The following is a 72,089-nucleotide window of genomic DNA, read 5'->3' as shown; positions in this document are numbered from 1 at the left end:
TACTTGCTTTTATGCTTAAAGTTACTTTTTTTAGGGAAAATTTAAAATTTTATATTTTAAAAAAATTAAAAAAAAAATAGGTGCATATATATGAAATAAAATCTGTTTTTAGAGTTAATTAAACACCGTTTTAAATGAACTTTTACAAAAAACCAAGTGTATGCCAATTTATTTCTTGTATAAAAAGGAATTTTTAGAAATTTTTTTTCGAAAATCGTTTTTTAAAAAAATAATTTTTATAGATATACAATTTTCTAAGATTAAAAAAAAAAAATTGGAATTATGAAATTTCAAAATTTTTTCACAAACTCGTTTTCAAAAAATTAATTTTTCACAAACTCGTTTTCAAAAAATTGATTTTTCAAAAAAAAAAAATTTTTAATATTTTTTAAATTCCAAAAAATGTGTTTTAATACAGTAACAGTAGTCCCTCGATAATGTGAATTACCGATAATGCGAATTTCTCTAAAATGTGAATACCCAAAAATTTTCATTGTCATCTCTGTAATGTGAACTTCGAAAATTTTTAGACTCTATAATGTGAATTTCCTTTGCAAAAGCTTGCATGTTTTTCGTGCACGCAATCCTTGTATAGGTCTGAAAAGTGGATAACTGTTATTTGTCTAGACATTTCTTAAGATATTGAATGCAGCTGCAGGCTGGAGATTTTTGTGCTAACATTTTTTATCTTTTTATATGAAGTCTTTTTTTACGTTTTTTTTATGAAGAATTTGTTTTAAAGATTCTTATGATTTTTTTCAGTTTTTGAAATGGAGTGTACTCGTTATTACTCGTTTTTTATTGATTTTTTTCTAAATTCAATAAATGCTTAAACTGAGCTAAAAATAACTGTGATATTCATTGGTTTTAAGAATGTTTTAATCAGTTAAATGACAATTGGAAAAAGTTCCAGTAATGTGAATCCCTCTAAAATCCGAAAACGCCTTGTTTTAATTAGTTCACATTATCGAGGGACTACTGTACTACCATTATAGACCAGGGTCGATAATTTTTAAAACCAAAAAAAATCATAGTAGAATGAAACCCATTGGAAAAGGAGGTGAATATGATGAAAATTAAAGGAAAAATCAATTACGGGCGAGCCGAGTTCGGGAAGTGGGTGGGTTGAGTTTTTAATGGTAAAAAATGGTATATCTCGATTTCCGGCAAAACTACAAATCCTATAGAAAAAAGTTGTATGGCAAAGTTGTAGGTACGAAAAAGATCTACAACTTTTGTATCAACAATTTTTTCAGATAACCTCAAAATTTATGTGAAAAATTCAAAAAACCGAGTTTTTGGTTTTTTATTTTTATATCTTTTTCAAAAACAAAAATTTTTTCATGTAACATTGATAAATCTCACGTTTTTTGAGTAATTAAAGTGTAAATTTGAATAAATAGGCCAAAATTGTAAACAATGATAAAAATTTTTTTTCGAATTCAAGCTTTTTTCATTTTTTTAATTTTACGAGAACATGTTCTATAGTATACTAATGTAAATTTTTTTTACCCCATCAGAAAATAGACATTTTAACGAACGAAATGCCCACCATTTTTTTGAAAAAAGCTGATATTTTGACACGTGAATTTTCGATTGAAAATTAGGGTGTTTTTTTGGTATTAAGTCAAAATAAGGTAAACAAATTAATATTTTAAATCCAATAAATTACAGTGTATTTGGGACATAATAAGATATGTTTTCACCAAATTTCGTAGAAAAATTTTTGTTTTTGAAAAAGATAAAAATAAAAAACCAAAAACTCGGTTTTTTGAATTTTTCACATAAATTTTGAGGTTATCTGAAAAAATTGTTGATACAAAAGTTGTAGATCTTTTTCGTACATACAACTTTGCCATACAACTTTTTTCTATAGGATTTGTAGTTTTGCCGGAAATCGAGATATACCATTTTTTACCATTAAAAACTCAACCCACCCACTTCCCGAACTCGGCTCGCCCGTAATTTATTTTTCCTTTAATTTTCATCATATTCACCTCCTTTTCCAATGGGTTTCATTCTACTATGATTTTTTTGTACTTTTTAATGTTTTTGAAGGCATCGGCACTGGTCTATTACTTAAACGCTTTTGTATAGTCTTGTACGAGATAATTATAAATAAAAAAAAAAACCTTCTATGACAAGTACCGGTAATAACGGTTTAAAAAAATATATTTTTTATTTCAAAAGTTGGCTTTTATGTGTGTGTAATACAACAAACAAAAATTTTAATCAAAACCGTTAGAGCCGTTTAAAAAAAAAATAACTTTTCTATTTCCGTTAGTTTTGGTCCTAAAAAAAATTTCAATTTTTCCTCTAGGGAATCACCCAAAACTGTTAATTACCAAGTTTGAACAAAATCACTAAAGTAGTTTAGGTTCTAACTCGAGTCTTCAAAATGTTAGTGTTTTTACCGACTTCCATTTTAATAATTCTTTTTGTATTGGAAAGCTGGTGGCTGCAATGTGGTCCCATTACAATTTCGTTCAGTCCAGTTTTGATCCATGGAAGTCGGTTTTGTTTTTTGATAAAAAAGATTATTTAAGGATGAAATTCAGTATTAGTACCATAAAAAAACAGTGACAAGAATGACACCTTTATAAAAATTGTTAAAAATGTTTCATTCACAATAGAAACCAATGTAATTTAAGCAGTCTATATAAATATATTGACTGCAAGTGTTTTTTTTTATATATATTTTCAAGGAAGAAGCAAGTTCTGTAATTAATCAAAAAAAAAAAACCAAGGATTTGCTTAAAATTTTCATGTATTAACGTTCTTTTTGTAGATATTGGTCACACAAAAATTAAAAGGGTGTTGTTTTTTTAGTGAAGAAAATAAAAATATCTACAAATGAAAAATTTCCGTTTAAAATCTCTATATTTCTTTTGCTCGAAAAAAAAAAAACAACATTCGCAAAAATTGAATGGAAGCCGATTTTTGGTAATAATAACTTCACCCCAAAAAAACACACTTTCAGCAAAAATTTAATTTTTTTTGGTTCCAAAGAGAAATTAAATTTTTATACTAACTTAGGCTTACTACAATCATTGGCATTTTGGGAACTATCAGAGAATTTACTTCCTCTTCGAAAAAAAAGGACATAAGCCCGAACACATTGCATTCGCAAAAATTCGATTTCATGATTATATTTGAACTACCTTTATTGACTGGGCTAGTATCAGATTTTCTTTTTTTTTTTAGTATATTTTTTTTTGTTTTTTTTTTAACATTAAATCCTGAAATTTGATTCATTATCTCGCAACACATTTAATTGAATTTTAAAAGATATCAAATAAAATCCTTTTTATATGTGTATACTACGATTTTGTATGCGTAACTATGTAATAAATTTTGCAATAAATTAATCAGAAAACTACTTTTTGTTTCCCTTTCACAATATCGAACTTTATTGTTTTGCATTGAAAATCTGCTTTCAGTTTATATTAATTTATTTTCTTTTTTTTTTTTATACCATATCATGATTAAAATAAATTTATCTCAACTTTGTGATTACAATATTGTGCTCTTCCAATGAATACAATTATATATCCACTTCCACTCCTGTTTTTTTTAATTTTTATTTTCTTTTATTATTTTTTTTTTTTTTTAATTTTATTGAACGAACTGATTTAATTGGGCTGTTTGGCTGACATGACAACTTTAATTGCATTGTTGTAAAAGTGAACTGCTTTTTGCTACATATACCTACCTATTATTTTTTTTTTTGTATATGTTTATTTTTTTTTTTTATATTAATTACCCTTTATTCGAAATAATTATCATGGTTTCCCACGCACGGTTTGCTGAGCACATTGCTCCCATTTTTTTTTTTTTTTTATTTTTTTGTTCCTATCTTTACTTTTTTTTTCTTCTTTCAATATTACGGACATGTATCATATCGCTGATAAATAATCGATAACAAAAATATGGAAATTGTAAAAAGAAGGAAAAAAAAGAAAATACATAATTATAATAATAATTATAATGAAAAAAATAAAAAAAAAAAAACTTTATTCTTCTTTACTTTGTCCACATTGGCATTGTTGTGTGGTGCAACGTCGGCCTGGGCCGCCACCACCGACTGCTGCCGCTGCTACTGATGATCTGAATTTTCTTCCTCTTGGAGTGAAAATTAATTAAATTTTATTATTATTTTTTTTTTATTATTTTTATTTTCTGTTGTTTTCTGGCCTGACTATAGTTGTGTTCTTAATTTTTTTCTTTTTTTCTTTCTTTTTTTGTCAGACGTAAGGAGAAAATTAAAAAAATATAAGCAAATAAATTGAATATTTGCCAAGCACAGAAGCGAAACACTTATCATGTACTGGGTAAAGGAAGAAGTATCGGAAACAATTTTTTTTTTTCTTTTGATGAAGAAGTAATAAGTTCCCCCAGAAGTAGAGAGTAGGATTGATGATATTTTTATCTTAAAATGCATTGTAAATTTTCGATAAATGTAATGAATGATTAATTGAGTTTTTTTTTTGTAATACAAAATTAGAGTGTATTATAAGGAACAAAATTGGAATGATTTTTTTTTTTTTTTTTAGTTTTAAATATAAGAACTAATTCAACCTTTGGAATACTTTGCAGTATTTTTAATACTTACACTGACTCTCCGAAATGTATGATTTTTTGTTTTAAAAGTGACAAGTTTAGCTTCAATAATTTTTTTTTAAGGATTTAAAATAACTTAGTTCCTACACAGAGAAAAATATGACCCGCTAAAAACTAACAGATTGCCATATTGTTTTACCGTCCATACATTTCATAAGGAAATCTTATTAAAATCAACGATTAATAAGGTTTTTTTAAGGAGATTTCTTATTATTTTTATAGAGAAAATCTTATTAAAATTTGACTGAAAAGTTGATTTTTTTTTTCAACTTAGCACTAGAACAAAAATCGCGATCAATATTTTCATGGCAGGTTGGTTCAGGTGGTAAGGTGGGCGACTAATGATTTGAAGTCTCCAGTTCGATTCCCAGCCTGGTCATCGTTTTTTTTTATTTTTTTGCAGATTTTAAAACAATAAGGAAAACCCGATTGTTTTAATAAGGTTTCCTTCTTGGATGAAAACCATAGAGAAATCTTATTGTTTTTGTTCTATTTTATGTGGTCTATTTTTCTCTGTGTAGTACACAAATCAATTTTCTGCTTTCGGAATAAGAATTAAGGATCAAAAGAGTCCATTAAAAAACATTTAAGCAAGGGCGTTTTTTTTTTCACTTAAAAGAGCAAGGTTTTGAAGCGTGAATGCCAACAAAACTGTGAACGAAATTAGTTTTTAGAATTGTTTAAAAACTTTCGTTTATTACAAAAACTAAGAAAAAGTCTATAAGAATTCTTTGAGTTAAATGGTGTTTATTTGAAGAAGAAAACATAACATTCACAATTAACACTCTAAAAACTGTGACACAATTGATACCCAAATAAAACTTGGTAAAATTTTTTCATTTACAAAAGAATCTAATAACACTGGTCTGCAAAATTTAACTTTTTTTTTTTGTCCTTCAAATAATTTTTGATATTATAAAAGATTAGACTTTCCTGAATCTAAATCTGGTTTCAGAATAATTCTATCAGGTACCATTTTTGTAAAAATGATTTTTGAAAAATGTGAGTAGTTTCTAAAAGATCACCCTTTTAGATTCTTCTGAACTTGTATAAAATTAAAACTATTTGTCGCATTGAGCTCAAATTTGGAGGACTTATTCTTCATAATATGACCTAACATTGATTGACAACAAATATGTTCTTTTACATTCATGTTTACTCATTTTTTAAAATACTGATTGACAAAAAAAGCAGACATTTAGAAATGCTTCACTTTTTAGTAAATCCTACATGAACAAAAGCACCTTAATTATGGAAAATGTAAAATATCAATGCCCATTATATTTAAAAAGTCAAATATGTAAAGAAAACCAAAATAAAATACATTAAACAAAATTTTTACGTGTTTTGCAATTTTATATACTATTTTTCTATTTAGAAATATCTTATCACAACAAAAACATTACTGTTAAAAAAAGAGCCAAGTTCTCCTATGTTGAAATTATGCTGGCACAAAAAGTACTGAGATGTAAAAGTGTACCAAGTTCTAAAGTTTGGGTTCAAATTCGTATCAATAAAATTTTGATTGTTCTCTTGACAATTTTTCTTTTAATTTCCGATTTTTAAAGTTATTTCAAAAATTGCCAAGTAAACAATCAAAATTTTATTGATACGAATTTGAACCCAAACTTTAGAACTTGGTACACTTTTACATCTCAGTACTTTTTGTGCCAGCATAATTTCAACATAGGAGAACTTGGCTCTTTTTTTAACAGTAATGTTTTTGTTGTGATTTCACTACTTTTTGCAAGGTAAGGCTGTAGAATTGAAAATCTCTATATTTGATGAAAATTCAGTGAAAATGGGCGGTTGCCACGCCCCCTTGCTGAAATTCTCAAATTTAAAATTTTTTCCTTTGTATAAACTACCAACTCTACTATTCTACCAAATTTCAAGATTCTAAGATAATCAGAAGTGCTCTATAATATTTGATGAAAATTCAGCGGAAATAGGCGGTTGCCACGCCCCCTGACTGAAATTCTCAAATTTAAAATTTTTTCCTTTGTATAAACTACCAACTCTACCATTCTACCAAATTTCAAGATTCTAGGATAATCAGAAGTGCTCTATAATATTTGATGAAAATTCAGCGGAAATGGGCGGATGCCACGCCCCCTGAATTGAAAATCTCAAATTTTCGATTTTTTCCTTTGTATACACCACAAGTCCTATCACCGTGTAAAATTTCAAGTTTCTACGATAACGGGAAGTTCTCCATAATTTTGATGATCTGTCAGTGAGTGAATCAGTCAGTCAGTCAGTCAGTCAGTCAGTCAGTCAGTTACGGTTTTTGAGATTTTCGAAGCCCTATATCTCAGAAACTACTCATCGTAGCAAGCTGAAATTTTGTGAGGAGTTTTGTTTTGACTAGCTTAACAAATGAAGCGAGTTTGAAATTTCTAGTATCTTTGGTGTGGAAGTTAGAGGGGGGTCGAAAATGGCCTGAGTTGTTTCCTGTAAATAAGGGTGTAGTGCCAAAGTTGCTAGAGAACTTGGCTGGGCACTACCGTGCCCCTTGATTTGTAATAAACCATTCGATAAACTGCCTTGTAATTGTAAAGCTTCAGATTTGTTTCTCCTAGAAACAAAAGTATACTTTTCTTATAGTTTTTGATGTCCTGAGTTAGAATCCGAAGTCAAAAAGATTCTATCATGTCAGGATTTTAAGATATTCGCATTAAAGTATCACAAAATCAAGTTTTTTCTTAGAAAATATAAAAAAAAAATACTATATATCAAAAACCAGATCTGACCAAAATTTTTTTTAGTTTGGATTCAAAATCAGCACACTAAAGTCCATTAGAAAAGTATACTTTTGTTCTAGGGAGAAAGATATATAATTTTTAGAGATCAGTTTCTTTATGGTAAGATATGCCAAACCTACTAAACTTACTTAAATTAAGATATCTCGGAGAAGAAAAGAGATATTGAGAAGATTGAAATTGAATTTGAAAGAAAAAAATAAGTTCTTTCATAAACCGTATCAATTTTTAATGAAAAAGATTACATTGTGCCAAAATATTTCTTCGAAAACAGCAAAAAAATGGGTTTTTGAGATTTTCTAACGAGAATATCTTAAAAACGTGACGTGCTGATTCAGATTCGAAATCAGCATACAAAAATCCTTTAGAAAAGTATAGTTTTATTTAAAGGAGGATTTCCTTGCAGACCAGTGTAATCTAAGCAGCCTATAAAAATACTATACTTGAAAGGGTGTTTTTTTTTCGGTAAATAAAGAAAAAAAGCGAAAAGTCCGATAAAATATATGGTATAAATGACACGCTTAAGAACGTTGTAAAAAATATTGTTTTTGTTATGGAAATTGAAAAAAAAATAAGTCTAAAATTTTTTTTCATGTGAAAGGGTGTTTTTTTTTTTAAATGTTGAAAATGAAAGTATGTATATCGCAGAAACTAAGTAATAATAATGGGACCCTATTGAAATTCAGCAATAACGAAACATTTGAAATTGGAAGTAAGAATCTTTCAAAGAGGTAGTAAATTATGCGTTAAATCCCAAAAAGCCCATTCGTTTCGGACCTAAGTGTTGAAGCGTTCTATTTGTAAAAAGAACATTACACACGGATAATAATGAACCTACCGATAAGTTTTTTCGGTGGTTTAAAAAAAAATGTGTTAAAAATAACGTAGCCTTGGTTAAAAACTACGTAGTTCTCGTTGCTAAAATTAACGTAGTCGCTTCGGTTAAGTTGAATTGTTATAAATTACCATTTTAGAAGGTTATTTTAACCGATCAACTTGTTTATATTGGTCAAGAAGTTCGGTTAAAATTTGATATTTTACTAAAATTTAACCGAGAAAGTAGATAAGATTAAAGAATTTTGAATAACCGAGTCGACTCGTGTAATTTTAATCGGGTTTAGTTTGCAGGTGCTATATTACCTAACAATCTTCTCTGTTAATTTTACACGAGTTTTACGTTGTTTTTAACCAATCATTTTTCTCCGTGTAAAAAGAGCCCTTCGGTGAAAGGGTGTATACTTTTTTTGGTTTAGGAATCAAAAATACATCCAAATTAAAATTTCCATTCAAATTCTCTACATTTCCCTCGCTCGAAAAAAACACCATTTTATCCAATATAACTTTAAAGCAATATAACGGAAAATGGCTTTATGGCCCTTTTTAAATTTGTTAGCAGGTCATATAGATTTTAGTCAAATGGCATTAAGTCCAAAAAAATATTATCTTCAACAATTTCGAAAAGTGACAAAAATGTTTAATTGGCTCTATATCATTTTGCAAAAATAGTCACAAGGCCATATTCCTAAACATGGTCCAATGGCGTCTGGTCTGTTACAAATAAATTAGTATAGGTATGTTACAAATCCCTTTGAGTTTATAAATTTTAATCGTATTTTTTTTTTTTAACCCACATTTTGGACTAGAAATTTTTACTAAATAACGATACTATTGACTTACGAGTATGTTTAAAATTTTAAATGACGTAGGCTTAAAAGTCAAATCCTAAGTTAGGCTTTCATTTTGTTTGAAAATAAATCCGTACTTTTCCGCCAGACTGTACTTTCCTAGTAATTTTGTAAAATGTATTCAAATTAATTTCTGTTAAATGTGTAAATTCCAACAACAACCCGAAAAAAAAAAGAATCTTGAAAATTATTTCCATTTGGCATTTCTCTCTAATAACTCGAGTATTTGCAAAATGTTCGAAATTAATGTAAAAACCTCCTCCAGCCTCCAGCTCCGTAACTTTCAACCCAACTTTTCTCACCTGCTGCTGTTGGCAGAACAAACATCTGTTTTTCCTATATATAGAAATGTATATTTGTATATATTTTGTATCTGAGTACTGTGTGTGTGTTTTTTTATTTTACAAATATGTAAGTGAAATGAATTTAGTTCAGAAAACACTTTGAAGTGGAATTTTGCGTGCAAATATTTAATTAATTTAAATTGACTCCTCCTGCTTTATGTGTATAGTGAATGTGTATGAGTTTAACTGCCTATACTCCTCGTAATAAAATGAGGAGATATAGGTTCGTCACACCATCACCATCAGAATCACTATACGAGTAGACACTTATACTTTACTGTCATGCTATTTCTGGAGCTTTGTATAGAAAAAAACACTTGACGGATTTTCCCTATCTGTTTAAACAAAATGATAATGCAAACTCAGAAAAAGGTTTTTTTGTTTTGAATTTTCTATATGCTTTTTTTTTTTTTTGTTTTGAGAAAATATTTCTCAGACAGACACAAATGTTTTAAATTAAATACAAAAAAGTTCATTTTTCAGTTGTTTTTTTTTTCAAAATCAACAAAAGTCAAATATGGTTTGAATTAATTTGTATGATCGATTTAGTATATGACTCACTTTTTTTTCAGGTTAAAACATCTGGTTAAGACTCAAAATCCAGGCTTTTCCAACCACCCAGTTAACTTAGACATTCATTAGGTAGGGTATTTCAATATTGGTTCAATTGGTAATAAATATGTGTTTTTTTGTTTATGTTTATTTTCAATTTCACCATAATTTTGATTTGTTTTAAAAAAAAAAAAAAACAAAAGCAAATAGGTATCACGTAGTAAAACGTGATCAAAAACACGTTTCATTTTTAAAAAAATTTGCGGTGAAAAAATTTTAAATTCAATATAAATAGTAGAGTGGCAACATTTGAGGAAATGGAACTATTTTCTCAAAGAACCCGAATGAATTTCACACGTGCTGGAAGTGAAACCTTTAAAAATCATTGTTCTTGAAAAGAAAAAAAATCGAAAAAATCTAACTTTTTTTATTCCATCACATTTAAATCAATTTTTTTATATGACAACTTATAAAAAATTTTATATCATCTGAAAGCTTATTATTTCACCTTTTATATGACGTTTCAATCATACTTCTACCATGCCTACATAAAAAGTAAGAATTTTTTAAAGCCAACCATGTCGAAATTTTAAACTAAAATTACGGTACTTCCAACGCTAGTGGCTGTTTCATCGGAAACAGATCTCCACAGGTGTTTTGAGATATTTTTCAAGTTTTTCAATTTAACATGGTGTAACTTGTAAAGCACGTACCGTTATGTGTGATTTTTTAAATGAAAGGTAATATTATCTGGATGCGTATTAAAGTTAAGGCAAATTTGTATGTGCTCTAGATAAAAAAATATAACGTGTTTAAAAAAGGACATATTTTCACTGTTATACAGTATAAATTTCATTCATCTATCTATTAAAACAAAAAAGTTATGATCAATTGATTTTTCCTGTCGCTTTTTCTTTTCATCTTGTTTCAAACTGATTACTAGAGGTTAAATGTTTTAAATTTCACCCTGACTTTTCTAGACATCACGAATAACAAATATTAAAAGGAAAATTGTAAACAAATTAAAATTAATTCTCTGACAATTGATATTAGAACAACTGATAACAAGAATAAATTAGTTATTCCTCTGTTTGAATCTATTCTGGTTTAAACTGCATTAATGCAGTAAACAATACAAAACTATCATTATTTACTTAATTTAGACAATCTTTGTCCAAACAATTTGCAGATTGGTTTATATTTACAAATATAATTTGCTTATTTTATACATACAAAATGTGTGAAGGAAAATGTACTTTGTAACGAAATTCAATTACACTACGAGGACAGAGACACCTAAGGTTTTTCTTTGCCAGAAGAAAAGGTCCTTGTTACTTTGAAATCTCAACATAAATTTGAACTGAAGTGTGAATTGATTTGTGTAAGTTTACAAAAATGCAACAGGAATACAGACGATGAACACATTCAGTGCAACGGCTTTTAAAACGATTTTAAAAGAGTCACAAAACAGCAACAAAAGTCAACAATAAATATTAAATATTTTGAATAAATAAAGTAATGAACGCATCACGAGTGTAAACTTCTTATTATGATGTCATTTTAGAATATCGAGACATCCTATACTTCAATTGGTAAGATGACTATTCAAGTTATTTGAGTGCTAATTTCTAACTGACGTCAATAAGAAAATGGATTCAAATTCTTTGTTTGCCGAATAAATCAATTATTTCATTTTGAATTTGATAGCAATTAGTAAATAAATTATTTCAGAATAAAAAAAATGTGGGTGAGAGTGGATTTCGAAAGTAAAAGAAGCAAAATTCACGACTGGGTGTTGCTCTATGTGTTCAAGTTGCTTAATTTTTTAAACCTCTTTGTATACAAAATTCGTAAATATTTATGAAAAAAGTAATACATAAAATTGCAAAAAAAAAATGATTTTCATGCATTTTTAGAAACAAAAAAAAAAAAAATCAATATATTTGAATCCTTTTTTTTAACTAATTTTTTTATAAATCATTTTTTAATAAAGTTGGTTTTTTGATTTTTCAAAAATAATTAATTTGTTTTTTTTTTGAATTATTAAAGCTTTGTAAATGTTTTATAAACAAAATAACATCTTCGTTTAAATTTAATCAGTTGTTTGGGAAAAATTCATGAATTTAAAAATTTTCTATGGCAGATTCCGTTACCGTTAGTAAGAGTTTTCGAAAAAAAAATCTTTTTCCATTTCAATTTTGTACCTAACCTACATTTAAATTTTTTAAACAAAATCGTACGAGCGGTTTTTATGGAAATATTTATTTCTTTAATTGGTATATATGGCAATATGGTACAAAAATTAAATTAAATTCGCATCTTTTGCAATTCATAACCTGTCCTATTGTGAGTTTCACGTGGAATGTTTTCCGCTCGGAATTTAAAAAAGCTATCATTAGTTTCACCCGAAGGGAATTTTCATTTTCCGCTAAACTTGTTTCTTGTTCGGCAATAAAATTTTAGTGAGACAATAGCTGTCGAGTACCTCGCAAATTACCTGAAAAAAAGTTGAAAATACAAGGCGATGTCCGAACGTGAACAACTTTTCGCCCGGAACTCACAATAGGGGAAAAGTGAAATTCAATTTTTTCCGTGTGGAATCTTGTTCACGTGAAACACACAATAGGAATGAATGATCGAAACACATGTGGTTCATACAAATAATAAATGCTTTTACTTGAAAAATTGTAAAGTAGGTATGAACATTTTTTATCCACATTTTGTTCATAAAAAACCTAGTTTATACTTATTTATTTCTAATTGCTAGTATTTACTATTTTTTAAGACTTGACAATTTCGCAAACATTTAAATCTGACAATTTATTTACATTTATAACTTTTGTAAACTTGTTTTTTTTAATTATTAATTTTTGTATTGCTTCGTACTGATATTTTAAAACAATTTATCCAATTGTTATCATAGACTTGTTTTCTAATTTTTCATAGTTATGAAAGAGAAGACAATTTTGAATTTTCTCAAATTCTTCGAATAGATCAACATTAAAATTTCGCAACGTTGTCAGTATGAACAAAATATACGTAATTAAGCATGAATTAAAATCGTTCCACACGTACCTTGAATTCTTTATTTATTACTTGACTTTTTACCAAAAGTTTTTTAATCGCTTCGCAAAAAAATATAATTTCCAGTATCTGTTTTAAAATTTTGCAACTTTTTCAAAACCTAAAAACTATTTCGCAATACAATTCTTTTTCACATACCTAAAAAAATTTCAAAAATCCTCTGGAAAAAAGTTAGGCGTCAAGTTAAAAGAAACATATCGAATCGATATTATGTAGCTTACAAAAAAAAAAAAATAAAGAGTTAAGTTGATTCAATGTTGTCACGTACGGACAAATCACTCCTCTTTTTGTTCACATCATATAAATCGCATTCATTGGATCATTTACTTTGATCTATTTACACAGCTACTTGCTTAAAAAATTTTAAACAAAATCCAAGGAACGTCACGTACAGACAGTCACCCACAAAAATTTGAGTTAGTGTTTCAGTAAAAATTAAAAAACTTGATGTTATGAACTTTTGTTAATCTAATTGCATTATTACATTTTCATGAAAATTTAAACTGCCACGTACAGACAACATTTCTGTTTTTCCGTGGAATGTTAAACTTTGACCCCCATTTTTTCGGTTCTTTTCATCGTAGGTACTCCATAATTTCGTATTTTATTATGAGCCAAGTATTTATCTTATGTGTTGAATTGCTTTAAACATGTTTACCAATCAACTTTATCTTAAGATTTCCATGATTAAAAGTTTAAAACAACAATCCAGTGAAGATTCATTCTATTTTCCTCAAAAAAAAAATGAACGTCCTTGAGAATTGTATATCGTTCATTCTTTTCAAAAGCGAACAAACTTTGATATTTTTATGATGATGCAAAATTATCTTAATCAAATACTAAAATTTTAATCAAATCAACAACAATTTTTGTTCAAAATATTTACCCCCAAGTCTGTGAAAAGAACATTAAACCTAAAACAGAAGAAATAACAAGAAAATAATAAAAACAATATTTTGGTTTTTCCCTCTTTTTCTGAAAGTTCAAATGGGTTAATGTTTTGTTATTAAAAAAAAAAAACTTGAACCACTTCAAAAAAAAATATCTTCAAAGTCAAATATTCTAAGATATTCTATTTTTTTTTCTGATTAAATAAAATTTGGATAAAACCAGTTCAAAAAAAAAAAATAGATTATTTTCTCGTGAGTGATGAAAAACTTGGCTAAAATAAAAAACAAAAGTCAGAATACTGTGAAAACAAATATTGCACAGACAACAACAACAAAAACACCTTTATAGCTGCAAAAAAGTTGGGTGAAATTGCATTAATTTAGTGACAATCGGTCAATGACTTTTTAATGCTATCTGTCGCACCTATTTTTAGACTTTCGATATATTGTGTACCTCTTACCTCTATACAACTCGTACGATATAAATTATAAATTGTGTTTTTTGTTCGTCTTCGTATCTTTAAGTTGCAATTATTATCTTTGGCTAAAAATATAGGCTTTGTGTGTTTGTTCATTAGTGTATTCATTTTATTTGTTGCTTCTTCTTGAGTAAATAAAAAAGTCGACAAAGACAATGACTCCATCCCACCAGGATATAGACAGAAATAATTATATTATATATTGGCAATGTAGGTGTGCAATTTTTCAAAAATTAATTTATTTGTTTTTTGTTATTTTTTGTATAAAGAAGAAAAATAACAACGCATGCTGTTAACAAATTCATTTGGAAAATGAGGAATTGTGTTATGAGAGAAATGAAAAATTGACTATATACACTTTGGGATGAGAAATTTAATTTTAGAGATAGAAAGAGGATGTTTATAGTTGAATTGAGAAAACAGAAAGAGGGAGTTATTTAGAAGATCGTTTGGGGGAAAATGGAGGAAACAATGTTTGGTTCGGAATTTTCTTTTGACAAACAAAAGATGCTAATTTTGACAAAAGATTTAGTTAAGAACGGAAATAAATGGAAGGAAATAATCAGTATGAAAATGTAGGTATCGAATAAAATAGAGCCTGAATACATGCCTCGAGATATGGATGAAACCAAAAACATCTTTTTTTTATGCAATTTTGCAATTTTTAATTTTTCAGTGCAAATTTGTTTTTTTTTTTTTTTATTATTTCTTAATCATAGGGTGGACAAATGAGAGTTTTGGTAAATAAAAAAGAGTTCAAAGTCTTCAAACGATTGAAATTAGTTTTGTAGGGTAAAAGCGGGTGAAATGGCGCGGCGGGAGGGATGGCGCACTTTAAATATCTTGTACATTTATTGCTCTAAAAATATATGAAAAATATTTTTTGCTTTCTTTAAATATTTTAAATCGAAGTAGCCAGTATTCGTTTCTTTGACTGTGATACAAAAAATTAAATAAATTTTCAAAGCAAATCAGTTCTATCTGCTTTTTATGTGTGTTTACGAGTAGGAATTATGCGAAAAAAGGTGAAATGGCGCAGTTTTTGCGGGTGAAATGGCGCATTCCGTGCTAAATTTTTTTTTTTGAGTATAGTGTTAGCATGTGCTATATCACCCTCAAAATATTTTTTTTAAGTAGGTACTCGTAATTCAGCCAAGTTCAAATTTTCATTATAACACACAATTTAGAATGAGGTTGTGTATGTGAACTTTTTACACGTTTGCATTGACATAATTTGTATTTATTGCTTTGTTGACATATAAAACATTCTTTGAACTTAAAAAACACGTAAAAACTAAATACCTTCAAATTTGAAGGAAAACCAACTTTTTAATCCAACATTTTTATAAAAAAGACGACTAGTTGCAATCTATTATATGGCATGCATTGGTGCTTCACTCCTGCATATCGGTTAACTATTTGTGCAATGAATGTGGCAATAGAAACCTAAAACAAACTCATGCACCATCTCACCTACCAAGGTATGCCATCTCACCCACCCTAGAGGGGGAGATGGTTTTTTTAAGCTTTTTTACTTTATTAATTTAAAAATATAAACTAAAAATATAAAATTCTGTAAAACATAATTATACCTTGGATATTGAATATAGAACATTTTTGCGTTGTTAGAAATATGAAATGTGGTTTACTTTGAAAAATATGCTAAAAACAAAAAAGGTATGCCATCTCACCCGCTTTTACCCTATGTCTATCTCTCAATTTGATAGAGGGTTTTAAATTTTTCAGAATTCCTAATATAATTTTTAAAAAAATCATGAGTGCAATTGACAAGTGGTAGAAGTGAAACCTTAAAAAATATTTTTTTTTTTGCAAAAAAAAATCAAAAAAATCTACCTTTTTTTATTCCATCACCTTTAAATTCATTTTTGTCTATGTCAACTTATAAAAAATTTTATATCCTCTGAAAGCTTATTATTTAAGCTCAAAATATTTATATCGACCATGTCTATACAACATCTACAATAAGAGCTAGAATTTTTTTAACCCAATCAGTTTTCATTAAAAAAAAGCAAAAAAAAAACATTCTTTCTCTTCTAACACCATTAAATCCATTTTTTTTTAATGACAACCTTTAATATATTTAAAATAATCTGAAAGCTTATTATTTCACCTTCTGTATGACGCTTTTATCATATTTCTACGATGCCTACAGAAGAAGTAAGAATTTTTTAAAGCCAACCATGTCGAAATTTCAAATTGAGATTACGGTACTTCCTACACTGGAAGCTGGTCATCGGCAACAGATCTCCACGTCTACAGGTGTATTGAGGTATTTTTTATATTTTTGAATTTAAGATTGTGTAATTTGAAGAGCATTATTTTAAAGTTGTTAGATTCTAGGTTTCAACATATTTTTTTTTCTAATTGGTTAAACAACAGGATCTAAAGAAAGTTCATTGATTTGAAAATCGAGTCTAAATAAATTCGTAAATCTATTAACAAGAAATAGAGATTTTCATCGATTACAAACAAAAATATTCCATAGAGATTTTTAGATTTCATTGTAGCCTTGAAGACCAAACCAAATTTTGATTGCATTTCAGCTGCGTGTTACATAGATCTAATAAAAAAAAAAAAAACATTTCAAAATTTTTTCATTGCATCAGTATATTTTTCAAACGCGTTTTTAGTCTAATCCCATACTCAAAATTGCCATAAAACACAAATCGATTTGTCAAGGTTGAACCGTTACTAAATTTTTCATAATTTTCAATTTCTATACCACTATTTCCGTGATATTAAACTTACCACAATTATTAACAGTTTCAAATATGACATTAAACAAAAAAATAAAAAAGAAAAATATAATTTTACTCAAACTCGACCATGTCTAACCCTATTAAAATTTACGATGGCAATAAAAACCAAATGAAAATGAATGTTTAACATTCCACTACTAAACAATTTTTACTGTCATAGAGAGTGTTATTTCTAAAGACGCCCCAATAATTTCCCACAGTCCACCTGACGAGACGATATACTATCCTTGGAATGGTTATAATTTCTCATGCAAACTTCAACCTTTTACACCACGTAAAAATGTTGTTTACAAATTCTCTCACCTAAGCTGTAAGTTAATTTTAAGATCACGATTCTGTTGTAAAACACATAAAATCGTTTGCTTTTTTATCACAAAAAAATAGAAAAAAAAAAAAACAACAAATGATAAAAGGCTTTTTTTTTCAAACTGTTAGTAATGTTTTTATGTCGCCGCCAGTATCGACGTTCATAACAGTTACAAGTTTTGTTGTTTTCCTTTTAAATTTCAAGGCAACGCACGACTCTAAAAATGCTTCGTTTACAGACTAAAGTGTCATAAATAAATTGCATTTTCAATAACATTGTGGCAGTTAAAATAATGCATTTTTAAAATATAATTATGAGTCGCATTTAAAATGCCACAAAAAACACTAAATAATATTTTTATTTTTTTTTTTCTCCGCCACCATCGCACTTTACGTTAAGGTAAGGCCATGGTTTTTTTTATTTTTACAACTTTTGTTTTATTGATGTTCACTTTTTGTTATTTTGTTAACTAAAAATAACGAGTTTTGTGAATTGAGACTAATAGACCATTACATTTATTTGTTCACTCATCGGTCAGAGTAATAATAGGATGTTTGTAGTCGCTTTTTAACTCAACCATAAAATAGTCATTAAATTCAACAATAATAAAAGGAAAATAACATTATTTTAAAAAATTACAAGTTTTTTTTTTTGTTTAATTTAAACTCATTTGCCTATTTGTTTTGATTTGTTTTGCAATCCATTTTTAAGTTTAATTTACCGTTACATACATTAAATTGTTATAATAACAAATTTAATAATTAAATTAATACCAAAAAGAATCACAAACCTAAGTTATAATTTTTGGCTAATTTAGACAAAAATATTTTCAAAAATTAAATTTAAGTACAGGTACCTGTTTATGTTTTTGAATTTTTACAACCAGCTGAATTTTGAGGAAAATGGTTGAAAATTTTTCAAAAGTGTTAGAATACATTCCGAGTTTTATTAAAATTTCCAAAAACTTTTACATCAACGACAAAAATAATGAAATTTGAACTTTTTCCTTTTAAATGAAGATTTCACGCTCAGAGATTTGGTTTTATTGCAAAAAAAGTAAGAAAATTGCGTGAAATTGTCATTTCGGGAACGTTTTTTTGAAAGAAAACTTATTAGTAAAAACACTTAAATAGATTCTATTACTAGGTAATTATTAAGGTACTTCTTTTAATGAAGAGGCAAATATGAAATTTATTTTCACTTTCTAAACTAACAATTAGTGATTAGTGATCGAATAAAAACTATTAAACTATCGATAGTTGTAAAATATCCCTCTGTCGGGACACGGGTGCGAATTTGGCAGGACAAAATTTAAAAAAAATTACGATTTTTCAAAAAAGTGGTCACAAAAAAGGCTCTTTATAAGGGTGAAAATATTTTTTTCGGAATTGTGAATACAATATTCGAATTCCTCGGAATATTCTACATCATTTTCATACTTGATTCTCTATAAAATATTGTGACCGAAAAAAGTTCTAGCGACATGAAAAAGTATATCGCACCCGTGTGCCTATCACGTCACAAAAAAGAGGTGTGCCTACAGAGGGATATTCATTTATTCGATAGTTTGAAATCATTCATTCATTCATTTAGTTACCTACTATTTTCATTCGAATAGTTTTTTCATTCGATAGTTTTTTATTCGATAGTTTTTTCATTCAAATAGTTTTTTTATTCGATAGTTTTATTAAACGATAGTGTTTTCATTAAAATAGTTTTTTTATTCGATATATTTTTCATTCAAATAGATTTTTTTATACGATGCGATAGTTTTCTCAGTCGAATAGTTTTTTTTTTACGATAGTTTTTTTATTAGAAATTTTTTTTTTGATTCGATGTTTATTCGATAGTTTATCCGATAGATTTGATTCGATAGTTTTATTCGATTTTTTTTATTCGAATGAATAAATGATAGTTCAAATCATTTAGTTACTAACTTTTGATAGTTCAAATTATTCGATACTTCCCATCATTACTAAAAATGGACACGTTCAGGAAATATTAGGGACTAGATATTAAGGCAATGTCATTTTCTGAACGGAAATTTGAGTAAATTGACTAAATTAGTTTGGATATCTTATATAAGTGTCAAATTTCAAAATTTAATTGAAAATTTCAAAGATCATAAAATTTCATTTTACTTTAGTAAATAAATAATATACCTAAATTATAACCGATAATTCACTTTTTACTCGTTTTTTCAAATAAAAAGATTTAAAAAACACAATCAGCTGTCATGTAGAAAGAAATAAAATGCACGACTGGGTCGCACGAACTTGCTCTTAGAGTTAAAGTTGCTTAAATTTTTAAGACTTTGTATAGAAATTTGGAAAAAAAAAATTAAATTCGTTTTAAAAAAAAATAAAATAAAATTTAAAGTTAAATTGCCCTCCAAAACAAGTATGCAGTTTTGATTGATACATTAACATGCATTTTTAGAAAAAAAATTTCAAAATCGTTAGAGCCGTTTTAAAAAAAACTAATTTTTTTTAAATAATTTTTTGGAAAAAAAGTTTTAAAATAAAATTGGTATGCCATTTTGTAGAAATCACTAATCAACATCAAAAAACAAAATTTCAAAAAAATTCAATGTCCCGTTTTCGAAAATTTGATTTTTAAAACAAAAATTTTCAAATTTTTTTTTTAAACCAAAAATTATTTTTTTGGAAATTTTATTTTTGGTTTATATTTTAGTTATATAAATGCTTTTTCACAAAAAGTTTCGTTGAAATCAAATAAGCAGTTTCGGAGATAATCGGATTTGAAAAAAACCGTTCTATGGCAGGTACCGTTAATAATGATTTTCCAAAAAAAAATTTTTCATTAAAAGATAGACCTTTGCTTAAAACTAACATTTGAATTTTTTAAACAAAATCGTTGGACCCATTTTTGAGATATTTCAATTTTACTAAAATCGGTATATGACAAGTACCGTTATTTTTGGTCCAAAAAAATTAATTCCAAAAACCCCTCTGGAGAGTCGCCAAATAACGCTACATACCAAGTTTGACATTAATCGGTCCATTCGTTTAGGCTGTAGCTCCTTATACAGACAGACAGACAGACAGACAGACTGACAGACAGACAGACAGACGGACTTCCGGGACCCACTTTTTTGGTATTGTCTACCATCGTAATGTCATGGAAAAATGTTATCTCAACTTTTTTTTTTTTTGTACGAATGCATAACTTGATATATAGTACCTATATCGCAAGTAAAAAATACTTTCCTAAATATTTAGGGAAAACTTTCTTGCCTAGTTTTTCAGTCAGCTTTCCAATAAAATTAACTAAATTGGATGAATTTTTTTTGACAGTTGACCAATCAGAGACCGAGAAACAACCTAAATATTTAGTCCCTAACTTTCTGAAAATGCCCAATATCTAGATGGCCATAATACAAAAATTGTGTTCCCGAAATGACAATTTATAGGTAAATGTACTTAATAAATATATCAAATTGAAGCTTATTCAAAACATTAAATAATTTTATTATACAACAGTAAACATGCAACTTTTGCCAAATATGGACTTTTTTAAATCTTTTTAAATCAATTACATACAATCGTTTCAAAAAATTGTGACTTAAAAGTGGCAATGTTACAATTAATAACTTGATTTTAATTTTTTTTAAATGTGAAAGCGTTCCCGGAATTACTTAATTAGGAATTACAAAAAAAAAACTTAAAACACAAAAAATAAAAATAAAAACTAAACTGACGATACAAGTGTCAAAAGTAAAAATGTAAAAAAAAAAATAAAAGAACAAAAAAATTACTCATTTATTATTTAGTGGAAAAGTACTGAGGTGAAATTTTGTTTTGCTCTGTTTTGTACTTCAATTGAAATTCTAATTAAAGAATATAAAAAAAAATAAAAGAATCTTCTCTGTGATGGAACAGAGAGATACATTTGGACGCAAAACAATAAACATATGGAGAACTACAAATGTTTTTTTTTTTTTTTTCATTTTATTTTATTTTTTTTTTTTGTCTTCTTGAATGCGGTGGTGCGGTAAAATGTTGTTTTCTTTCACTAACAATTGTGATAATTTGAAGAGAAAAACAATTCTTACCTCAAAAAACAGAATCAAAGAAAAAAAAAATGTGAAATGAATACCACAAAGTTAGCACAGGTAAAAAGAATCGAATGGGGAGAAGTTGAAAGGGGGCAAAAAAAAAGATGATATGAATCTTTCTTTTTGATGAAAAACAATTTTTGAACTATCTTGCAAGTGTGTATTTTTTGTTATTTTTGGCAAAAACAAAGATTGTTTTACAATAATTATATTGCATGACTTTTAGACATCTGATAAAATACAAAAAAAAAATAAAAGTGCTGAATCAAAATAAACAAACAACTCAATTAATTAAAAAGGTTTTCTTTTCATTTCTGCAACTTTGTTTGTTCTATTTTTTTTTCCTGATTTGATATAACATTTTTATCTAGAAGTTTAGATTTGAAAAACAAAGGTGAACCTTCAAGGAGAAATTTTAAAATTGTTATTTAAAGATACTGGGTTAAAAGTTTAAAATTGCAATCATTGAATCAGTTTTTATTATCATTGATAATAATCTTAGTTATTTTTTTTTTTTTGTATTTAGAACTTTTGTTGCATTATTACAATTCATTGACATTATTTAGAGTTTTTTGCAATTTAATATTGAGTTCGTTAATCGTTATAGCAATATCATCAGCAAAAGTTGCAACAATGGTGTTTCTGTTTGAGGTATTTCGCGTGTATGCAAAAGGTACAAAATGGGACCTAGAACACTACCTTGTGGTACAACAGCAATTATTTCCCTAAAGTCTGAATAATCATTGCTGTGTCTAGCACGGAATATTCTGTTCTTTAGATATTGCACAGACAGAATACAGTACAGAAAGCCGGTTGTCAAAGCCAAATTTCACGTTTATGATTAAGTTCTTAGTTCTTAGACGTTTTACACGAATTATTGTCTTTTCACCTAATTTTTTTTATGAAAGCTCTTTATTCTTGCTTTCTATCCTAAATTCAAGTTTTTATCAAATTTCATTATTTTAGTTTTCACTTTTAAAAAACACCCTTTTAACCATGATAGTCTTATAGACATTTTTGCTGAATTTCAATCGGGTAAAATTATTATAAATAACTTATATTTTTCAATTTACCCTCATTTTTTCTACACCTTAAAAAAACACCCTTTCACATGAAAAAAATTCGTAAACATATTTTATTCGTAATTTCCATGGGAAAGAAGACATTTTTTAATAAATCTCGTAAGGGTACCATTGATTTTATCGGACTTATTGCGGATCTCCCTTATTTCCCAAAAAAAAACACCCTTTCACCTAAAATATTTGTAAATAAAACATTTGTACCAACTTTCATTAGAGTAACTTTTTTTTCAAGTTTTTGTGGAACTAATTCCGAATTTCATCATTTCTTTAAAAAAAAAAACACCCTTTCACTCAAGATAATTTTGTAGACTCTTTAGGTTCTTAGTTCTTAGCTATAACAAACAAAACTTTTTCACCAAGTTTGAAAAATTAACAAAATTTATGTCAGCAGTTATGATACCTTTCTCACACATAATTCAACCTATCAAAAAAAACACCCTTTCACCAAAAATATTTTTAAGAACGTTATAAATAATTTATCCAAAACCTTCATCCCAAATTTCATCAGTGTATCATGTTTTTCACATGGGTTTGATTATTATTTAACTGTTCAAGTAAAAAAAATCAAGCACCCCTGTTTTTAATCGGCAATAACTTTTCTGGGAGCAATCGTATTGCCTTTATTTTTATGTCATTAGATTAAGCATCAAAAAATAATCAAAAAACAGTTTTTTTCACTATATTTTTTACCTTTACCCCCTCTTTTTAGTCCGCGAAAAAACACCCTTCCACTCAATTTTTTTATATATGTACATTTTTGATCCTTGGTTCTTTACCCCAAAGCACACACTTTTTGCCAAGTTTCATGAGTGTAACTATTTTTTTTAAATGCCTATTTTACCTGTACTTACTAAACTAAATTTTGGTTTTGATAGAAACCACAAAACCAATTCTTAAAGTAAAAATAAGATACAAAATATCCTCAACATTTTAATGATACCTATTTATAATGCTGTCATTATTTTAATTGTCATTAAAAAAAAAAAGACGAATTAAGTATTTTTCTATCCACAAATACAATTTAACTCATCAACTAATTATACTTTATTAAATTATATCTTTTTCCAAAAAAGAACAAAAAAAAAAACTGTCTTTCCAAACAAGTCACCCAATTATAATACCAAAAAACAGAAAACCCCAATTTTAAATATCAAATAAAAATGATTAATTACTTCATTAATACAAATCCACTTAGAATTCAAAATAGAAAGAATAGAACAAAAAACCAAAACCAAAATGAAATCCCCCATCGAAATCTTCATCAGATTTATACCTTTAATGTTTCTATAGGAAATTTCCTCTGTTGAATTATTAAATAGCTTCAAAACTAATCTAATAGAATCAAATCCGCTTTCTAACCAAAAAAAAAAAGACTGAATTCGCAATTTCATGGTCTCTCTTTCGAATGTGAAAATAAATCCCAACAAAAATAATACCAAAACAAAAAAAGAAGCGAATTATGCTAATTGCAATTTATCAAGAAGAAGAAGAAGATATTCTTAAATACAATTTTGGTTTTTTGATAAAATATCGAGAAATTGCGAAACCATAGATACTTTTTTGTTGCCATCATGTGGGTTGTGTGGATATCTTATAGTCCCGATCTTATAATACACATTTGCTTGTCACTTTTTTTTTTCTCAGCTCAAACAAACAAACAACATTTCCAACTTATGGATTTGCCTTAAGAATTATATGAAAAAAAAAAAAGGAGAAGCAACAAAAAAAATAAGAGCTCAGAATCAATCCATCAATCATTAGGGAGCTTTATTTTTTCTTCATTTTTTTTTCCTCCATATGGGGTTCAGTTCTTGAAATAATTTCGAGGCTTTAGCTATAGAAAGGTATATCTACAAAATAATACTCGACACCACTTACCTACAAGCAAAAAAACAACAACAACACACACATAAATAATATATTCCTTAATGTATCGCCGTATATCCCCGTCCGTCGTTTATATTTGAAAAACAAAACCCTAGCGCAAAAAGCACTAAGAATAAACAAAAAAAAAGAAAAAGAAATAAACAAAAGAAAAAACAGAAAAATATTATTTTAGATGAATTTGCGAAAAAGCATTGGGAAAATGCTATTAATTCGAGTCTGCTGTTGTTTTGTGTCACAGCCGCCACCAATCTCACCCCGCCATACCCTAACATTTAAGGTTTTCATATATTTTTTTTTTTATTTTTCTCTATGAAAATTCAACAAAATCGAACAAAAAAAAAATAAGTTTTTCTTTTATATTTTCAAAGACTTTTTATATTTTTTTTTTACCAATTTCCGGTTGGCGATATGGCATTATTGCTGAGGGTGCACACAACTCACATTGTTAAGTGATATATATTTTTATTGGTTGATTGGATATATTTCTAATATTTTTTTTTTTTTTTTCATTGTTTTATTGGTTGTTTATGGGGAAATTAAAAAAAAAAAAATAAAATAGGGTTATCAGAAATGATCGGAAGTGTTTTTTGATTGTTATTCGATTTGACAAAGTTAGAGTGGAGGGTGGTTTCATGTTCCTTTTTTTTTGGGGGGAAATTGGGTAGCTGTCGCAATTACTAACAGAAATTGTTTAATTGTCAGAAATGTGTTTGATTTTGGTTTATATAATGAATTTTAAAAATAATCAAAGATGTTTTGTGACTCAAGAAGTCCCAATGTCAATGTGGTTTTTGAAGAGAAGTCTTAGTGTAATTAAATTTGATATTCCAACGGAAGAAATTGCGTAAAATAAAGATAAGATTAAAAATGACTAATCAAGAATTTTTACAAATTTTATTTTTTTGCGTGATCAACAAAGTATATTTTTTTGCCAGGCTATTGATTTAATGGATCTTTCAAAACTCTTTTAAGCGCAAGCTAGGGACCTAAAAATTATTTGACATAGATGCTACCTCGACCTCCTAAAGGTATATTCGCTTCTTTTACATAAAATACACAAACTGATTTTGTAAAAAAGACCACTTTTCCACTTAAAAAACAATTTGACAGGACTTATAATGCTGTGAACATTTAAGAAAACAAGTCTGTAATAACTACCTATTTTAAAATTATAACAAATTGTACCTACTTTTCTCAAAAACAGCTCATTTCGATTTTTTTAAAATACGTTTAGGTAGGTACCTACTGCGGCAAGTAATTTACTTTGGAAATTAATAAAGAAAATATTTTTTGAACCGTTATTAAGGGTATTTGCCATAGAACTGAATTTTTGCGGCTAAAATAAAAGAAAGAAAATAAAATGATACGCATACGCCACAGTGACCTACTTTTATAAAATAAGATATTCACCCCTGATTTCTGATTTTCGCTAAGAATTGAATTCGTTACCGAAATTGATTATCGCACAGATTTAAAAACAGTATCTTAACCAAATCGAAATGAAAACGTTAAAGAAATAAAGTTATAACACAATGATAATTTTTTAGGACACCATCACCATGGTTTGCAAGAATTTAAAAAAAAAAAGATCTAGCTTAATTGACATATTTTCGACTGATAAACCGAATATCTGTGCAAATCAAGATCCCATACTAAATTCTCTACAAAATTCAGTTAAATTCTAAAAATAAATATGTAAAATTGAAAATTAATTTTTTTGCGAGTGAACTCTTGTTTTGATATAAAAATTACTTGCAAAAAATAAATGATGAGGAAATTAAAGATTAAATTAATAGATACGCAGAAGGAAAATTTATTAAGAGACCTACAACTTTTATTTTGATAATTTTTTGCATAATCTCAAAAATATTGAGACAAATATCTAAAATTATTTTATTTTTATTTTTTATATTTATCTTTAACAAAAATAGTTGAATTTTGATCAAATATTGTGAAAAGGTACGTTTCTAAGATTTTAGTCAGATTACATTTTGATTTAAAAGAGCAAAATTTTGATTTCTTTTAATATTCGAAAAACCAGAACAATTACTTCAAAATTCTCGTTTTTCCACACAAAATTGTTTTTTTTTTTTAATAGGTATTTTAAATAAAAGTTGCTATAAAAACTTTTATTTTTGGTATGTATGCTAAATTAGAGGTGGAACAACGGTTTATCAACTAATTTGAGCGTTAGACGGTTTTTTAGACATCCTCTAATAAAAAGTTTTTTGATTTTTTTTTTGCTTATATTTTTTTTGCCAGAAATCGTTGAAAATCTTGGTTTTTCATAACTGCTCTATTTTTTATTTTTATTCAAGAAAAAAGCACAAAAAAAAAGGATAATCATAACCACCTCCCTCTGCAGCGATACTATTTATTGTCAAAATTTGTATTTCAAATGATAGAATAACATGTTGGCTTCAATCGTTTCCAGCGGATTTTTTATTTTCAATGTTGTTTTATTCCGAAAAGCCAGCTAGTAACAGTTTTTTTAAAAATTAGTGTATAATTGCCAAATGGATGATCACTTGTAGGGTAACAGGTAATCGGCCACGGGGTGATTTTTTTAATTCATTTAGTTTTCGAAATATTTACTTTTTTTGAATTGAAATAAGTATACATACATATGTAGATTTCATTTGTGTTTTTGAATATCATTCTAGGAACCAAAAAAAGAAAAAGAACTTTTCATAATGCCGGCTTTTTACAAGTCGATTTTTGCCGGCCGGCGAAGCTTTTCGTTGTAGGTCGACTAGTGTGAACGTACCTTATCGCTAAGCCTCAGGTGACTAAAGCGAAAACCCTCATATAGAAGAACCCTAGTCGACTTTAGCCGTGCGACATACTGTGCGACTAAAATCGACTCGTGAAAAGTCGGCATAATAGGGTTTTACAATGTAGAGTCCACATACAAATGCGCATAAATCATTCAGAAAGTTCATTATTTTAAAGTTTTCGAGTCGAATTCAATACTCCTCGATTCAAGTCCTCCAAAATAATTCTGAATTAAATTAAAAAAACCTCCTATAATTTGTTATCGTAAAATTCGTTTCTTCAATTTTTTTATATTTTATATGTTACTTAAGTCTAGGTTTTTATTTTCAGGGCCAGCTAAAAGTTAAACCTAAGCTTACTTATAAAATTAACAATGCAAATAGAAGCCATATTTTCTAAGATTTTTCTTATTAAATAAAAAAATAAAATAATTTTACTGCCTTTCTATTGATTTTCAATTTAACCCACCTACAATGTTTTCGGATTAATTTTTATTTTTTTGAAATAAAAAAAAAGTTAATAAAACGGATTTGTTTCAAAAAAAAAAAAAAAAAAAAAAAACCATTATAAAAACAGGATCCATAAATCCACAATTAAATTAATTAAAAGATAACCATAACTTATACCTGCCTAATAATATTAATTTTTATGCAAATGAATTTCAATATAAAAAAAAAGGAACTAGTTTTTCGTTCAAAGTCTTTTAAGGGTACAAATATATTCCTATACCTATTAACAATATTATATTTAATTTACATTTATTTAACTTCTAAAAAACCTAATTATGAATAATAACATATTTTTATTTGATAGAAAATTAAACTTTTATAGTCGACAAGTTTACGTACATATACCTACAATAGCTCTATAACATTTTAATTATACAGTGTTGTATGTAGATATTAATATTATTATTGATACACTCTATCACCATTAAAGTGATTAACATTATTCTAATTTTTTTTTTGTGTTTGTTCCAAGTTTTTTTTTTAGCATATTTAGACAATTAAATCCAATTTTACATTCGAGTGTGAGAAAAACAAATTTGTTAGCGTTAATAACTTTGAAAGTTTAATCTTTTATTTGTTTAATTTATTTATTCTTTATTTATTTTTTCTTTTTTCTTAATTTTAATGTAGCTGTCACTTATTAAATTTATTTATTGTGATGCAAATAAGTGTGATTGTTGGAATATACAACAAGTAAAGTGCAGTAAGTTTTATCTTTAGATGTGAATAATATTTTAAATTAATAAAAAAAAAATAACACACAACTTTTATCAAAGATTGTATTTATTAATTGCTTTTTTGTGTGTGTGTTATTTTCTTTATTGTCAAGGAGCTTGTTTAATAGGTTGATTGATGCACATTGAGAATTGTTATGCAAATTACGAAATATAATTAGAAAGATGTGTAATAAAGAATACTAATTAATGTCAATTGGAATCTCTCAATTATATATAATTAATAAAAGTTGACTGATTCTAAAATGTAAGAAATTATACCTACCAAGTCAATTTTGAGAACAAAAACATAGAAAATCATGAAACTAATAGCAAACTTTAAATTTCTTTATTGACGAATATAGTAAAACCGAGACGAAATGTTTGTAGAAAAATGGTTTAGTTAAAATGTTGGTTTTTTGTTTTCGTTTTTAAACTAAGATTTTAATTTTGTTTAGATCCGTAACGATTGAGATAAATTTAAAGCCAAAATAATTCCTTGATTTTTGTATAAAATCAAAAAAGCAAACTATTTGAATCTATATTTTTTTTTCAGGTGTATTGTATACCTAATTATGTACTTGCCATATTAACTTTTAATATTCAAAAAAACTTGCAAGTTTTTTTATTGTCGGTTTTAAACTCTTTTTTTTTCAAATTTTTAACTATCTTTGAGATTTTGATATTGAACGCCGAGTTTTCCTATTGGAAAGCCCCTTTATTGTTCCATAAATCCCCAAAGTTAAAATGTAACGATTATTTCAATTCAATTCAAATAATTCCGAGAAACTTAAAATGCAGTTGATTCAAAACCTTTACAGCTGTTTTCGAGAACACATTGCAATACCTTGATAATGTTGTATCTTGTTCTAAGCGTGTTATTAAAAAAAAAAAAAGGATAAAAATTCTATATTTTTAGTCATCGAGATTCATTTATACAGCCTGTTTCGACTAGAGCCCAAATCGTGTTGATAATTATTTCATTTGACATTCGAAATAAGACAATAATTGGCGAAATTATATTTAATTTGGGCTCTAGTCGTAACACGTAGTGAAATTTGATGCAGTAAAAGATTTCTAGAATCAGGAAAAGTAAACCAAATTTATTCTATGAACAGCCCACGAAAAATATGATTTTTTAGCAACTCTGTGGAAATTCCTGAATTATTTTTTTTTAGTTTTTTGTAGGGAAGGGTAAAGGCACCAGTATCCGGACAGTGTTAGTATCCGGACACTTTGTGATATTTTTGCGGTTAATAGGTAAATCATCCTAATAAATTCAAATATAACCACAAATATACTTTCTCTGATGTATTTCATATATAAATCCAAAGTTTCAAGCAGATTACCTGAATGGTTTAAGAGATATACTTCAGTTAAGTGTCCGACATCAGGGGTGAGGTTGTGAAAATGATTTTTTGTAAGAAAAAAGTAGTGGAAGCATTTGAAAAAACTAAGACAATTCAGACCTGTTTTTTAATTTTATCATAAAAGGAAATTGTTAGTTTTGAGTAAATATGATACATTTTGATAATTTATTAATAAAATAGTCAAAAAGTTTTTTTTTAATTATATTTTTTAGTGTCCGGATACTAAAACTAAAATTTAAGACTTTTTTTAGTTCTCGGACACAGTGTCCGGATACTGAAATTATGAGGGAAAAGGAAAAATCGCTTTTTTAGGCTTTTAAATTGTAGTTTTGAACATATTTTGGGTTTTAATGCAAAAGAATTGCATTTCTCTCTCAATGTTTCAGTATTCCTAAGTTAAAATATGTGTGTCCGGATACTGAAAAACAAGATTCAGTTTCCGGACACCCTTGTTTTTAATGTAATTTGAAGTGTTTTTGTACTTTTAAACTTGCTATCTTATAAGGAATGAATTCAAAAAACATATCAAAGACCATAGAGGATACAAGGATTTATATAAATCCAATTCTAGCTTTGAGAGAAGCTGAAAACATTATCAGGCAAGGAACAGCAGTTTTTAGACAAGAGAGCATTATAAAATAGTTTGAATAGCTCTAAAATTATTTGAAAAGTATTGACCAGGAACATATTTCCATTTATGACTAGAGTATGATATTAATTGGTGATGAAACCAGTTTTTGTCTCTACCCAAAGACTAGCAAAATTATTTCACTGAGAAAACATAACGCCAGGGAAAACTTTACTTCTGGTATATAAAATCAAATTATAGTTAATTATATTAGAAATTAGTTAAATGTACCAGAAATAATGTGGCTGAGTAGTGAAACCTTTTTTGATTATGTTGCAAACTGCAGACACAAACGCTTGCTTGATGACAAAGTGGAACATCCTGTGATGAACATAAGTCACATTTAACACCAAAGTTGAGTGAATTTTGTTCCAAAAATCTAGTTTTTTTGTACGCATTGCCACCGAACACAACTCACATCATACTGTCAATGTTAGTGTCTTTAAACCCTTCTAATCTGTTTAAGAGATAACAATTCATGATTGGATTTAGTCCAAGCACCTCCAAACTGAATTTTTCACCACTTTTAAATGAAGCAATAATGAAAAATATGGATATGGTGGTAACAATGTGATATTATTGAGGAATGAGGACCCCTAAATTTTGTTGTCACCTTCAGTTCCTAATTATGAATTCTGGAAATATTCGTTCCGTGCTGCAATCTATCTCCAAGCCTACCAATTGTGACAATTCTTTCGGTTCCGAACGAAGTTTCAATTTCATCCCGAGAACCTCTTTTTAACATAAAAGTACCTAAGTCCTTATTTATAATTGTTTTAACGAAAAGTTTACTGAGAAAAGTGGATTGTTACCCTTATTATAAGAACTAATTTTCGTTTGTTTAAAAAAAGTTCTTATAGGATTTTTTTTAAAACTGAAATGTATTATTAATTCTTTTAACAAATATAAGCTGTAAGTGTGTCCTTTTTGTTGATAAGCAATCAACTTTTATTAAAAACTATTTTAACCTTTAAAAGTACCTTCCAAACAGTTATTTTTCAACAATTAATTTTTTTAATAAATTTTTTTGTATATTAAAGTTATATGTTCATATATTTTTCAAAAACAAAAGATGTTTTATTTCGTAAAAAAGAAAAAAGAACCATAAATTGATACAAAATTATCGTGTCCGGATACTGAAATAAATTTGTCCGGAAACTAAATTTTGCGTCCGGACACTAGTGCAAATCGAACTTTTTTTATTATTTTTATTTTTAAATATTTAAATGTTTTATTTAAAAAATATGTGAATGTAACATTATTACAAAAATGCCAAACTTTAAGAAAATACCAAAATATTTGCTATAGCTTGAACAGCAATAAAACTATTCGACGTCAAAGTTCAAAAGTACCTTAACTGTCCGGATACTAGTGCCCTTACCCAATTATGTATAGAAACTGAAATTAAGCTCGATCTACTTTCTAGGTTTTAACATACACAACACATATAAGGTAGATATTGTGATAAAGTGCCACCAAAGGAAGGCATACTAGGGCCAACGACTTTAAACTTCAATATTATCCGTCTCATCAAACCTCACGGATTCAATGGAGCTTTACTATTTGTTTTTAGGGTCGTCGATGTAGTAAATGTAATTGATGTAGTTGATCATAGGCTTCTGGAAGGTATAACTCAAAATATTTATCATACTTCATACCTTTTCCACTAAGCTAGAAATTTCAAACCCTATTCAAAATCACGTTTAACTAAGTACGTTACGTACCTAGACATTTTCTAATGACTAAGTACACAATTACCTAACCTAACCTACCTACCCCCATACTCATTAATATTTATTAAAGCAATTAAACGATAACAAAAACTGCTAATTTAACCCTTTAAACCTCCAATAGTCTAGGTTTTTTTCAAGTACTTTATCGTAATATTGAAATTACGACGCAGACATTTTCAATAAGTACATAGGTACATTACGTATCTGTCCCAATAGAGTTAGTTTAGTTATACACCTACTTTTAGTTGATAATAATAAAAGTTCTCCATATAGTCTGCTGCAAAATATAAAATGACCTTCCTCATTAATTAAAATGAAAACAACTTAATTATTGTGTGCAGTTTGTGTGTTATAAATATAAAATAAATGTTCAATTATTTCTTTTTTTAAGTGCTAACAAAACACTGTCTAACACAAAAATAATCTATTTTTAAATTTAAAAAAAAAAAACATTAATTCACTCTGACTCTGTGTCTCTCTTGAAAGTAAACATTTATAAATTCAAGATAAGCGATTATATGAATATAACGACTGGTATAAAGTCAAGTACCCTCTACACCAACCTACAATCCAATCCAATTGAGCTTGTCAAACAAGTCTCGTTTCAAAATATAGCAGAAGCTAAACCTGGGTATGGTTGGAGAAAAGAGCTAAAGCTAAAGCTTATCATGAAATGCCGGCATATAAATATAAAAAAAAAATAAATATAAATTTAATTCAAATTGTCGAGATAATCAATGTAAACATTTAATAGAACAGAATAATTTTTAACTTTTTTTTCCCCTGTTTTTTATAAGGTTTTAAGGTTTATCTATCTTCTCTACAAGTCTTACAGTTTTACACACTACAAAAGATATTTTTTTTTGTTTTCTCCAATAATGAAAGATTTTTTCAAAACTTACCAAAGGGCTATGGAAAGAGTTCACATGCCCCCCGTTTTCTGTTATTTTTTTTTTTTATTTTTCTTATAAAATAAAAAATTCAATCATATCAAAATCTTCTTTCCCAAGCTTCTTGTATCTCAATCTCACCCTTGAAGGTGCATCTCACACTCAACATAAAAAACCTCGTACAGAAAAAAAAAATAAAATTTCAACCTAAAAAAAAACCAAGTATGCAGGTATTCCAATATTTTCCATTTTTTTCCAAAACATTTTTTGAATTTTCAAAAAAATAAAAGAACTTTTTTTGCATTTTTTTTATATTTAAATAAAAAATTTCACTTTATTTTTCATTTTTCCTTTTGATTTTTTTGCTTAAATTTAATTCACAATTTTTGCATTATATTTTTTTTTTTAATTTTTCACATATTTTTTTATCTTAAATTTAAATTACAGATTTTTTTTTTTATTTTATTTTTGTATATTTTTCGATATCGATTTTACGGTATTTTTTATTTTTTTTTTTTACAATAATTTCGTTTTTTTTTTTTTGTTTTCTTAAAATAAATAACAGAATAATGTTGAAGGTGATTGTTGTTGTTGTTTCTTTTTTATAAAAATGTTTAATTTTTTAAGTTTTTTTTTTTTTGTAAGGATGATTGGTAAAATTATTTTTAAATTATTCTAATAACTTTTTTTTTATAACTCCTAAACTATGTTACTTTGTCAAGTTTTTTTCTTTTTCTTCTTTGTCTAAAATGGGAAAAGCGAGTTACTTAAGTTGTTTTTTTCGCTAAAAGTTAAACAAAATTTTCTAAGTTTTTAGAGTCTTAGGCCCAATTTATTCACTCTCCATTATTTTTAAAGGCTCCATTAAAAATTATAAAACTGTCAAATCGCATACAAATTTTAAAATTTCCCTGTTTTAATGGCGACTTTAAATTTAATGGAGTGTGAATAAATTGGACCTTAGAAATAGTTGATTTCCTTTTCAAAAATGTCAATCTCAAACGTTGGTTCAGAAATCCAAAAAAAAGTCTTTGACGAGATTTCTAATATTTCAACATATTTTCTCTGAAGAATGGAGAAAATTAATTGACTGAAAAATAAATAAGGAAAGACCAAGCACTAATTTTAAAGCCAACTTTAAAAACTTCAAAACCAATTGGAAGTAGATTTAACTTTGGGTGTTTGAAAAAAAACTTGGACTCTCTTCGAGAGTTCGTCGTTTTCGAATTTTCTGAGTGAATATAGATATTTTTGAATTTGAAAATTAACCAGTTTAGATTTATAAAAACTCAGAAACTTAAACAGAAGCTTGATTTGTAAACTATTTAAATTGTACGAGTTTTTCGATTCTTGAATTATTGTGAAAAAGTGAATCAAGTCTTAATTCTATCTATTTTATTCGTCTCACATTTCTGAATTACCCATTTTGAATTTGAAGTTTATTCCCTGGTTTTCTGTTTTAGGCAGTTTTCCGAAATCTCAAAACTAGGCCCAAAAAGATTAGAAGAGTGAGAGCTTTTTTCTACGAACAAGAAAAATACCTTTCCAACTCAAACATTTTGAGCTTGAAAAGATGTCTACTTCCTGGACTAGACAGGGAGTAGATAGTAGAAACTGGGTGGAAATTTTTCAGTTCAAAGCTTCAAAGATATGAAATCAAGACTTGTTTAAAAAGTCTTGCCGCTCTGTGATCTTAAAGAAATTAAACTTTGAAAATATGAACATTTGAGTCCACTTTTATTTCTTCGATAGTAAAATTTCGCTTGAAAAAAAGTTTAAATTTTTCACTTTACAGCTTCATAGCTTCACAGCTTCTGGAATCGAAGCATGTCTGAACTTGGTGAAAACTATCTGAGTAAAAACTTTACATTTCAAGTTCCATTATCACTCAAACAAAAGTACACATTTTTAACAATTATCTTGGTCATTTGAATTTTGTTTAACAAAGTTATCGTTTTAGCTTAAAACTTTTTGAACTAAAACAAGATAATTTAGTTTTCCAAAATAAAAAATTTTATAAGCTTTGGGAAGTCATGTTACGTTTTTACAAAAATTTGAAAATCAATTACTTTTTGAGTACAAAAATTTCGGTAAGAAAATTTTTCTTTAACCTCAAACATTTTTATAAATGTAGAATCTGAAGAACAAAAATCCGTTTTACTGAATTTTTAAAATTTTGATAAAAATTGAGTTGGAGAACCTCAGAAAGTCAATCTTTAAAAATAATCATAGATCAACTAAAGAGGAACTGAGTCTAAATTTTTTTCTTCACTCTTTGTCAGAAAAAGTGAAAAATTTCAGTGAGAAACTGTTTTTTTTTAGCCTTTGTGCTCTGAAACCTCGAAGCATTTATTTTGGCCAGTTTTGCTCAGTTTTGATTCTTTTAGCACCAAAAGATTCTACGATTTTATAAAATTCGAAGAAGAAGTTAGTTAGTTACACAAGTTATGGGATCCCAAAAAATCCATAAAAAATAGAATTTCTTCCTTAAAAAAAATCAAAAACTATCGAAATTTTAATTTTTTTTTTTTCAAGCACTAGAAATTAATTTCAACACTTGTTTCCCATCAAAATTTCTTTTCAAGATTTCGATCATTGTCTGAATGTAAGATTTTTAAAATTCAAAAACACAAAACGGTTTTAAAAAATTCAAAATTTCAACAAAAAAAAATTGAAATTTCGATAACTTTTTAACAACTATTAAAAAATGTCTTTGAATTTTTCCAAGTTAAAAAAAAAATTTATTTTATTTTTTTATTTTTCGACGGTTTTTGAGTTTTAGATTTTTTTTTTAAATTTTCGACGAATTTTTTTTTTTTTAATTTTCGAAGATTTCTCGATTTTTTTTTTCAATTTTTCGAAAACTATTAAAAATTTATTTAATTTTTTGTTTCAAAAGTTTTGAAAAAAAAAAAAAATTGAATTTTTTTGTCCACTCAGCAAATTTTCAAGACCTACCTAAACCAAGACAAATTTTTTTTCAACAAATAAGCAACCTCAACAAATAATAAGCCGGCTAGCAAATAGAGAAAAGTTTAAAGACTTTAGAATGAAAAGGACAAAGTAAATGAATCGCCTAGTAACTTTTATCCTAACAAAAAATCTCTAATCTTATTTCTAGAAACTTCCTGCCTATTTAAATATTTACTGTATCTACCTATACTTTTTCTAATCTAAAATTTTCTACCTTTTTGTCGACCTTCGAAGCCCTTCAAAATTCTACACAGCCACAAACTAACCGAAAAGAGACAAAAAAAAAACAATCTCAAAACGGTTTTTGAAAACTGCAGTTTTTTGCCCAAAAGAAATTTTTATAAAAAAAAAAACTATAAACTAGAATTATACAAAAAAAAAAATCAAGAACCAACAACAACTAACAACCCAAATGCACCCAGTAATAACAAGAACAACCCAGCAAACGCAACAACAACAACAACAACTTCACCACCTTCATCAGAACAAAAGCAAGAGAAATGAAGAAAAAAAAAAAAACAAGTAAAGAAGTATAAAGAACTGTGTGAGTATACTCAATGAAAAAAAATATCTAAAAATTGACACCCGAAACACCCGAATGCACGAATTAAGCGACCGGAATCGACGGGGTAAATAGAGAGACTGAACCTCTCAGAGAAAAAAATTTCGCATAAAACCCCTTGAATGGCGAGAGAGAGTATTAAATTTTGCAGCACACATGCTTGATGGCTTAAAGTATATAAGAAGAGAGTTGAATTGTGTATTGTAAAGTTAAGAGTAAATTTCATCATCTGTTTTTCACAGTTCGTTTGTGGAGGGTTTTCTGGTTTTCTTCTTCCCCTCTATGCGGGTCTATTTACTTTTTTGTTAAAGTGCATTTTCTGGTAAATTTACATAGAAATTAAGAGAGTACCAATTCTCTCTTTCTCTTTACTCTTGTACTGTCATTTATTCGTATTCCGGGCCGGTTTATAGATTTAATTTGTATTTATTTATCATTTTCTTTGACTTCTTCTTATCCATAATCTTTCATCGTCGTGTCGTGTATTACTTTTTTCCTATTTACTTTACCCGATTGCACAGGCACAGGTACCTTCTCTTTACAATGTAAAAAATGGGATATAGATGGATGATGATGATGATGTTGGTTAATTTGTTGAAAAGGGGGTCTCCTTGGGTCCTTCTTTGGATCAAGTGGGACCTGGGGGGAAGACTCGAAGATTTAAGAACCCAAAAGAGAAACCGAAAAAACGAAGTAGGTATGTACAATAATCATAAGAAACAGAAGGAAGGAAGAAAATGAAGGAAAAACGATTTATATTTATGGTTTGTGCTCTGTGCTCAGTGTGTCTTGTCTTTCTATAAATTTTATTTGCTTGATTTTCCTCTTTTTTTGTTGTTGTTGCTACATGAAGACTGTTTCTTTATTTTCTACTTGCTTGTATCTTACATATACACACATTTATCACTGCGAACTCGTTGTTGTTGTTGTATAGGTATGTGCATATAATTTTTTTTTATATATTCCTCTGTGCACTGTGCAAAATAGGATTGATAGAATTAAATAGGGAAATTCAGTTGCACTCTTTTGATAAGCATTTATTTCTTCTTTTTTTTTTTGCCTTTATTCGATATGTTTTTTTTTGTTGTTAATTGCGTGAGCAACAACACGAAAAAAAAAAAAAACAAAAAGGTGTTTGGCAAGTTTCTTCAGTTCGAGTTCAGTTACAGATTTCTCCTTCTTTTCCTCTCTGTTGCCTATACTTGATCATTTCTTTATGTTTCTTTTTCTGCTTTTAATTTGTGTTATCTTTTCGAGTGATGACTAATATAAAATAAGAAACGTGATCGATCACGATTTGTGAGAGATCTCTACAAAATGCAGATTTTTATTTCACAAAAAAATTTTTTTTTTTGTTTCGATAACCTCTTACCTATCAAAGGCAACAACATTATCAATCAGAGAGGAAAATTAAAGAAAGAGGGTGACATGTGTGAAAACAAACCTTTTGTATATCAGCGGGGTTGGTTTATTTTTATTGTTACTGTAGCAAGGCCACGTAGGTATTTTTTCAGAATAAATTGTTCGAGAATATTCGAAGGGATGATGGAAAGATCATTGAAATAGAAACGTTTGGAAAACGTATTCCAAACGTTTGTAGATTATGTAGGTATGTACATTACATTGTCACATAGGCACACTGACATTAATCAACAATATCTTCTACAGTACCAAATTGAAGGATTCTGGAATTGGTCAAATGATAAGAAATACAATAGCTATAATAATCGTTCTGTCCCTAGAGGATGGCGATGTTATCTTGAGATAGGTATATTGCGTAAGCATACCTGAACGGAACGGGATAAGAATATTTAATTCAAAAAGACTTAAAAAAGAGTTGACACTTGATAACATTATTTGGAGACAATTTTTAGTCAAACCAAGAGTAGGTAGGGTAGATGTACCCATTTCCGAACAGCTCCAGTAGCCGAACACTTTTCACTTAAATATGTAAAATAAAACTGTTTTGTCCCGTTAGAAGTAAAAACCCGGTTAAACTAGAATCTATATACTATATTCGATCACTCCTTGCGATATCTCGCTCAGAAATCTATATTTTCTTGTTCAAATAGCTTTCAGTTTGTCGGAAGGATCAGATGCGTAAAATTATCGTATTTTTTTTGTAAAAAAATTAGTTTGAGTGGTCACATGAAATAGTGTTTTTTTGAATAAAAATAAAGTTTAGGCTAAATTTTATAATTTTATGCATTAGTTTAGACAATAAGTAATTGATTTTAATATTTTTTTTTTTAATTGTATATACTTATTCTTATTTTAAACTGTTCGAACAGTACTGTTTGGAACTAGGCAACTGCTTTAAATTTTATTTATTTAATATTTTTTTAATAAATATTTATACAAATTTATAAATATTTAAACAAAATAAATAATTATTCATATTTCATAAAAAAAATGCACTTCATTTCTTCTCCGAATACAACCCACATCGTGCTACACATGTAGTCGGCAGATGTTGGAGCTCAAAAGTCACTGTCGAGCTTCAATGTGGGAATGGACCAGTTTAAAAGGCAACGAACGTTGGAAAATTCCTAGGTGGCAAAAGCAAACTTCTGCGGACTGTTGTGCACGTTTTAGAAAATAAAGACCTTTTTGGTTTTGTACAAATGCATTGCGCAGATATGGAATTAATCCCTTCGCGGTCGACCATACAAAATGCATCCATAGTAACTTTCTCTTATATGTCTACCAACCAGTTATTAGAATGCACATCTAACGCTACGTATTCATAGCCATAACTTAAAAAAAAGTTCGTTTTAAAAAACCGTTCTTAAATTTGTATCGGAAGCACCGACAAAACTGAGCCCATTGAAGAGCCAGAACCAAATGATATAGGCCCGTTTCCTATATGGTTTATAAATATATATGTATGGAACATTTTTGTTTACCTTGAAAGTTCCATATTTTTGTTATTTAAATTAATTGTAAAAGAGTTTTTATCTAAATAATAGAAGAAAATTGTTAAAATTTATGGTGTTCGGAATCAGGCACCTTGTGTTCGGCTTCTGTTGAAAACGACATGCCTTCGGTTTTTATTTTTTTATAAGAAAACTTTTGTACTCATTGACAAAATTTAATTTTTTTATAATAAAGTATTCTTACACCTTTCGTAAAAAAAATATTTTAACTTTTTTTCTTCAATAAATAATTTTTTGCAGCTTTTTTACTTTTGAATTTCCGTTAACTGTTCGGGTATTGGTACATCTACCCTAGGTAATGTACATATGTAGGTCAGTACCAAGTCGTGCTCTAAGCTGGAGCCGAATTACGGCATACGATTACGAAAGACAGCAATAGTCAAAGTGTTAACGTATAAAGTATGATCGAAGTCGTAAGTGGTACCTACTACTGATTTTTTTTCCAGAACCAGATTTAGCAAAACTGTTTTGAATATTTCTAGCTTCCAAAACTCTACTCATTACCGTGCGTTTTTAAACGTTTTAAATTTCAAACGTTTGATAAAGTTTAAACTGGATTTTACCCTTTTTCAACTGATAAATTGAGACGGAGTGAAGAATTACGTGAGCTTAACTTTAAAATAAATGTAGGTAGGTACACAATAATTGCATGAAGTTTAAGTTTTTGTCTTATTGACAAGCCAAATCTTTTATCTTTGCTGCAACAACTGAAACTGAAGTATCACTCGGCTTAAATTTAGTTCCGCTAAATTTCAGAGAGAATTTTATATAAGTTAACCCTTAAACCCTACCCTGGGGTCCAGCGACACTGCAAACATACATTTTTTTTAGAATTTTACAAAAAATAAGTAATAGACGCCCGCCGAAACTTTAAGAATTCTCTAATTAACGTAGTATAGCCCTCTAAAAATTAGTCATTTATTTCCAAGTTGTACAGCTAAAGATATCCACTGTCTGGGGTCCCGTAGACCCCAGGGTAGTTATTGTGAAAGTTTATTTTGGTTATTCGATGGATTGTTTTTGAATTCCTTTAATGGGTTATTAACCCTTTCGGACCCAGCGTTACTCTCATGTAACATTTTTTTAAAAATTCGTAAAAATTATTAAATTAAACAATTTTTTAGGTTACGATGGCTTAATTGAAAGATAATAATGCCTAGTTACTGGATTATTACAAAAAGTTAGTCAAATATCATACCTTTAATTTTTTTTATCGAGAAAGGGACTGAAATTCACATTTTTTTTTTGCAAAAACTTTTTTTTTATATATGGTCATAATTTTGAAAAAAAAGATTTAAAAAATGTTAATGCAGAAAGAGTTTTTTTTTTTTTGCTTAGAAGAAGTAGCATACATTATAGTTTCATAAAAAGTTATTTTCTCAGTTCTCCGACTTTTTTTGGTGGTCATAGGCAGTGCATGTTACTTACATATAACATAAGAAAAACACATTAGTTTTGCTATTTATTATTTTGGAAAATAACTTTTTGCTATTCATATTTCTTAGTTGTGATGTTTTTGACCCGATAATACCGAAAAAAAACATTTTTTAATATTGATTTTCATAGCTTGGGTTCGAAAGGGTTAAGGTTTTTATTACTTTTAAAGAGTTTTTTTCACTGATTCCAATATTTCTTTTATTATCACTGCTGTATTCTTTCTGTGTTCTCGTTTTGTTTTTCGATTTTAGTTCGAAAACACAAGAATTAATTGGGCAATTTTGCCAACCAATTTCCAGGTACCTACTTATTGGAGAAATTTTAAAAAGAAGCGGCCAGTAGCTCAATAAACATCTACTCTAACCACAAAAAAAAAGGATTTGTCATCTGTCCACCAGAAAAGGACCTCAAGACGAAAATAAGGTGCAGCAGTTGCAGAAATGCACTCTGTTCGGAACATAACCACTCAGTGTGTCAAATGTGCCTGAACACAAATTTTTAGAACATTTTATATACTAAGAGCCAATTTTTCAATCTTCTAATAAACAGTCAGTTAACTGTTCGACGAATAAAGTTATTAGGCTCATAAACAATCAGATAAAAACATTGAATTTTTCAATCAAGAATAATTTATTCTACAGAATAACAAAAAAAAATTGTCAAATTCAAAAATATTTAAAATTAAACGTCATTTTTATTCATGATTGTTTTTGTTTTCTTGTTTTCCACTGTATTTTTTTCAAAATTCTTTCAAAACAGCTTTGACAACTGACACAATATATTTATTGAGATTATTCCTTAGAATAATTTTATTCGTCTCTGAAAGAAGCAGATAGATTTATTCTTAGGAATAAGCTATATCTGCCTGTTGAAAAATTGATTTTTTCTCTATCCTTAGGAATAAGTACTAACTGACTGTTTAACTGACTATTGAAAAATTGGCCCTAAAACATATTAAACTATTTTATTAATAAATAAAAATTTTTGTTAAATTGATTTTTTTAATAAATTTGATCAAAAACCTTTTGGGGTCTCCTGAACCCCAGGGTTGTAGTGTCTCTCCCGGGATGGGTAGTTCAGAGTGGGTAAAATCTACAATTTGATTATCACGAATTAACTACACTTAATTAACAATCAAGGATCCGTGATAATCAAAGAGCGTTTGTTCATTTTTTCACCTCCATTTCGTTCCATTTTCCAGTCTATCAGTCAGTTTTGTTGTCAAAACTTAATCAAGAATTGAGTTTTTTTTTTATATTTTGACGTTTTTGAAATTTTGTTGGTGAATAGAAAAGAGCGTTTACAGCGATGACGGTTAATAAAATTGTTATTTAGGTACAACCATTAATAATTTTCATTTTTTATTTATGAACATTTGTAATACACATTCTGTATTTATAAACTTTTTTGTTTTCAGAAATATTTCAGAGCGGCCAAAATCCAAAAAAAAACATCGAATTTTTCCAAGGCCGAAGACAAAAAAAAAAACTATTTCGATGGTTTTGCAGAAGAAATACATTTGGAGAAAGGATGCAGATTGGGAGGCATTTTTATACCGAAGTCCTTTAATTTGAATAATAATAAAAAATCAATAAATAATAATATTGTATTATTTTGTATGGCAGCCAAAGAATTGAAGACGATAAAAATCTAGATATTCCCCACTTTTTATAACTTTTGATTGGTCAATGAATTATCTCTAAAGCCAAGGAATTGTTTTTATTTTTTTTTTTAATGGGGAACTTCGTGCTAATGTCAAATTTCATTTGTTGTTGTTTGAAAATCAAGTTGAACAAACTGAATTTCATTAAATTCTTGATTAAATGGTGCTAATTGTGAAAAATTTGGCTGATTAACGAAATCTGAAATTAACTACTCAAATCATAGATTCCTGATAATCAACTGGAATAAATCACTGATCAAAGATGAACGAGTGTCAACAAACTGGTCCTAAGACCGACTAAGCTGCGTATTAGTTCATAATTTTGTCAAGTATTATCATTAAACAAAGCTATTTTTATAGACACAGTAAATATTTCAACATCACACATAATATTCTACCATTTTGGTTTGTTACAGAATTTTGGATTTTCTAGAATTTTATGTACTATAGTGGTTTTGGTATTTTCTGAATTTTGGATTTTTTACGAGTTATGGGCTTTCCGAAGTGTAAAACCCAAAATTTATAAGAACGTTTAAATAAATTTTTGATTTTACTTTGTGAGTTGTGACCATAAAAGAGAAACGGTAGGTAGGTTTTGGGACAATGGGCGGAGTAATCAAAGAACACGAGACGTTTCTGCTGCTTATATTGTTATTTTTGAATTTCCTTATATTTTTGATAATTATTAATTTTTTTATTTCGATCTAATCGCATTCTTGAGATGAAAAACATATTCAAAACCTCTCAAAAGTTCCCAAAAACAACTTAAAAATTTTTTTTTTTTTTTTTTGTCAAGAAAGTGCCCTTACTCCTGGAAATTATTTTGAGTTTAATATGAACAAATTGTTGAATTTGCAAAAGCTGTAGGTATTTTGTAAAATATTTATTCTACCTAGGGCGACACTTCTGATTTGATATAGAAAATTTTGTTGATGAACAAATTTCAATAAAAACAATTTTTCTTGTTGATTTCTCGGTTTCAAAAATGAGCTCCAACTTCAATTATGATCCTGAACTTTGCAGACAATTTGTCTGCTGAGGTTTGGACAGTCACAAAAGTTGCAAAACTCTTCTGGTTTTAAAAAATTAAACGCCAATCGCTTCGTTAAATGAAAATCTAGGGGGGCTATTTTTTAGTTTTTTTTTTTTAATTTGTCTTAACAAAAAAGTTATGGCCAAAAAACGCAAAAAACATCAAAAAAATTATTTTTTTTAATATTATATTAAAAATCTAATCTTGACAAATATTATTGAAAAAGACTAGATAGGTAAGTGTCTAAAACTTGAAAAATTCTTGCAATTGCAAAAAAAAAAACTAGTCTAACTATAGAGACACATTTTCTTTGAAAAAATTAAGGATTCTGCAGACAGAATGGATAAAAGATTTGCTTTCTTATAGACAAAATGTAATTATTCAAATCTGTCTACGATTTACAGACTCTTACAATCCTTCATTATTTCTATCGCTAGTAAAATAAAATTTAAAAAAATAATCTTTTTATGATCGATAAAACACACATTGATAACGCATTAATAAGGTATAAAGTATAAATATCGTCTGACGCCACTATTACCATAGCTTCCACCGCTACGTAATCTACCCATACCACACCTCTCTGCCAAAAAATCATCATCTCCTGGCGCTATGGTTTTCCCTCGAAAAAAAAAAAATTCGCAGCATCCTTAATCTGATTATAATTTTGTGTTATTATTTTTCTCCTCTTCAGCAGACTCAAATAGCTACAACTAATTACATTTTAAGCGCACTAAACCGAGGTTGTTGTGTATATACGAATAGTGGCAAACATCATCCAGACCAAGTCCTGAAATACCGCAGAAATACCTACCTATTCTATTTTTCCAGGAAAAAAAAAAAAAAAAAAGAATATACAACTCGTGCGGCATATATTGTTAATGAAGTTTCAACATGTTTACTTAACGGTTGTTTATTACCTAAGCAACCTTGCTAGGCAAATATATTTCTATACTTAGATGTGTAATTATTAAAACTGCGAGAAAAACAAAATAGGTAAGAGCATTAACTCATTTAATTTAAACTATAAGCTGCTAAAATATAAATAAGACGCCTTCTACTATGTTTCTCCATCTACCTGGTATTTAGATAGCACCAAACTTACCTTATTGTTTTATGATACCCAGATTTTCACAGAATTGCTTCCGTTTTTAGGATGTGCCAGTCATAACTAAAATTTTAATTCAAAATAAAGTGGGTATTCCCCGAAAAAAAAAGAAGAAGATTCACTTAAATTATTTTGACGAAACATACATCACCCAAAACCCACCTCTTAAAAATATTCTCTAAAATAATAAAATTAAATGAAAAATAAACAGATACAACTTTGCTGATATCTTTTTCTCGGAACTAGAAAAAAATACGTGAAAATTAAAATTTTCAACTAAATTTCAATCACGTCATGTTAATCGTTTTTTTTTTTCAGGGCAAATCATCTGATGGCTTCAAAGAAAATAAAATGCACGACTGGGTCGCACGTACTTGCTCTTGTAGTTCACAGTATCTTTATCTTAAATATCTATTGGAAATTTAAGATTTTGTAGAAAAAAAATCAAAAAAAAAAAATCAAAAGTTTAAAAATTAAATTAAAAATTTTTTTTTTCAAAAATGTTTTAAAAAATATTTTTTTTTACCATTTTATAGTTAATGATCTCTGTAAATTTTAAATATGTAAAATAACTAATGCTTTGATGAAATATATGAACTTAAAAAATATGTCAATTTTTGAAAACGGCAACGCCATATTTCCGTTCTCCGCATTTTTTGAGAAAAACTAAAAACGCAGTTTTGTTAGAATCAATAAGAGTATTCCGCACACCAAATTTGATCGAAATCGTTAGAGCCGTTTTCGAGAAATTTGCAATACCTCGAAAACGTTATATGGGAGGTATGCGTTAAAATGGAGATATTAAAAAAATAAAAAAATGGGTCTAGGGAATTACGTCAAAATCATCTGTACCAAGTTTCAAGCAAATCCATCCATCCGTTTAGGCCCTAGCTCGATGTACAGATGGACGCACAGACGCACACACGCACAGACCGACGGACGGCATGACGAAAACCACTTTTTTGATCTTCTCCATCATCGTAATGTTGGTTTTGATTAAAACCTCGATTTTTTTTTCTACACGAAACCAATACTTGCCCTATAGAGCAAGTAAAAAAATTAGAAACACACAAAAAATTATTCAAAACACTTTGGTGACAAATCCAATAGCTGTTTACAAAGAAAACAGAAAGATTAAAAATAAAACCGTTGATATTTGTGGTATACCTACCTACTTTCTTTGTCTGTATCTTTAAATCGACTCATCTAAATTTTATAAAAAAAAAACAAAAAACTTGTCCAACTAAGCGAGTATGGTTATTAGTGTCTGACGTTAAAATTTATTACTCTTGAAAATTTAAACAAAAAAACAAAATCAGAAGCCAAAAACCTATTATGTTTGAAGACGAATGAGGCGCCATCACAGCACAGCTAAACCAGGTAAGCAGCTTTAGGGTCTTAAAAGTCTACCATAATAATAAGTCAGTTGCCTAATTAATTTACATATTATTTCAATGTATAAGAAGTGTGTTATCGTAAATATGTATCTTTTATAATCAACTGAAAAAAAAAAAACAAAAAAGTATCTAACCTACCTTTTGGTATAAAAAAAGATTGATTTAGATAGCTGCCAATGGGTAAAGGGTAGGCAGGGAAAGGTAGCTATCATACTCTGACCTTAAAGAGTCACAAAACAACAACAAAAGAAGAACACAAAATGATTATACGAAACCGCAAATAAAATTATCACGATCAAAGAACGATACGAACATTCATAGTTCTACGACTTGTAGGTACCTAAAGTACCTTTACAAAAAAAAAGTATCTCTAGGTACGTGGAATTTTCAAGAATTCAAAATCATTCCAAATCACATTATCTTGCTTAAAATATTGCCAAGCTTTTTTTTTTTGGAAATCCAAGTAAAAGGCTGATCTAAAATTCATCACGCATCTCAATCCCAACTATGCCTCCAAGCCCGAGCCCCCGATACGTTGTCGTCAATATAGGCAGCTACAAAAGGCAAACGAAAAAAAAAAAAACATACCCATCTCTCTAAATCGATTCCATAAAATAAAAATAAATAGACAGACAAAAAGTATCTGAAAGAGGACAACACAGAACGAAAAAAAAACCGTCAATCCCATCGACACACCTTAGAGGAGCAGAAATACAAAAACAAAAAAAAATATATATAAACAGAGGCAGGTTTGTGGCAGGTTGGCAGTTTTGTCAGTATAGTTTTTTTTTTCTGCTACAAACACACACACTATAAAGAAGCAGAGGAAACTATAAGGAGCACTTGTCACGATTTTGCAAGTGTTCTCCAGCCATCGATCTTTTATAGCAAAAAGTATCTTTGTATCTACAACTACTGGCTTTCTTAAAAATAGGACATCAAAATACACACACAGCAGCACAAAAAAAAGTGCACAGGTGACATACACTAGTCATCAAAAAAACACGTACCCCCTCTTTCATTGTAGGTAGGTACTTGTACAAACAACCTAATAGTCATAGTCACTATCATCATCATCATCATCTTCCTAAAGGAAACAAACAATATCGGATGATATTTTGCTGATAAAATATAAAAAATTGTAGATATATTGATTGTGAGTCATCAGATAGTAATATCTTTCAGCTGTGCAGCAGCAGCAGAAAACAGGCAACTAAGGGAACATTTCACAATTTTTAAAAATTTCATCATCTTTTTTTTTTTTTTGTATTTCATTATTCTCTGACTCTGGCATAGCAACAGAGAGCCTATAGATCTGCTTTTGCCTTTGACTATGAGTCAAAAAAGATACACGAAAACAACCTTATTTTGTTGTTTATTTAAACCATCGAGAAGAACATAATATTATTCAGGCCGATTGTGGCAAGCAAGATAAAGATAAGAAAAGAAAGGAAAAACCGAACCGAAATGGATTTGGATTGTGCGACACGAAATATGATCTTCCAAAAACGATCTGTATGTTTTTCACTCCCACATGGAAACATGTTTTTCTCTACGAGAGAATCTATGATGTTTCGAAAATATATCAGATCCTTTCAATTTACAATTTATAGAATATAGAAAGAAGAGATCGTTACAATTTGGGAATTTTCCTTTTCTTCTTAATTTTTTGTTTGTACCTATTTTTTGGGATAATTTTGGTAATAAAAATTATTATGTGTTTGTTATTGAAGTTTATTGTGTGACACATGGGAAGGTTCAGTCGGGGATTTTTGTTTTGTTTTGTTGCTAAATAGGAGAAGACATTTTGGTAAGAAAAAGGACGACTTGTAGTAGGAAGAACCATTTAATAAAAAACAAGTTATATTTAGAAAAAAAAAGAAGGAAACCTTAATCACATTTTAGGTAGTAGTAAAAAACAGAAAACTGTCGCCCATGTTCCACAATTCGATCGATAGTGAATTGAAAACACTTTTCAATTTCACGTGAAATGAAATTGCATGTTCTGCATTTCGAACGATTTCGAAAACTTCGAAATTGCTTCGAACTGTTAGAACTATAAAGAAGCATCCATCTTTCTTTTGTTCATAAAGTGTGTGAAGCAAATAATTGCAAGATTATTGAAAATTTTAATAAAAACAGCAAATTTAAGTGTAAAATAGTGAATGAGGTGGCGAAAACAGAGGCAGTGCACAGGACACAGTGGACCTACCCAAAAAATTGACGAATGATTATATTTTATGCCTCATGTGTTTTATGCATATTTTGTGCTATATTAAAATAAAAAAACATTACAAAAAAATAAAAATATATATATTTTGAATTGTCCAAAAATTGCAGATTCCTTGTTAAAGCATCAATTTCACGAACAGAAACAAAGTGAATTGAATTCGTTCAGAAAATGTAAATTTGTGAAATGCAGAACACCTAATTTCACTTTCGGCAATGCAGAACATATAAGTGTATTTTTGAATTTTGTTTGAAAGGGTGATTTTTGAGTGAAACATGATGATTTGAAGCTTTTATCGAAAAACAACAAAAATGCATTAAAAAAAATTAATAGAGGAAAAATGTTCGAACGTTTCGTTGCATGAACGATTAAGTTCATGTTAAATTTAGCAATTAAGAAAATGACTCAAATGACTCAAGTTGTTTATTTAATATGGCCTTGCGATTGGAACTCCAAGCAATTTCAAATAAATAGCATACAAATTGATGGAACAAATAAAACTTAATTTTGTCACTTTTTTTAGGTAATGATATACCACGTTATATTTTGTCGAAACTTCAGAAGAAAAATATCAAAAACACTGCTTTTGGGAAATCAGATGATCTTCCTCATCAGAAGGTTATTTTAAACTACGCTACATTCCAGATTAAAGGTATAACTAATTGCCACTTTTTGCAAAAAGTGGAAGATTTACAAAATTATTATTTATTTATAGCGCTATTTGTTTTTGAAAAAAAAACTACAAAAATTGTTTTTGGAACCAAAAACTGAGTTTGAAAAAAATGAATTTGAAATTTATCACTTTTCAATTTTTAGATGTACCTCAACAAAATAAAACAAAGAAATAAAAAGTGAAAGAAATATTGTAGTATGACTTCTCTTGTTGTGAACTCGATGCCAAGTAGTTTATATCCGGGCTACGTTTCGTCACTTTAAGCAAAATGCAGGCTGAACTGAAAGAAAAAGTTGGAATCATCTGACAATATACTTCTAAGCGAATCTTTAATGTTATTCATTTGGACAAATTATGACTCACAGGCGTAAGTGGGTGAAAATATTGTCAAGATCTCCAACTTTTCCAATTTCATGTTTCCATTAATTTGGAATTGTTCGTCGTATTGCCCTCCACCCTCTCTAGTCTGATTGATTCCAACTCTTTCCTCGTTTCGACTAATTTTTGAGTCGATATCGGACACATTCGTTTAGCTACATTTCAATTTCTTCAATTTCCTGCCAGAAAAATTTAGACCTGTTAAGTTTATCAAAGGATGTCGTATCAGGGTCAATAGTAGACCTAGCATTTCCGATAATTCTTTAACTTGTGAAAACCTAATTACCTACCGATAAAAAAATGTTCAGTTAATTTAACTTCGTCTGGTTTTTCATGTAAATTCAATCCGTTCTTCAGAACCTGAGTATCTTCATCTGAGAAGAAGAGATTTTTACAGTTTTACAAAATCTCAATAAAAAGTTATTGGAAAAATCGTTGAATGTCGCTCAAATAGCAATTGAATTACTTAATTAGTGGCGTGCCGGAAATATTTTATGGCACGCGTGCCATTGGTTCGCCATCCCTGTACTATTATTTCCTTCCAACTTTTTTTCGAAATGAAAGTATTAAATTTTTTAAGCAGTTTTTGGAGCTATATTCACATGAGAAGCACCGCAGTTCTAATTACCAAAAAGTTTTGATCCATGGAAGTCGGTTTCGTTTTTTTGATAAAAATGATTATTTTTGCCGAATAATTGCTGTCGTATTTTTTAGTGAACTTTTTCGACATACAATATTCTTGGAATTTCATACATTGATATATCCCCTTCTTAATAGATAACCTCCGACTCTACACCGGCACCCAAAACGCGTTTAGAAAAAACAATAAGGGTATTCACGTAACGAGATAATTTTCTACTTTGCAGAAAAATAGAAAATTCCGCAAAAGGTTTAAATGAACAACCCAGCAGAAAATAATTGCGTAAACAAGGGAAACAAACAGCTGTTTGTTAAACGTCAAATTGAACTTGTTTAATTAAAAAAAATATGTCAAGCTAATTTTGCAAATACTATGCAACAATAAAAAAAAATGTAATTTGCTCAAATAAAATGATATTCTCTTTTCAATATTAACATATTTTATCTGTGGTTATCTGAATAATAAGACATAAATCGCGTTCAAAAAGATATTCCAGATACGGGGAGCCCAGATAGCCTATTCGATAGGTGATTGAACACACCCAAAGTTTATCAGATTTTTTTTCTACCGTTTCTGCTTCAAATTTGTGAGATAAAATTCTATGATTTGCGGAATATTTTTCCCATACAAATTTTGACAGCTCATTTCTACCGATAGAAAATTCTACAGTTTCTACGGTTTCTACGGGTTTTCCGCGTTTACGTGAATACCCCTAATAACTGAATTTTTGTGGATTTTGATTTTTGAACCTGCAAGTTCTGGATATTTCCATTTCTGACGAAAAACCGAATGCCAGTAGATTTATTTTTTTTTATGAACATATCGACTTTTCAAGTTCAGTAACTTTTGTTCCATAGAAATTTATAAAATTTTAAGTTTGAGCCTAATTAAATGTTATTTAAATGGGAAATCAATCGAAAACCCATAATGAGTCACTAATATGGATATTGACCTCAATTTTTATAAAAACAAAAGCAGATAAAATTCAGTCTATTTTTTGAATAATTAACTTCAAAGGCTAAAAAACAATGTGATTTATTTTCAGCATTAACTCATCAAACAAAATAAATACATGAGGTAGGTTAGGTATCTTAAACATGTCCTATCTCTAATAATATCCGCGTTGGTGGGAAATATTATTTCTAACAAAATAACATCAGGTAGCTAAGCTAGGTACCTATTTATGACCAAGGAAAGGTGTATTTGTATCTATGGTTTATTTATTTCACCATGACTCTGTGATACACTGCATGACTAAATCATAAAGAAAATAGAAAACGGACTTCCAGTAAAATAAAAAATACTGACGACATATGGCAGCATAGTAACATAACAGAGCAGCTTACGACTTGTTAATTTTTACAAAAAAAAAAAAAACAACAACAATCATCATAGCAAAGAAAAAAAAAAACTAGATGATGCAAGAAACGTTTGATCTTGATTGCTAATGCAAAATGATGTAGATTATTATCATAAAAACACACATATGGCTTTGCCGCACGTAATCCTATGAAACTATGTATAAGAAAAACACACAGAGTTATTGAAAGATGTGTGTTTCATTAAAAAGAAAATAAGATGTTTCTAGACGAAATATAAACTCATTGGAAAACAACAAACTTTCTTCTCTTAAAAAAAAATCTTAATAAATATATTTTTTCGTTTAAATAAATAAATTTCCAAGGAAATTCTTAATTTTTTTCTTATTTTTGTGTGTTTTCAATAAGTACCTCTTTTAGCTACCAAAAGAACAGGCAAGAAAAAAAAAAACGGACGTGACGTGAGTCATTAATTTAAATTTTTTAAATTATTTTAACACAGAAAATTAATGAAAAAACAAAAAAAATAATAATAAAGACGTTGAAGATAAAAACAAAAATTCAATATAAGACACTGACAATGTACCTACTGAACTTTCGTCATTCTGATGAAAAGTTCTAGAGAAATTGCTCTAGGTAAGGTTAGTGTCTACGTGCACCCAATCCGATAAGCAATTTTTATTTATTTTTTGTGTGTAAAAAATTTCCACCAATAATTACGTCTAGTTATTAAATTTAAGTGATTTAATAATATGTACTTGTATTTATTACAAGATAATTACCGTGTCATTCGATAATACTATATTGAGTACTTTAGATATTGCAACATTGTTTAATTAAATAAAATGTTCTTTTTGGCGTACCTAGGTAGGAATCAGTCAGTATTTGTTGTGTACCTGCCTGTCACCTCCTACGTGCTACTTGTCATCGAAACGAAAATGCTTATCTGTACACAAGCTTTCTGTGCTTATAGAGACGGATTGGCGACAGTGCTGAAATTATTTACGTCACAAAAAAGTCAAAGTTAGATTTATGTACATTTCAAATGAATTGAAATTATGATTCAGATAAAAAAAGTGTGTATTTTTGTAGTATTTATCATTAATTTGACGTCAGAGGTCAATTTTACTGCATTTTAACTTTAAAGTGGGATTTTAAGGAAACGTCATAGTTTTTTAGGTATTAATCATTTCATTGGAAATAATGTTTGACGGGAAATAATATCCTATCAAAATTTTAAATTTTCAAAAACTTGTGCAACTAAACGTGACTCAGGCAAAGATTTACAAAAAGTACAGAAATTAACTTCTTTGTTTTATTATACTTGGGAACAATTGGACTGATAGTGAAATTCGTGAAGTTATAGGTAACCATATTTGGTTTTAAATGGTTCAATTTGAGGGTTTGGTTTCAAGTTTTGATGTTCTGATAGGCATTAAATAATTAATTAAATCAGCGAAAATCAAAATATTTGCATGATTCATTTCGAATTTCAGACCCAACACCCAGATTGAGTAGCAGTAAGTGTATTACGTAAGGTTCAAAAACTGGTATACTGATTTTATGGATTTGTCAACGTCAAAACCAGAGATCAGAAATAAATCTCAACCTTTTGAAAGGTTCTTTAATAACTCTTATTTGTTGCCATTTTCAATAAGGGTTATAAAATAACCTTTATTTTAAAAAATGAAAAATTTCTTATAAATATATAAATAACTATAATATTAAAAATAAATGTATAATATAAAAAAAAGATACTAGAATTAAATTTCTAATTTTTGATTTATTTTCAGCGAAAACGGTTAAAGGTTGACCTTTTCAAATCTCAAAAAGTTCTTCGCTTTCAAATTTTGACATAATATCCTATCTGCATTCCTTTAAGTTTTTTGTTAAGTTTATAGGTAAGAAAATTTTTGAGATTTGCCATGAAACGCCAAACGAACATAAGATTTTTTGCATAGAGAATATGCACCAAACATGTTGAATTCAACTTAGGATTTTTCAGAGAGAAAAAGAGATATTAAAAAGATTTAAACGGATTTTAAAAGAAGAAATTTAGTTCTTTAAGAAACCGCTACAAATGTAATTCTAAAAAATTATCACGCAAAAGGACATTACCTCAAAAACTGTTAAAAAAGGGTATTTTTGATTTTCTAACGGTAATATCTCAAAAACTTGATGTGATGATTTTGACTTCGGATTTACGAAAAACCATTAGAAAAGTATACCTTGACTTCTATAAAAAAAAACTTTTTGATTAGTGAAATCGAATAGGGCAGAAAAAATGAACGGACTTAGACTCGAATAACTGAAGATCTAAAAATGACACCAATTTGATTGAAACGCAGTTAAAAAGAGTCATATTTCTTCTAAAAATAGAGCCATTATTTGAGTTTCTACCATTATTATTAACAGAGTTATTAACAAAAACGTGAGTGAAAGTACATAAAAGTACGTTTTTTCATAACTAATTAAGCTCGCAAAAAACGAATATCTCGATAGAAGATTTTAAAAAAGCTTTTTTCTTACTATTTAGACCAAGGAACATTTCTGCATTAAAAAATTTGGAGTGCAAGACACTTCGAGTAGTGTCGCGTTCAAACGACCCGTGCTTTATTTTTGATTTTTTTTTAAATAAATCTCAAACCTTAACCGAAACGTATTTAAAGTAATATGGAATATGGTAGCTCTTAGAGAGAAACCAATTGAAAATAAAGGTTGACTGTTATTTCTTATCTCCGGTCAAAAGCGTAAGTCGTACCTATAAAGAATTAGAAAGGCTTAAATTCTTGATTATTTTCTTTTTTCTACTTTCCTATTTTTGCATCACTTTTCAAGTAATTAGTAAGCAGGGTTCGAACCTCGGTCATTAAATTTTGGAGCAAATTTGAAAAAAAGTGGAGCAAACGCAAAATTTCCGAAGTAGATTTGAAATAAAAGAAATTATTACTTCTCAGGAAATTTATTTTTAATACCTATAAAATTTAATAAAGTTTTAAATCAAAGTCAATTTTATTCATAAAAACGAATTGTTTTGAAATGAATTCACCTTGAACTAATATTTATTTTTATTTATATTGTTTAATAAATCTCATTAATGCAAGTCGTGGTTCAAATTCAAAACTCAATTTTGAACCACCACTTGCATTAATACCTATATGTATTATATTTCAATCATTCGAATCCGGTTAGTAAGGTCAGTTAAAAAAATTTTCTGTGAGGAAAAATGGAGTAAACCTCGAAAAATCGGAGCGTTGGAGTAGATTGTTTTTTGTCCTCAAAAGTGGAGTAAATTTGCTCAGATCGGAGCAAAATTTGAACAATTCTTCTTCGCTAGGTAATTTTTGTTTGGTAAAAATGGTAGTGATTCCAAAAGACGTCTTCATATTTTAACAGCGATTTAGACAGTTCAAGATCATCTTTTATTTTTCTGGAGCTATTATGAAAGGGTTCGGTTTAGGTAACTGAACAATTTTTCTATCAGTTTACAAAAGTTGTCATTCTTTTTGGACCGGCAATTTCTAGTTTATTTTGCCAAGCAGGTAGGTATCAACCATTTTAGGCATTAACAGGTTGATAGGCAATTTAATTCTATTCAAAATATTAAAATTTCACTAGGAAAATGGACCTAAGTGCCTATTCCCATTTCAGCAATAATCTCATGTGCCTATATGCCTAGGCAATAGTATCTATGTAAGGCACCTACCTATTCATAGAAGCACCTATACCTGTCTATATCTATGTATGTTTGTTAGATAGATAGATACCTACTCATGCATACAGATAGTTTTGCTTTTTTGCTTTATCCATCGAAACGAAACCTTTGAAAATTGCGTGAAAATGCAAATTTTCCAATTTTTTAGTTGTTGTATTCACTTCACCCATTTCTATCTCTCCCCAGTCCCCACACACATAGCCGTGTTAGAGAAAAACATAGAAAATTAAATTGCAGTGTGCAACAGAAATGAATATACACCAAAGAAAACAACAACAACAACGATAGGTAGGTACAAAAAAAAATTAAACAAAAATAAAATAAAACAACTAAAAAACAAAACAAAAAAAATTAAGGAAACATGAACAAGGAATAAATCAAATTCGTCCATCAGTGGGGGCGGTGTGTGGTAAAGTAAAGAGAGAGAAGTTAGAAGAAAAAAAAAAAACAAGAAACAACAAAAAAAAAACACGTATACAAAACAGGCCCCCAAAAAACCAAAAAAAAAAAGAGGCAGGAGCAGCAATTTACATTTTCCCTTCCTTCATGCAACCAAACCAGCCACCATAGATTTCTCAAACAAGAACAAACCTGTCCTCTATCAAAGAAGAATTGAGGAATATACACGATAGAAAAAAGAAAAAAAAAATCAAAGAAGAAAAAAAAAAAAACTCCAACAGTGTATATATGCATGGTGTCGGTGTATAGTAGGAGAAAAAAGAAGGAACCGAGAAAATATAAAAAAAAGGAAGAAAAACAAAAAAAAACTCATTTGACACAACATCATATGGGATATGTGAAGCAGAACCGAAGGAATTATGTAAAACAAGAAAAGAAAGAAGTAATACACAACAACGAACAAAAAACAAAAAAAAAAAACTGAACAAATAATCAGAAAAAAAAAAAAACTCCAAATGGTCAATCAGTGAGAAAAGAGACAAAGGCACACAAAACACATGACAAAAAAAAAACACACACACACACTCTGGGAGAAATGAAGAAAATGAAATCGAAAAAGGGGGGCACCGGGAACTTCTCCCCTCCAAACACCTCTCTTCAACCAACCAACCAACACTTCATCCATCCATCCTCATCCATATAGACCATACAAAGGGAAAACTGCATGTACTTCCCCCTTCACTGAACCACACTACCCCTTAAAAACAAGCCTTTTCTATATACCAGATTTGAGTCACGTACACCACATTTGCGGTCCAAATTCAAAAGAAGCCCCTGCTTGCTAGCTCTACACATAATCTACGTCACACACCGAAAAAAAAAGAGAAATCTCAACCAACCAAGTAAATAACAGTGAAAAACTGACAAAACACTGAGAGAAAAAGAAACATGTACAAAAAAACGAAGAGAAAGAGAATAAAATATCAAACACATATGTTTTTCCTACGGCCGGCAAAATTTCATCTTCTTTTCTTCTTTATATACCAAAAATCAGAGAGAGAGAGAGAGAGAGTAAAAAATCAAAAGAGAACCATCTACTAAAACATATGTTTTCCACCGTTGTTGTTCGGCTAAAATGTTGACACTGCGCGCCACCTGGTGTCTATTTAAAATACTTAATACATGTTAGTTTGTGTGTGTATGATTTTGTTCAACAAGAGAGCAAAGAAGAAGTATCACAAAATGGAGGGGTTGTAGGCTATATAAAGCCGAAGCAAACAGCCGGCCGGATAGTAGCTTTTGAACACTGCTGATATTCGTATCTCGTTTGCAAGAAACACTTGGCAAGAGACCGAGACGACCGCAGGCAGAAAATATAAACAATACAAAAAAAAAAAAATAGACTTTCATATTCAAACAACAACAAAAAAAAAAACCAACTCAATAGATACTTTTTTTCTAAATTTACACACAACCAATCATCAAATTTTTACGAGATCCCCAAAATTTACAAAACAACGTCAAAAAAACCAAAACCTCCAAGGATCTCATTTCTCTTAAAAAAAAAACAACATAAAACAGATATAAAATTCTGCAAAGCCAAAAATTCTATTTTTGAAGCGATTTTAGACACGAAACGTGAATTGTACCAAAACGGATATCAGAGAGCGGATAGAAAAGTTTAACTTTTTATTATTTTTTTTTTACACTCAAAAAAAAAAAACAAGTGTTTTCCACCAACCAAAATTTCAATTTGTGTATTTGCTCGCTTTATTTTGCAAATTTTATTGATTTATTCACTCTTTTTTTTTTTTTGCTGGTAACAAAAATTTCAAACCCAGCAAAAAAGGACACTCTAAAAACCGGCGGTTCCGCGGCAACAGGATAAATGAACAAAAAAAAAACCCCAATCACCAAATCTCAGAGATAAAAAGTTAATAAATCAAATTTAAAAATACACAAGTGATATGCAAGTGCTGTGAATTATAAAAAAGATACAAAAAAGAAATATGCAAAAAAGCTGAAGAGAAGAAAAAAAAAAAAAAGATATTCATTCGTTCAAAGAGCTGAGATATAAAAACGGACTTCAATTTTTTTCTAAAAAGAATTTGTCCGCTAAAGCTTAAAAGATATATTAAAAAAGAAAAAGAGATATATATTATATATATGTACATGTTTTTTTTTAAATTTAATTTGATTAATTTTATAATTAATTTCGTACAAGTTTAAGTAGTTGTTGATTATTTTCCAATTTCAAAAATAAACTCTTTTTTGACTATAAAAAAAAGAGAAAAAAAACTCTGTTTTAAAAAAAAAAAATATTTGTCGAGCTGAGAGAAGTAAGAAAGAAAAATTGTGCTTTTCCCCAAAAATAATATGTGTGTGTGTGATTGTTTGTGACGCTAATACCAACAACAACAACAACAACCAACCAAAAATCTCGGTAAACAACCATAATTTTGATCTCTGTCAAAATTGAGAACACAAAAAGTTCGCGCGTTGTCAATTCAATTCAAAAAAGGAAATTATCTCCTTCGACGTCATCTTTGACAGAAGGCAGAGCAGCAAGTAGCAGCAGCAATCCAACAAGAAAAAGCAAAAATAGTGATACTAGTAGTAAACTTGTCAAAATTGACGAAGTAGTTTTCGAAGAATTACTCATGAAAATGGAAGTGCTCTCTGTGCAAAATCAATTTCAAGGGCAATTCGGTGTCATAGGGTCAACTAAAGTTAAAGGTGAGTTTCTATTACATTTTTTTTTTTTTGAACAACCCTTGTTACTATCCCACTTTACCCCTTTTTTTTTTTAAACTTGGAAATCCCCTCTCAATTTGATACCAAACCGGCATGATGCAATGTAGGGTACTCTTTTTTTTTTTAATGTTTCTAAAGTACATGTGCATCTCTGAGGTGCTGCTCCATGTGCTGATGAAATATTTGGAGAGAGTTGCAATTTGATTGCTCTTTTTTTCTTAATTCTCCAAAAAAAATTAGGAAAAATTTCCATTCTATCCTTTCTGACAGCCAACTCTTTTATATTCCACCCATCGCCACCTACTTTCCCAATTGGGATTTGTCTTCTTCCTTTCTTCCTACTTTCCTGTTTTTCTCGGGAAGAAGAAAAAAAAACGGCTGATATCCCAGCTGTGTGGGCACCTAACTCAGCTGATTGCTTCCTCTTTGCCCTTTTTTTTTCTCTTTTTTTTTTCTTTTATATCTGTCAAAATTTTGTATGTACCTTCTTTTTGGAGAGTAAAAAGGAAATCAATTTTATATTTTCTTCTTTCATTTAATTTTCTTATAAGAAAATATAGGTACCTTTTTTTTTTCCTTCTGTATTATATACTTGATTAGGTAAATAAGAAAGTTTTTTTTTCACTCTCTTCAGTCATATGGTTTCACAGCTGATTTTGTGTGCTCTTAAAAATATGTGATTTCTCTCTCAATATTCATTTGAGTTGAGAGAGTTAATTTTTTGTTCCTCCTTTTTATTTGTAATTTTGCCTTTGCTGCTCGTTCATCTTTCAATTTGGTTTGGATGGATATATAAATGGTCTTTTGCAACAAAAAACAAAAAAACTACACGGCCGTATCTCATCCAAAAAGCAAAAAAAAAAAAAAAAGAAGAGCAAGAAAAACCTCTGTTGCTAGGTGAAGAAAATTATGTGTATGATGTATAGATTTAGTTAGATATGTGTATATCGAAAATTCTGGAAAGGTAGATAGATGAGTTGTGGTGTGTGCTGGTGGGTTGGATTTTCAGTTGGGGGAGGTAGAAAAATCAAGGAAAAACTCATATTTATGGCACACAGCAGAGAGAAAGGCAAAAAGTAGAGGAAAAATGTTGAAAGTAAATGAAGAAGAAGAAAATTGAAAGAAAAAAAAACAGGTACTACCGCGATTTTCGTCGTCGTCATTTTTATATCTTTTTCTGTTTCGGTGTCAGTTTTTTTTTTTTCATTTTTTTGGGATAAAAGGGCGAGAAAAGATAATTTTTTTTTTTGCAGAAAAAAAAAGAAAAATGAGGAATTGGATTGAGGGAGTGGGAGATTTTATTCTTCTATTTTTTTTTTTGTATGAAAAAAAAAGGAATAGCTTCTAAATGAATGAATTTATAAACGAAAAAATGAGTTTTCGAGATATAAAAATTGTTTGATGAGGAGATTTAAAAGAGAGAAGTCGGAAAAAGGGGGGAATGGATATTTAAAGAGGAAATAAATTTAAAGATTGATTGACATAGTTTTAATTTTTTTACTTTACTTTTTGTTGAATGAAAAATTGAAGATTTTAAAGATTAGAATGGAGTTGATAATATTTTTGGTTGTTGGGGGGCGCTGATAAGGTGTTTTTGATCAAATTAATTTTTTTCATTTTTGCAATCAGCTGATGAGGGCAGTTTTTGAGGTTGTTATCGTTTTTTTTTGTGATAAAATAAATAACAAAAAATTGCTTATTTTTGGTAACTACAAATACAAATACTTGCGACTCATTCGAAGTTGGTTCATTTAGGTTTGAAGACTCGTCAGTGTAGGACCTTTGGTAGGTGCGAATTTTTTTTTTTTTTATTTTTCTTAGATAAAATCAAATTGTAAAATGAAAAACCTGGATATTTATGAAAAGGGATAAGAATTTAGGAACAATTGGAAATTAGGATTTTATTAACTATTTTTTAATTTAATTTTAATTTTGTTTGTAATTTAAAAACATTTTTTTTTTTTAATTTTTAATTTTTTTTCTAAACCAAATTCAAAATTATTTTATTTATTACCTTCTTTGTTTTGCTTCTTTTAGTTCAGATTATTAAAAACGCATCTTTTTACTTTAGAAAATTATTATTTAATAATCTGAACTAAAAGAAGCAAAACAAAGAAGGTAATAAATAAAATAATTACATATAAAGTTCAACATAAAAAACAAATAAAATACAAATTCAAAATCATTAGCTATCTATCAGAGCCACTTTTCATTAAGTTAAAATTATTTTTTTAGCCACAATTTTCAAAAATTGAGTTCAGTTTTTGTGTTTGAAACATTTTCTTTTATAAAAAAATTAAATTTGGAAAAATGAATTCTTTTCGTTTTTATCTTTCAAGATTAAGTTTTCTAAAATTTTTGTACACTGTAACAGTTTTTAAATAAAACTTTCCAAGAATAATTTTTTTTTTCGTTTTCATTCTTCAGAATAAAATGTTTTACAAATTTCTAAATTTTTAGTTCAGTTTCCAAAATAAATTCCTCCAATTTTCTCAATTTTTCTGAAAAATTGGCTATCCCAGTTCGGAAATGTAACTTCAATTTTCCAATAATTTTTATACTGAATTGATAAAAGTTATGAACTTAGTTTTTCACAGCTTTTTTCTATATTAAACTCAAAAAGTTCTTCAATTTTTATGATTTTTGTAAAAGATTATCCCACTACTGTGATTTGTAACATCATTTTTCTAAAATTTCCTGCAAAATTATGAAGGAATTGAAGCTGATTCTCTTTTATTCTTTCTTTAATAAAAAATTATTTACATAAAAAAATTCTGTCTTTTTATCAATATTCCTGAAAAAAAAAAAGATTATCCCACTTCTTAAATGTAGCCTTTATCCAACACAAAATTTAAGCTCAGATTCTATCTATTCTTTATAATTTTTATTTAAAAAAAGAAAATGTGTCCGTTTATTCAATTTCGTTAAAGATTATCCCACTTCTGAAATATAACTTCATTTTCAAAGTCATTCAAGTGTTTGACTTAGTAAAAAAATCATTCCACTCACCAGCTTAATTTCGTAAATACAAAAATTAGCCACAAAATTAATCCAAAAAATTATTTTCAATATCGTTTCATTCCTTTCCTTTCCCGATTCCATAATAATCCTGACAATATTTTTGTATTTCCCCCTAAAATAATATAAATTTACTAATTTTAAAAAATATTTTTTCATTTATTTCTAGACTGGACCAGTCCTCTTACACCACCGCCATCTCACCACCACCACTATAGTAATAGTAATAATAAACAAAGTTCCATCGATATTGTCGACGGTCATCATCATCACCATCATCGTACAACAATGTCATCGCCACAGGCAATGCATAATTTAAATCTTAATCATCATCACCTAAATCATCATCATTTAAATCATCATCATCATCATCATTTAAATCATCACCTGCAAGCTACAACAAACAAATTATCTAGAACTAATAGGCAAACAACAAATTACAGTGATAATAATATTAATAATAGCAGTAGTAATATTACAACAAACGCTACAAATTTAAGTTCTAGCAATAATACATATAATACAATTACAAATAATAATGATAATTCAACCACCAATTCTAATAATATTACCACCAATCCCACCATCAGTGGTAGCCAAATAACAACAACAACAACAAATTCAACAACAACAACAACAAATAATCGTTACAATAGTAATTTAATATGTATGACCGATGATGATGCATCTGTTAATGCATTATCAATACGTTTGCAAAGTGAACTGCGTGCGGCTAAGAGTCGTCATTTAGCATGTACTGAAGTATCATTACCATGGGATTTAACACCTAGAATAGCAGCGGAAATTATTCGAGTATCGGAAAAGGAACCATGCGGCATTAGGGGTTGTACAATTTATATTGAATTTGAAGATGAGCCAAGTAATACAAGGTAAGTTTTTAATACAAAAAAAACTACTTATTTTATATCAAAATTATGTTCAGTTGAGAAATCTATCAAAATCTAATTGGTATAAATAATTGGTCTAAAATTATAATTGGTCTAAACAATTGGTATAATTTTTTAAATCTTCAAAATAATTTCGAAAATAAGTTTTCCCATCAAAATCTAATTGGTATAAATAATTGGTCTAAACAATTGGTATAAATTTTACAAATTTCCTTCATAACAATTTCTCTCTCTCTATTTTTGAAAAACAATTTTTTTTTCAAACTAAAAATAGCAAACTAAAAACAAACAACAACCTAAAGACAATTTATGCCAATAAGCTACAATTTATGAATCTAAATCAAATTGACCAAAAGACAGAGAAGCTGTGGGGGAATGAAGAGAACCCCTGTTAAGTGCACAAGTTAGGAGGTCAATAGACTATATAGGCAAAGATGATCAGTACATACAGACATTCAGTCAATTTAAACTTTTCTACTTTTTTTCTAAATTAACAACAACAACAAACTAAAAGCAGACTTTATCTATCTTTTCTGTGTGTCAATTGAAACAAAGCGCATAACAAATTAAATACAATTAATTTTTTTTTTCTCTACTCTTCGTCTATTTGACTTTGTGTTGTTGTATTTTGTCTTTGCTTTAGATTTCTCTACTTCAGCTTCATTGTGCTTATCAGCACAAACAAAAGGCCTCAACGGTCGTCGTCCATCGTTCCTTTTGTTTTGTTGTTCAATTAGCACTTTAAGAGTTTTTTTTTGTTTGTTTTAGAAAACTCTATGATTGCCTTTTTTTTTTGTGCGTGTGCCTATTTTTAGATAATTCAACTGAATTTTTTTTTTTCATTTTTTCTGTTTTTCTTTTCAAAAAATCTAACAATTTTTTTTATTTTATTTTTTTTCAGGCGAATTGCATCGATGAAAGTAGATCCTAATACAGTACCTACTTTTGAGCTGTATTTAACATTAAAACACGACAAAAGTGGCTGGACATCACTATTGCCGCAATTTATTAAGTAAGTATAACTTGAAAACCCATTTTTTTTAAAAGAAATCATTCCTAAACTTCTCAAAAATCCCCCCCCAAAAAAAAACACCATTTAAAACCCAAAAACTAAACAATTTTTTCTCTTTTTTTTCTTTTCTTTGCAGAAATCTTACTAAAAGCAGTACAATTTTGATAAGTCCTGACTTTTCATTAACCAAAAATAAATTGTATCACAGTTCGTCAGAGTAAGATTTTTAAAAAAATATTTTGTCACACACAACAAAAAAAACAAACACACTCATTTTTAAAAAGTATCACTACTATAATAAAAAATATAATAATATCTCCATCCTGACCCACTCTTTCTCTCTACAAAATAAAAAAAAAAAAAAAAAAACCATCAAAAAACAACAATAAGAGAAAATAATAATTTCAAATCCCTCCGAATGTTTATCTTATCTTATTACAACAAAAATAATATAAAATAATAACGCGCGCAATCAAAAAAAAACAAAACAACAACAAAGAAAATTAAAAGCTTTACTTGTTTTTTCATCATCCCCCCGATCAACGAAATAAGTAAAAAAAACATCAACAATAAACCCAGTTAAAATATATAAAATAAAATATCTTCTATATTATACAAAATACAACCCAAAAGCCATTCAGAGGCCGAATGAAAAAAACAAAAAATAAATGTGAAAGAAAGAAACAACCAACAGCAGTAACAACAGCATCAACATACAAAAAGTGGCAACACTTATTTGAAAAACAAAAAAAAACCAACAACAACAAAGTGAAAAAAAAAAAAAAAAAAATATGTTCAAGGTATTTTTTCCAATAAAAATCCTTAAATTTTCGTATTTTTAAGTATTATCATCAAAAACAAAGGTGATGTGATATTAATAATATTATTAATCTATAAAAAAAAAAACATTTTTTACATACAACATTATTGCATAAAACAAAAAAAAAAAATTATTAAATTATTAAGTTTCATTAAAAAACTTCTTCGGCTATTTAAAAAAAAAAAAATTAAATTCTAAGAAGCAATACCAACACACATTTAACAAAAAAGATATTCATTCTTTTCATCTTTTTTTCTCTTCTTCTTAGACATTTCTTATTTCGATTTTTTGATAAATTCGTTGTAATTTATTTCCTTTTTTTTAAAAAATTTTTTCTAATTTATAAAACTTTTTTTTAATTACTAAATTTCTGTTTTGTTACAGCAAAATAATACATAAATCGTATTAAATTAAAAAAAAAAAAAATATGTTGATTTATCTTTTTGTTTCGTGTGCTACTTTATCACCCAAGTAGTGGATCTTCTTAATTCTTCTTCAAAGAAAAAAACAAACAAAAAATCTATTTTTAAGAAAATTTTTTTTAAAAAACTAAAAATTTAATCGAAAAATAAAAAACCACTTACGGCATAAAGAAAACAAAAAAACAAAAAGAAAATGAAAACATAAATATGAAAAAAGTCATCTGTGTTATATTTTATAGTAATTATCATAAAAAATAATAAATATTAATTTTTTTTTAAATTGCTAGGTATTTAACAAAAAAAAAAAATTAAGAAAAAAATTGAAAAATTTAAAAATTACCACACAAAAAAAAACCGGTGTTTTGCGATAGAAATCAATGATTCTGTTTTGAAATTTAATTATTATTATTTGATTTTTTCTTTAAATTTAAGAATTTGTATGTGTTATTATTTAATTTAATATATTATATTTAATTAATTAATTATTATTATTATTTTTTTATGAAAAAACAAAATCAACTGTGCATGTTATAATTTTTTGTATTAAAAAAACAAAATCACTAGATGTTATTACGTTAAAATATAGTTTTTGTTCTTTTTTTTAAATTAAATCACAAAAAAAAAAAAAAAAAAAAATAATAATAACTTTTTATTTTGACATAGCAAAAGAAAAAGTGAAAAAAACGATCTCGAATTTTTATTAATTATTTACGAAAAAATAAAAAAAAAAAAAAATAATAATCTTATATATTCTCTCACCAAAACAAAAAAAAAAACACCTTTTCCACCAACCAACCAAACTTTGCCACCACACCAACTTTTTCTCTCATAAATTACCTTGATTTTTAATATATTTTTTTTCTCACCAAAACTTCGCGATATTCACCACTCACTATCACCACATTTTCTTAAGTTTTTTTTTGTATTTAATTTTTCTTCTTCTCTACAAACATGAAATCAAGAGGGCTGTTTTAAGAAATTAAAAAAATAAAAAAAAAGTTTATAACTAGGAGTAGTATAGGAATCAATTTTGCAAATGATAGGAACAAGCAATCATCCCCTATTTTCTTCCCTAAATCATTAACAAAAAAAACAGTATTTTTCTTCGATCAACGATTTATATTATAGCTTTGTGTCGTTGATAACAAAAAAAAAAATTGTTTTAGGGTAGAAATTTTGACCAATTTGTTGTAAAAAAAAATATTCCTTTCCACTTCATAATCTAAACAACTCTCTGTTTTCACATAAAAAAAAAACACCCTGTAAAAAAAATTAAATAATCATGTAAATCTGCTTAGGTGTATAGTTTATAGGGAAACAAAAATTTTTAAATTCTCAAGTAATGACTGATGAGCCGAAAAAATAAGTAAATAATTATTCAAAAACTCAAATTACTTACTCTCACTCCACAGGCAATTTTCAATAAAAAAAAAAACACTAAATAAATAGACAGAAAACAACCCCCAAACTTCCTGTTAGATACTTTGTGTAATGCAAAAAAAAAAAAATATTAAATTTTCTAAAATAAATCGTGTGTAGAATAGAATTAAAAAAAAAAAAAAAATCAAGAAACCAACCATTAATCAGTCATAAAATGTGATGTAGATTGTAGTATTTATTAAAAATATAAACAAAAATAAAAAATTTTAACCAATACCCAATCGGTTTTCAGTTAAAAGCAAAACAATTATGTGTAAAATAAAATTGTCAAAAAAAAAAACTCCTCTCTGTTATGTGTTATTTGTTTAAAAAAAAAAAATCTTAAATTTTTTTTGTGTGTGTAGATTTACTACTTTTTTTTCTTTAATTTAAAAAAATAAAATCATTTCAACATTATTTCATTCATCCCCTTTGTCATTTCTTTTTTTTTTTTGTTTTAATCTCATCATCCTCCCTATTTCTTATATCATTTTCTTTTTGTTTAAAATTTAAAAAAAATAAACAAAATAAAAACATAAAATCTCCCCCGCCAAACAAAACCAAATTCTTTTTGTAATTTTTCTATATAACATTAGCTTTAACATAAAAAAAAAAAAACAAAAAAAACTACAACAACACAAAAAACAATATTTAAACAATATTATATTAAATTTTATCCATTTTAATTCTTTTAAACAAAAAAAAAAAAAAAATATGTTATCTACACATATAGAAAAAAAAACCGAGAAAAAATATTACATAAAATTATGATAAATAAAAACCCAAGTATTTTTTAATATTAATTTTAATAATTAATTAATTTTATTTAAAAACAATTATATGATAATTTTTTTTAATCAAATATAATTTTTTTTTCTATATGCGAGAGAGACCATATTAAAAAGGATCTTTTTTTTTTAATTTTAAAAATATGATAATACACATTTAAACACGAAATAAAAAAAAACAAAAAAATAGCCCTTAAGTAAGATGTTTGAAGAAAATTACGAAAAGAAAAAAAAATAATTAATAATTATTAAATGTTACCAATTAAAAATAAAAAAAAAAAAAAAAACAAAAAGTATATATATTATTATAATATTTAGTAATGACTCTGATCACAATACGAGTTATCCCACCATGTGATTAATTAATGATTATTAAAAAATAAAAATAAAAATAAACATAATAATAACTACATACATACAACAACATCTACGTGATTTAGAATGTAAGATAATTCTCTTTTTATATATAATATAAAGATGAAAAAAAAAAAACAAATTTGGTGAAGATATAAAAGATGATGATGATGAAAAAGAAAAAAACAAAAACAAAAAATAAAAAATAATTATTAAAAAAAAATAATTTTTTGGTTTTTTTATTTAATTTTTTTTAATTTTTCAGTTTTTACTTTTGGTTGATATTTTCGTTTCTCTTTTTTCATTTCTTCGTTGGATTTTTTTTCTTTTGTTGGAATTCTTTTTTTCAGTTATTTCAGTTTCAGTAGCAGTTTTGATTTTGATTTGAGATTTTTTTGTTGGATATTATTTGTTTTGAGTAAGTATGATTTTTTTTTATTATTAAATAACTGATGTATGAAGGAAAAGCTTTTTATTCTGAAAGCTTTCTTTTTATTCTGAAGCAAAAAAAAGACCCAAGGATACTCCGAGACCGAGACCTCGATCAAGCGGGATAAAAAGGACAATGGGACTGTTAAGCTGTAAAGCTCTATGAGTTCAAGTTACATTGAAAGCTCTAGCGTAAATCCGATTTTAAAAAAGCGTTACAAAACGTAAGCTCTTCTTCAAAATAAATGCAATTTGTATAAAAAACTTCTATTTTCAAATGCATTTGGTTTGATTTCGTTCAAAATTCAAAAAGCTTCTCAAATTTGATTGGGCCTTAATTTTGGAAAGTTAATAAATCCATTCATGTTTGACTGAATAATTTGATTAAAATTAATGGAGAACAAAAAAAAATCAACAAAACGTGCTGATGTTATTTTGTTTTTTATAATTAAAACTTCAAAAAGATTCAATTTGAAATATACATAATTATATTCAAATCAGGGATATATTTTGCTGACGTTAAAAATTTTAAATTTCTTCGACCGTTTCACGTGTAGTACTTATTAAGTATTCAATAATAAGAGAATGTGACTTTCAAACAAAAATATACAAAATGAAAAAAAGATTCACTTCCAAAAAATAAACCAAGATAACTTCTCGTGTTGTTGAGCACGTTCACAAATCACAATAACAAAATAAACATTGAGGCAAAATTGAAGCCAAGGCTAAATTGATTCAGTAGCAGCACCCATGATAAAAAAAAATAAAAGTTAAAATTCATTTGCCTTATTAAAAACAATGAGGTGAATATAAAAATTCGATTCAAGCTTAATCAGCTAACAAATGTGAAAGCTTGAAAAATGATTAAAAGTATTTTTCAGAATAGGAGTCCTTATCTCAGTTACTTAATTTTTTTTTTAATTTATGTATTTTATTTTTTTTATAAACATAATAATTTGAAATAAAACTAAGCAAGAAAATCGATCGAAAAGCACAACGTGATCGGTTTAATAAAACCAAACTTAATGAATAAAATAAAAAAAACAAAAATTAATTATAATATTTCAGGAAAAAAAAAATAATAAATAATAATAATTCATAAAACAAAAAAAAAAAAACTTAGAATAGAAATCAATCAGTTTTATTAAAATTTTATATAATTTCCATAAATTTTCGTGTCCTTATAAAAACAAGTTAAAAGTTAAAAAAAAAAACTTTTAACCTTAAACATGGCAGTGGTCGATAAAATTAAAAAAAAAAATGAAAATTAAAAAATAAATAAACATATTTACAAATATTACAATTAATGAAAAAAAAAAAATGAAAATTAGAAGAAAACAAAAGAATTACTAAAAAAAAAAAATGATTAAAGAAAAAATTCTTTTAATTGTGTACAAACTAATGTCTAAGTAAAAATAATAATAATTAAAAGCAAACAAAAAACTATATTTTTTATATTAAAAAAAAAAAAACAAATAACAATTAAAAGAGAGACAAACAAAATATAGGTATGGAGAAAAAAAAAAAATAAATAAAAAAAAATATAATCACCATCATTATAAATATTACACACACATTGTTATATGTATATGATTTTTCTCATATTTAAATTCTTTTTTATTAAATATATAATTAATTATATTTAATAAATATTGATACATATATATATAAATATATTTATTGTGCCATTAATTTTTAGGTATTTTATTTTCAAATTTTTTTCTTAGGTTTTTTTCCAATTTCAATTCGATTGCCTTTCAATAAAAAAAAAAAAAATAAAAACATGAGCAACAATAAGGACAAAAACATAAATGTGAAGATAAGATTTAAAAATAATAATAAAATTAGTAGGATATGTGTATGTTTGAAAATTAAATTACAAATATATAAGCTAAAATATCGTGAGTGCAAGGAAAGAAAAGAAATTCAATTTTTTTTAAACAACAAATAATAAACAAAAATACTTATCGTGTAGATATCGTTATAAACAAAAACAAAAAACCTTAAATATACATATAAATTTAAAAAAACAAAACAAAATAAAATTGCATGTAAGATTTATTGAGTTTATAGGTATTTGGTTATATAAAAAATTAATAAATTTAACACTTTTTTCTATAACATAAAAAAAAAATGTAGGTAAAGTGAAACAATTTAATAATCATGGGTGTGTTACAATGAAAGTAAAAAACAAATTATATATATAAAGTGAAAAAAAAAACAAATTTTAGAATCGACAATTAAATTTAACAAATTTTAAAACAAAAAAATAGTATGTGGTATAAATTAGTAGGAGATTGGTGTCTTTTTTTATTAAAAAAAAAAATTAATTACATAATTATAAAATTCGTGTATACAAGTGATTATAATATTAAAAATATAAAACTTGCGGTGGTTTCTGATGGTCTGAGGATGAGGATGAAAAAAAAATAAAGCAACTATTTTATTGTATATCGCAATGCCAGCCATATTCTTCTATTAAAGGTAAGCAAAGTGACATAAAAAATCACAAGCTAAATATATATATAAAAAAAAATATAAATATATATAAATGTATGTGTATAATCTTTAGATAGGTAGGATTTATTTTTAATAATTATTTTTCTTTTAATTTTTTTTTTTTAATTATTTTTATGTTTAATTTTTGTAATTAAGGAGGTTTACGAAATATTGAAATTTAACAAAAACTAAAAATTAAAATTGCGCGCGTTGTGTTGTTATTTAAATCACCATCATAAATAAATACAACATTTTTAAATTACCAAAAAAAAAAATAAGATAAGATTTACAAAATTTCATCAATTTTAATTTTTCATAATTATTTTTAATTTTTTTTTGAATAAATTTTATTTATCGTAAAATGTGCCATTATTATTTAAAAATAAAAACAAAAAATATAATATTCAAGGATTAATTATTACGCCTTCCTGAGATGTGCTTTTTTTAATCTTTGAATAAAAAGTAAAATAAATAAAGTTTGTAGGTGTCTATTTAAACAAACAAATTTAAATATTTATATACATCAATATTATATACATACATGGATAAGACATAAGTTATTTTTTCACTAAAAAAATTATTAAACAAAAAAATGAAAAAAAAAAAAACAAAACAAAAAACTCAATTCTGTGAGTGCACACATATATACATATAAACAATTGCAGATAAAACCACAAAACTACGCATACATTAAATTACAGCTTTTGATGGATTTATTAAAATAAAAAATAAAATAAAATAAAAAAAAGGAAAATACAAACAGAAATTAACACAACAAAATTTTTGTGTAAGATTTTTTTCTTTTCAAATAGAATTAAGTTGCACCAGCTCTATAGACAAAAGTTTAAAAAATTACTAAACAAATAATAAAAAAAAAAAAAACAGTTAAAAAAGCTTCTTCAGGTTAATTTTTTGTTTAACAATAATAAAGATTTCAAGAAACTTAAGTTTTGATCTAAATGTTTTCGAAAGCTCAAACATTGTTTCAGAAATTTATTTCTTTAACCTTATGAAAAAGATTTTTTGAATTTTTGTATAGGTCTATTAAAAAGCTTTTATAACTTTAAGCAAAAGCTCTTTAAGTTGGTCTGATTTTTTATAACTTGCTCCTGTTTTCGACAAGGTCGTTTATGTATTCTGTTAAAAGAATGTTTTTTTAAGATCAGAAAATCCAAAAAGCTTTCGAAAGCTCAAATATGATGAATATTCGACTTTTCCAAAATATTTAAATGATTTCAGATTTTGATTGGACAAATGTGAAAATTAGTAGCTTTCAGAGTTTGAAGTAAATGTTTCTATTATATTTGTCAGTCTTCAAAAGAGTTGATCGTTATTTCCTGGGAAATTTTTTCTTGAAATCAAAAGCTCATATTTGAGAGAGCTTTCCAACCATTAGCTTACATTAAATGCATCAAAAACTGTCTTCAGCTTTCCGTCTTTCCGTTGGCTTATTTCTATTATCAATTTGTTAAGAATCCTTATGCAATAATGACAAGAAAATATAACAAAAAAAAAAAAAATTAATATTCATTTATATGTATTGTATATGTGCATACCAATGTAATTTTTATTAAAAACAAATACAAACAAATAAAAACTAGTTATAACCAATTTCAATCTAGTTAGGTAGGATATGTAAGTATTTTTTTCCAAATTATTAGTTATGTTATTTTTTTCAAATTATTTCTATTGATCAATGAGGGAGTTAGTAAGAAAAAAAAAAAAATATCCTTTAATACGAATTTGGAAAAAAACAAAATCAATTCGAATACAAACAAAAAAAAAGGAACAAAGCAATTATACATCCATACAAAGAACGAACAAATAAAAAATCAATTTTTTAGGTTGTTTCGGTTAATTTTTTTTGAAAACCGAATTTTAATAAAATTGATTGATTTTTTAATTTAATACTTTTTTTTTCAAACAAATATTATATAAATATTTAAAAAAAAAATACTCAATAAATTTAGAGACTTACAGCATGAAAATGAAAAATATATATATATATATAAATATAAATTAAGGTTTTCTTCGT

The 72,089-nt window shown here is 27.5% G+C and overlaps 1 protein-coding gene across 1 annotated transcript; it reads left to right on the top strand.

The window, feature by feature from the left end:
• The first annotated feature begins 56,913 nt into the window (after positions 1 to 56,913).
• On the top strand, positions 56,914 to 66,080 carry LOC129920105 (protein charybde-like). The gene is made up of 4 exons (XM_056001303.1): positions 56,914 to 58,367; positions 61,573 to 62,293; positions 63,213 to 63,323; positions 63,460 to 66,080. Exons 1-4 carry the CDS (start codon positions 58,292 to 58,294, stop codon positions 63,542 to 63,544), a joined length of 993 nt encoding a protein of 330 aa, XP_055857278.1. The 5' UTR covers positions 56,914 to 58,291; the 3' UTR covers positions 63,545 to 66,080.
• The last annotated feature ends 6,009 nt before the right edge of the window (positions 66,081 to 72,089 follow it).

This window comes from Episyrphus balteatus, chromosome 4, assembly GCF_945859705.1.
Source record: "Episyrphus balteatus chromosome 4, idEpiBalt1.1, whole genome shotgun sequence".
NCBI lineage: Eukaryota > Metazoa > Arthropoda > Insecta > Diptera > Syrphidae > Episyrphus > Episyrphus balteatus.
This window is presented reverse-complemented; position numbering and strand designations above follow the sequence as displayed.

Excerpts from the sequence above, each read along its gene's own strand:
- LOC129920105 (XM_056001303.1), top strand. The coding sequence starts at position 58,292 with ATGAAAATGGAAGTGCTCTCTGTGCAAAATCAATTTCAAGGGCAATTC. Across the intron at positions 62,294-63,212 it reads GATGAGCCAAGTAATACAAG|GCGAATTGCATCGATGAAAG; the intron begins GTAAGTTTTTAA and ends ATTTTTTTTCAG. Across the intron at positions 63,324-63,459 it reads CTATTGCCGCAATTTATTAA|AAATCTTACTAAAAGCAGTA; the intron begins GTAAGTATAACT and ends TTTTCTTTGCAG.